Source organism: Malaclemys terrapin, chromosome 3, assembly GCF_027887155.1.
Source record: "Malaclemys terrapin pileata isolate rMalTer1 chromosome 3, rMalTer1.hap1, whole genome shotgun sequence".
Classification (NCBI taxonomy): domain Eukaryota; kingdom Metazoa; phylum Chordata; order Testudines; family Emydidae; genus Malaclemys; species Malaclemys terrapin.
Genome location: NC_071507.1, coordinates 121,198,429 through 121,270,517, shown reverse-complemented (window position 1 = coordinate 121,270,517; position 72,089 = coordinate 121,198,429).

Below are 72,089 nucleotides of genomic sequence, written 5' to 3'. Positions count from 1 at the left end.
AGGAAGTAGCCCAGGGATACAGCAGTAAGGTGTAGTCCTTGACTACTTGTTTAGGTTCCTATGGGCTGGAATGCAGAGTAGAGTTGGGCCTACGTTTCCCTACCAGCCACTGGGCAGTGGCATCATTAAGGGGCAATGAGAGGAAAGAATCAACTATCCCAGACAGTCTAAGACACTTCAATACCCCAGAAAGGGAGGATTACAGTGACCTGGCCAGAGTGCCAAACCATGAAGCGGGAGTAGCTGAGTCCCGAGAGAGCGAGAATGATGGAGTGAGCAACCCCAGAAGGGGTGTTGGACTGGCAGAGCTAATCCCCATATGCAGCCAGAAGGAGGTGCTCCAGCAGTGAGTAAAGCATCCCATGGCAGTCACTTTGAAATGAAAAATTAGAAGTTTTTTTTTTTTTTTTTTTTTTTTACAAAAGTTAGAAATATAGCATTTGAACCTTTTAAAAAATGCTTGCTTTCAGTTTTTCCTTTCTAAACAAAATTTTGTTGAAACTGACATGTTTCTGCTAAATATTTTGCTTTAGACAAATTACCATTTTCCAACAGAAAAATATTCCACTGGAAAATTTCCAACCAGCTCTACTTAAGTAGTCTTTTTATTTGTCCATTTATTGTAGAGTAGAAGAAAATTGTACTGGACCAGCAACACTGCCCAACTGTTCCTAAGAAGATAGGGAAAGAACAATTCCTATACAATTTTAAGGGGAGAAATTTTAAGTAGGAAGAAATAATAACTCAACCTTGTCATCCTTGATGAATTCCAAGCAAACACTTCTCTCTTTGCAGAAAATACCATGGGATCTTTAATGACTCCAGGTTTTCTGGACTTGATTTTATTACGTCTGAAAGATGTCACTTTCAGAAATGGCATGCTGAGGCAGTTTAGTGTTAACTCAGCAAAAGGAGACCTATATTGACACAAACACCACTTCCTTAGGTTTTCAACCACACTGTTTACCTGCCACTTAACATGTGACCACTGATGAGATTCTAATTCAAGGAAGCACACAGGTGAATATAAATGTATGGTGAAGTTCAAGCAGACATATACACTCAGTGGTAAGATTTTGGAGTAGGAATTGTTTGGTTTTTATGTGTGATAGAAAATATGCTCTCTTTCATGGGTTAATTTAATCAAGCCAAGTTTAATAAAACTGATGATGCAGACTCTAATTCTAGTGAGAGCAGCTACACAATTAATGAAACTAAACTCTGGTACCAGATTGTGTGGGTGGGATCAAGCAAAGTTATAAATGCTTTTATAAGCAGAAGGGTCTGATGTTTTAATTGTGCTATAAAATTGATTATTTTGCCATATGCAATTAGATGGTGTTACATGCAGCTGGAAATTCTCACAGTAACAGGTTGTTGATGAGACCCTCAACTTTGGACCCACCTCCCACCCTTGGTCCATAAGTGTGTTGTGGAGGTTGTTTCTGAATAGGTGGAGAATGACTGGTGGGTGCACCTGGGTAAGGGTTGGGAAGCTTTGAGCTGGGAAAGGGATGGATTGGGCTGGCAGGAAGAAATGGAGTCATTGGGAGAAATGGAGTTGAAGATAAATTGGTGCGGTGTGTGTTAGTTTGCAGGGGTAGAGGTTAGGACCATCAAGGGTCACAGAGGGATAAATGGGAAAATTACTGTTTTCTTCTATCTTCCACCTTTGATAATAGATAGATCTAAGCCCATTTATTGCAGAGGACTTCAGTTAATGAAGTGGAGTAGATGATGAGATCATTCATGAAAGTTAAGGTGGGAGAAATTGAATTTCCATTTGATTTTTATTTGGATGCAAGTTAGGTTGTTAATGATATTTGTGTCTCTAAATGCCATGTTGCACATGGAAGTGATAATATATGCAGTTAGCAAGTGCCAGTTTGAGGCCATTTTTGATAACAAGTATGGACCTGAATCAACAAGGTTCTTAATCATATGTCTGGTTTCATTGGCTTCATCTTTATCTTCCTAAGGTAGAAAAAAAAGCTAATATGCCTGCACACTCAAAAAAAATCTCTTGTCTCTTTATCTAAAATTAAGAATGGTTTATTTTATTTCCTTTTGACAAGGCCAGAGATAAATATTATGGGGTTTAAACTATGTGAGGATATTTTAGGATGACTAATCAAATGTATCTAAAATGTGTATATGTTTGTCCCCTTTACTATAAATGTATTTTTTAAATGTGAAAGAAGATGAGGAATGGGACCAAAGTGAGTGATTCTTTGGATTGGCTATGTAAGGTATGACTGTTGAACTTCACTGTTAAAACAAATGGCTGTATGTTCAATTGTATTTTATGTTTTCAAAGAAACATGTGGAAATAATGCCATTAAAAAATAAAATAAAAGGCACGCAGTTACACCAGGAGAAAAGCTTTAATCTCTAACTAGAAATCTCTGGGTCAAAAGGCATTGCTAAAACTTCACGAGTGTTTAATAAAATATTAGACTCGATACAATAGGTTGATGGCACATGATAAATCTTTATATGCCTGATTACACATTATGTTCCTATATACCCTGATGGTATCCTCACATATTGACCTATTCTTTACTGAAAGGAGATCATTTTAATCCTGCAGTTCTTGTAATACTCATATTGTATCTCTGCCATATCATGCTTCATTAGTGTCAAATATGGGCTTGGGCACATTCTCTGTGAGGTCTTTTGTATACTTGATGAACAGATTGCAAAATCCTAATAATGCTAACACTATCCTGTGAGAACATAAAAGAAAAGAACAAAAGAACATACAAATACCTCTGACTCTAAAGTAAACACTGAATGGGAAACCACTAAAACTATCTTCATAGCTGTGTCTTGCTGAGGAAAATGGAAGGAATATCATAACTACATGGTGGCTTACATCTAAGGATCTCAAAGTTCTTTATACTAATTTAATTATGAAGCCTTGTAACATCCCAGGTAGGAACTACTCTCATTTTATTATAAATAGGCAAACTGAGTCTAAGTGAGGTGCTCAAGGTCACACACAGACCTGTTTGAAAAATTGGGGGGTGGCAAATCACAATTTCTCCCAACTTTTTTTAAATTCTAACTAAAAAAATGCATTGCAATTTTTAATTTAAAAAAAATCAACCAGCTCTAGTCACACAGTTAGTCAGAGGCAGAATTGGGACCAAACATAGGAAATAAAGCATCTTGGTGCCCCACTCTGAACACTATTTCCTCCCTACAATCATGTAGAAAACATTTTCTAATGCAATGAGTGATTAATGTTAAAGATTACAGGGATTCTCTATAAGACATAACTTGCAAAAGTTACTGTGTCATGTGGATCTGTGCTCAGTAGGGCCACAGTTTGCCATGGTTTTCCTTTTGGTGTCATTGAAGAGAGTTGGCTTCCTGCAGGCTTTTGGAGACCTGCACTTGGTCAGATTGAAACCATTAAGTTGTACTGATTGGCCCTGATGGGGGAAGAGGACAAGGTAAAGAGTGTAGGAGTGGCAGAGAGAGGTAAGGCAGTTGGGAATTTGTCTTTCTGCTCTGGCCTGGAAAGCTCAGCAAAGGCCAATTTGGTCCCTTAAAAGAAGAAGTGGTTCCATTTCTCCTCTTCCAAGATAATGGCTTGCTGCTTCCAGGAAAACAACTGGGAGGGGTGGTCCAAGTGACCTAAAATTGGTTTGTTTGTCATTTAATAAGGCCTAGAACTTTTTTAGCACATGCCTGTCTCAGATGATGTGAGTAGCCTTAAATGACTTCAATGTGACCACGCGTACTTAATCTTAGGCACATGCTTAAATAACTTACTGAATCACAGCCTAAGAAGATGGTCTATTAAGATTAAGTCTGTGTGGTCAAACTGAAGCCATTTAAGTCTACTCATGATTAGAGTCAGGCATGTGCCAAAATACCTTGCTGAAATTAAGGCTTTAGCCAGGAACCACAGACCTGTTTTGAGGTTTTTTTATATATATTTGTGTGTGTGTGTATGTATGTATGTATATATACACATACATACACACACACACAGCTGTCAAATGATTAAAAAGAAATAATTGTGATTACAGTTTTAATTGCACTGTTAAGCAATAATAAAATACCATTTATTTAAATATTTTTGATGTTTTCTACATTTTCAAATATATTGACTTCAATTACAGCAGAGAATATAAAGTGTACAGGGATCACTTTATATTATTCTTTTCTATTATAAATATTTGCACTGTAAAAAACAAAAGAAATAGTATTTTTCAATTTGCCTCATAAAAGTACTGTTGTGTAATCTCTTAATCATGAAAGTGCAACTTACAAATGTAGAATTTTTTTACATAACTGCACTCAAAAATAAAACAATGTAAAATTTTAGAGCCTACAAGTCCACTCAGTCCTACTTCTTGTTCAGCCAATCAGTACAAACAAATTTGTTTACATTTATGGGAGATAATGCTGCTCACTTATTCACAATGCCACCTGAAAGTGAGACCTGGCATTCACATGGCACTGTTGTAGCTGGTGTTGCAAGGTATTTACATGCCAGATATGATAAACATTTGTATGCCCCTTCATACTTTGACCACCATTCCAGAGGACATGTGACATTGCACTCCATATGATTTTATGAAAATATGCTAATGGGTGTGAATATAATGTAACTGGAATATGCTTCATGCAAAAGGTCTTTTGTAAGGTATCATTACAAAGCTTATAATCTATTGAGTGTGTTCATCCTATTTGTATGAATGTATCATTCTTGTATCTGAAATTAGAAATATGAAATATAACTGAGGTCCTATTGTAATTATGTAAAGCATAGGCCATTAATGGTAGTTTAGAATCTTGATGGCTCCCATTAACCAGGACAGTTGACTGTAGATGGCTCTGTTTACTTGCCAGCCTTCCTGTGAGTCAGGCCGAGAAGAATGAAGTCTTGAGGTCTCACAGGATATGTGACCATGTCACCTGGTACTGAAATCCATCTTAAACCTGGTGCTTTTCCATTTAGAAGGAGGGGTGGGGACCCAGACAGACAAGATTCCAACCTCGTGCCAAAGCTATAAATGGGGGTGGAACAAAACAAAGGGGGCTACAGTCATGAGAAATCCCCTAGCTACCACGTGAGCTCAAACAAGGACTGTACCAGGGGAAAGGATTGGGCCCAGACTAGAAAGGAGTTTAGTCTGTGAAAGAAGCTTATTGGAACATCTGAGGGTGAGATTTACCTGTATTCAGTTTCTTAAATGTATTAGGCTTAGTCTTGCGTGTTTTGTTTTGCTTGGTAACTTACTTTGTTCTGTCTGTTATTACTTGGCACCACTTAAATCCTACTTTTTATACTTAATAAAATCACTTTTGCTTATTCATTGACCCAGAGTAAGTAATTAATACCTAGGGGAGCAAACAGCTGTGCATATCTCTATCACGGTTATAGAGGATGGACAATTTATGAGTTTACCCGGTATAAGCTTTATACAGAGTAAAATGGATTTATTTGGGGTTTGGATCCAATTGGGAGCTGGGTGTCTGGGTGCTAGAGACAGGAGCACTTCTTAAGCTGTTTTCAGGTAATTCTGCAGCTTTGGGGTATGTGGTTCAGACCCTGGGTCTGTGTTGGAGCATGTGAACCTGGCATGTCTGGCTCAACAAGACAGGGTTCTGGAGGCCCAAACTGGCAGAGAAAACAGGTTCAGAGGTAGTCTCAGCATTTCAGGTGACAGTCCCAAGGGGGTCTCTGTGACTGAACCCATCACAACATGCTTCTATGCTGATGACAAGTTCTGCTTGATAAAGAGCCAATGAAGTGCAGACTGATGCACATTCATTTTCATCATCTGAGTCTGAAGCCAACATAAAAGGTTGATTTTCTTTTTTGGTGGTTCTGGTTCTGTAGTTTCTGCATTGGAGTGTTGCTCTTTTAAGACTTCTGACAGCATGTTGCCTACCTTGTCCCTTTCAGATTTTGGAAGGCACTTCAGATTCTTAAATCTTGGGTCGAGTGCTGTAGCTATCTTTAGAAATCTCACAACCTTCTTTGCATTTTGTCAAATCTGCAATGATAGTGTTCTTAAATCGAAAGTGTGATGGATTGTTATCAGAGACTGCCATAACACAAAATATATAGCAGAATACAGGTAAAACCACAGAGCAAGAGACATACAATTCTCCCCCAAGCTGTTCAGTCAAAAATTTAATTAATGCATTATTTTTGTAATGATCATCATCAGCATGGAAGCCTGTCCTCAGCAATTAGCTGAGTGGACTTATAGGCTCTCAAGTTTTACATTGGTTTGTTTTAGAGTGCAGTTATGTAACAAAAATTCTACATTTGTAAGTTGAACTTTCATGATAAAGAGATTGCAGTACAGTACTTGTACGAGGTGAATTGAAAAATACTATTTCTTTTATCATTTTTACAGTGCAAATATTTGTAATCAAAATATAAAGTGAGCACTATACTTTTATTCTATACTCTAATTGAAATCAATATGTTTTGAAAATGTAGAAAACCATCTAAAATATTTATAATAAATTTTCTATTGTATAGTTTAACAATGCGATTAAAACTGTGATTAATTGCAATTACTTGTTTTAATCAAGTTAATTTGTTCTGAGTTAATCACTTGAATTAACAGAAATTGACAGCCCTAATATTGATATATATCATTCTCTTACAATAAACTAGTAGGCTTAAAAGCCTTGGTTGTCAGTAATAGTGCATCAGTCACTGAAGAAAGTTTATACAAAAACTTCTCTTAAGGTTCCCGTGCACCTCCTGAACAGTAGAGCTTTATTGTTGTAACCAAGTCTTATTTTTCTTGGTCATTCTTGTGTTTTCTGTCACATTCACCTAATCCAAGAACTCAGATGAAGGATTTATTAAATGTCATATTTCCTTTTAATGCATTCAAAACCGCACCACCAAATGTTAAAAGAATGTATGTTATTTTGCAGAAATACATCAATCACAGAAATGAGCAAACTGTAGGTCCAGGTCAATACCTTACAGCCCATTAAACAGAGGGAAGGCAAGCAAGTTTGCTTCTATTCAGTATGACAGATGGTAGGAGTGAATAATAATAATGTATGTCTGTAGTCTTAGCTTGCCAATATTAACATGAAAAATTATCAATCATTAATCCATCAAAGAATGTTAACTTTCCCAGTCTTAATTATTACTGAACTTTGGGAATAGGAAGTTTAATGAAATAGGTTTAATGCTTGAGTTTAATGGAGCATCTTATTGGGCTGTTATATCAAAAAGCTTTCTCCACCATCAATAAGCTCCGGTATTAAAGAGAAATATTTCACACTAGCTCACAAAAGTAATGAAAGATGCAAGGAGGCCTCAAATCAGGTACCCGTGAATTCTGTAACAATCATTTAGTCATGGTCTTTATTTGCAAAATAAGTTAGTGCCAGTTTTAAAAATGGCTTTCAGCATAGCTCCATCCTATGGCAAATAGAATACAGAAGCTTTTTGCAGTATTTTAATTCTGAATCAATTTATGGAAAAATGTCAAACATCTAGACCAAACAACAGAATCAAAGATACTATTGATCTTGGGCGGCTATGTTCCAACCCCATTGACATCAATAGAAAGATTCCCTTTGCCATCAGTAACTTTTGGATCAGGCCTTAGTTCATAAAAGGCCATTTGGCATTATCAACAGCAGAAGTTTCAGTTGAAGGGTCTGGATCATATCATCTAAGAGTGGAGATTGAAAGGTTTAACGAGGGAACCAGACTGTTCAGTTAAAAATGTCTGTATTATTAAAGCTGGTCCATCTGTTCTGTTGCTCACTTTTGGGGTTTTTTTGTACTTCATTCTTTGACGCATGCCAAAGAAAAATCTCTAGAACTAAATTGCTAAGATCAGTTGATTCCTGTCTAATTGCATTAGCTGATTCCTACAGTAAGTTGAAAATATTTAAAGTTTGCCTTTAAAAAAATCTGTTTTATAAGAGCTTGTTCTGACTCCAGTCCAGCAAGGAAACTGAGAACATTGAACTTTAACCATGTGAGTAGTTCTATTAGCTGTCACATCTTACTCTGTGCCCTGCTTTCCGTTCCCACCTGTAAGGCAGTAAGCCCAAGAAGAGACCATGTGATCTTAGCACTACTGAAGTCCAGCTGATCCTCAGTTGGTATAAGAGAACCTTAAGGGCTTGTTACAAGCTGATGCAAGTTAGAGCAGCACAGAGATTGCTCTAATTTATGTTTAGAGGCCAAGCTTGTTTGACAGCCCTGGGGAGCAAATGGGTGGTGAATGGCCCACTTTCCCCCTCAAAAATACAGCTTGCTTATCATAAGAACTGGCACTAGAACTCTAAAATGTCTCCCAGAGAGATGATATAATGTTAACCCATGGATTAATTTATTTCACAGCCTATTTTAAAGAATAATTTAAATGAAAAAAATGTATGTTTTAGAACATAATTTTTGCTCACAATAGTTTTTAGGCAGTGTGAGCTTTGAGATTATAATTGTAGTTACTAAGGTTTTGTATTCTTAAATGTAACATTGCTTTTACAGGTCTGACTAGGACAGTTCTTTGTTCCTATAATAATAAAAGTTCTCCCTTTCATCAAACCATGTATTGGAAAGGGATAGTGTATTTTTTAGTCTAACAATGTAACATTGAAAATACAAGCAATGTCTTTAAAGTGTTTTCAAGGTTGAAACCATATTAGAGTAATAGCCATTAGTCTACATGTATGTGCCTTCATATAAGATTCAGAAGTAGAGTATTATATTTGATTACTCAACTAAAACACAGTCATCCATTAACACCTAGAGAGCTTTCTCTTCTCATGCCGAAGGCCATGTTACTTAGTGTGTCCCCGTTATTTTCAATGATATAGGAAAAGCAGTAGAAAATACAGAAACATTATAAGGTCATGCTGTTGCCATTTCAGTAAAAGACATAGGTCCAAATTCATCCCTGCTGTAATACCATTGAAGTCAGTAGTGTAGTTGCACAAAGGATGAATTTGTCATACACTGTACATTCAAGGGCATTCAGGAGTTAACCATGCATCAATTACATTAGAAAGCTGAAAACAGGGCTATGGAAAAGCTGATGCAATTGGATTGTCACTAAAACAGACCAAATGTTATAGTATTTTGCAACAATAATAAACTTAGCATCTAAGAGGCCTATAAAATGGTTTCAGTTCTATAATTTTATTATTATTACTCTTATCATTACTTAATATTTACATCATGATACAGCTCAGATGCCCTAGTAAATATTAGGACCCGCCATAGTGCTAGACAGATATAGACACTATCCTTGCCTTGAAGCACTTAGCACTTTAAAAAAATCATAATTACCCAAGTAACTAGTTACCACAACTACCTTTCAGGTTAGTCATTAAGCATTGACTCGTTTTTGTTGTGGCAAAATTGGGTTTTGAGAAAGGATCAGTTCAGGGAATGTGTTCTATGCACAAGGGGTGGTATGGAAGAAAGAATAAAGATGCTTGTGGGATGAGTTGATGAGCAATTGGCTGAGGCTAGCACTATTGGTGTAGCCAAAGATGTAGGGATGATGTGATCCAACCACAGACCTACAGAGCAAATGATTAGATTTTAGAGATTGTAAACACCAGCCAGAAAATGTTGTTGTGGCCAGAGACCACAATCAGGAGCAAGGCTCCATAGTAGTAGGTGCCTTAGAGTCACATAGGGAGCCATGATCCATATCTTGGAAAGCTTTCACAGTATTGCCAAATCTCACACTTTTATTGTGACTCAAGTGATTTGGGGTTTGTTTGGTTGTTTTTTACCATCATGAAAACATGATGAAAGGCACTGACTCACAAATTTTCACTTATTCAAAATGGCCACCATCTCCTATTATTGTCAGTGGGGTTGAGACCAGCAAGATGGCCACCATTTTCTAGTCTATCTTCATGTGAAAGCAAGGCTGCTCTTAAAAAGTTGGCTGTCACCTGAAATTGTAGGAAGACCCACAGGCAAAATGGCTGCTACTCTGATTGAGGGGACTAGGCACCAATCCCATCATATTGTTTTTACTGTTACCATATCACTTGTATGAATTATTGATAAGTAAATATATGAAATGCATTAACCCTAAAAATATAGGTTCTGTATATAACTGATTCATCATGCATTAAGTAGGTCAGTGGTTCTCAAACTATTTACCGTCCATACCTTCTTTTATCAAAGGGAATAAACAGGAGGAGAGAAAGTCAGTCAAGAAAGTAATAGGAAATGGATGGTCATTCCCCTATATTAGGGGTGATGAAAAGTTAATGGAGTCTCCATCTGAGCAGCCAGGGAGAGGTATGCATTTTTGAGAGCATTAAAGGTTGACTTTTCAACCTAAAACTATCACACATACATATTGGCAGAGGAATAGAGGGGAGTTTAGAAGTCATGACACTTAAAAAACCAGCAAATCATGTTTTTAATCTCATGATTTGGGGCGGGGGCAGGCAATGTCATCATTTTTGGGAGTCTGGTTTATTATTTTTAATCGCTTGAGGCTAGCAGTACAATCTAAGAGCCTGATCCTACAAACATTTATTTGTAGGACACTTGGGAAAGCACTATGCTAATGTTAGTTAAAATGTTTCTTTCACCTTTCCTGTACCTCTCTGTGGTGGCACAGACTACAGTTTAGTCTTTTGAGGACTTTGATATATGTACTATATTGAGGTCAATGTCTGATAGAAGGAGAGTGACAATCTCTAAAGGAGAACATTTACTAAAGCAATCAGCGTGTCTATGTATGCATGCATAAAGTTTACCTATAACCCTTGAAACAATTGTGAACAGTGTCAATAATAACCCTTATTTTCAGAAAATACTGTTTTGGGGTGACAGAAGAGGGGCTCCCCAGGTTTTCCACAAGTTCAAATGAAAAATACAATGCATGCACTCATTCATACACTCTCCTAGGGCTCTTTTCTAGAAGAATTTATGCTTCTAAGTCTCTGTGGAATAGCGTTGAAACCCTCTGCAGGACACTTTTCCCTTAAATTTGGGAAACAAATGATCATCCCACAGCCTCCTTCAAACACCCCTAGAGTCTTGGCAATGACAGCCTACAATTTGCACAGCCTGCACTGTTCTAGTCTCCTTTTTCAGTGGGGTGAGGGAGCCTGCACTCTAGTACAACCACACTGGCAAAGTCCCTAAAGCACAATCCTTACAGATGTTTTTGGTCCTTCCTCTGCTCCAACACTGAATCCTCCATTCTGGCTCCTGCTCGTTCTATTTATAAACTCCTCCCCCTGCCCTTGAGTGCCTGTTGGTTCCACTATCACAGAATGATTCTGGATGAGTCCTGCCAGTCTGCTAAACCCACCATGGAAGTCACCAGGTAGTATCAAGCAGCTAATGAGCAGGTCTAGTGCCCGTCCCACCCAATTTCTGGATGATTCTACTGTATCCAGCAGAATCACCCTGCCCATTTCCAATAAGTCTGCAGGCACACAGAATACCCCACAACAAAGTCAAGAAATTATGTATCATCTGCACTGTTTGTTTTTATTTACACCACTAAATGCTGCAGTGCGAGCACGTGAGTTACATATGCACGTGAGTTTGTAAGCAGTCCAGCGCATTTGTACTTATGTAAGTAGTACTTGATAAGTACATATGCACCTATACTTGCATAAGCAGTCCAATGATCTCATTATTCATTCACAATTTTTTAATGAAAAATGTATTTACAAAAACCTAAATTGCACAGAAAATGTTCATTTTTTCCATTTTTTTCCAATGGAAAATCAGCAATGGTTTGGGGGTTTTGTCACTCAGTATTTTTTCCCCACCTTTTTCTCTCTTCCCTCTTTGCCCTCCCTCTTTTTTCACTGGCAAAATGAGAAAAGTGGGGGGGAGGAAAAGGAGAAATAAGGATGACTGGAATGGCAGGGGAGTGTTGCCTGAGAAAGTACAATGCACTTCACCAAAATACACTTTGGGTCATATTGACAACTAATGGGTGGATTTCCACTGACTTCAGCGGAGTTGCACCCTCTTAATATCACCATGGAAATGTAAATTAAGATTTTAGAAATATCAAAATCTTAAATGTGACATTATTTGGTGCGGGGGAATAAACTCTTGCTAATTAACTTTTTATTAGCTTTGATTAATAAAGAGTTGCAACTGCCTGAGAGGGAGTAAGTTCCAATCCTGTCATATAAATGCAGATTTTACCTTATACCAACTACAGCTTTGCTTGTTATGATTTGTGAGGTCTTTATTTTTTTTAAAAATAAATGTGTAATTGACTCCTCACGGTGATAACTCCCCAGTCTGTTTAATGAATGCAAGCCCTCTTTACGGTTATATTAAAAAACAAACACCTGAAGTATAGTTCTGTAGACACACGCTCAGACTGAATCAATTATTGCAGGTCTTTTCAAATTAATTGTTAAAACCTAATGGGTAGATTCCAATTTTGGCTACACCAGTTTACTTTGTCACATGAGTGCTGTGGTTAGGTTCACCTGATGAGCGTAAAGCACTTTGAGATTCTTTGATAAAAGGTGCTATACCAGTGTAAAAATATTACTGCTTACAGTTATGACTTATGCAAGTCTCAACATTTTGTGGCAAAAGGGCTAGCCATTTCCCCATTTATTTTTATTTTATGTTTATTTTATTTTATTGATTTATTTGTATCAATATTAGGTCCAGATTCAAATAATGTGGGACCCTTCTGTGCAAATCAGGGCAGTTGATTACCCTAGGACATGAAAGCCTATATGCATGCTGTCTTTCCACTCAACCATATAATGCAAAACTTTGCTATCTCCATTAAAAGACTTACTTTGTACCACATCATGCATTTCATAATATTTCCATCTAAATGCAGATTTCTGTGTTCCATGTGTACCATCTAGTCAGGTTTTCCATAAAATACCAGCAGGAGAGTACATTGAAATTCATTTTGCATATTAAAGAAATCTGTTTGAGATTCCTTCTTTTATTTGTTTTATCAACTCAAGCAATAAGCAAGAAAATTAGAGTTTCAGCAATAATGGAAAAGCCATTTATGATTTTATCAGACTTTTTCTGCTTAGACAATTTACAGACTCTTAACAAATAATTTTTATAGTGTTCCACAGTGAAATAAAATAAGTCCATCTGTATCATTTAACCCAAGTACTGTAGTAATGTACATTACCCAATGAGTAACACTCATACTGAATGCCTTTCTTCCCAATATTCACAACACATTTAATGTGCCCCATGGGAATTTGTTTCTCTTGAAAGCATTATTGCAAATGTCATAATATTTTCTGGTATAGCTCTCTGGCATACACAGGTAAAAAAGAAATTAGGTAGAACAGATTAGACAGCAGACTTGTCATTGGGAACACTTCATTCCAATTCTAAAAAGGGAAGACAATCAAAACTCTCATTGTCATGCTGTGTAAATACAGCTGGAATAGATTTATAAAGTAATACATTCTAGAAGGTTTTTATATGTAGGCATTAATCATAAAATGCAAAAGAGGAAGTATACAATACAACTTAAAAATGATTATTGGATCCTGAAATATGTATCCTTGTTTACATACATACTGACATTATGATTGAAAAAAATAAATAGAAAAGATGTCTGACATTTACATTTTTATTTTCCCAATTCCCCAGAATCTTGTAAACATAACATGGGCACCTGAGACGAAAAAGGAAAATAAGAGATTTCTAGGAAATATGAGGGAATATAGGATTATCTGAGGACTGTTCTCTTATGCAAGAAGGACATTAACTTAAACTTCTCTAATTTATGTATTATTTTCATGAAATTCTCACAAAACATAATCACACTGACAATATATCATCTTCTTAAAGAGAGGATGCAATGCACAGATAAAGTGTGGATGGGCCAGAACAGTTTTTGCAATATACCTGTAATTTTTTTTTCCTTCATGTTTTTCAGTGAAGCGAACACATTACCACAGAACAGTGCAGGCACCACTACCTCAATAACTGCTGTACATGCTGAGACAATGATCTTGCAAACATCTGTGCTCATGCTTAATTTCATGTGGGTGAGATTTTTGTGCTGTATCTCTAAGAGGTGGAGCACAGAACTTGCAGCCCAGGAGGAGTGGGGGCTATAGTGGCTTTAAGCCTCCGGTTCTCAGCTGTCCACTGGCCAGACTGGCCTGTGGTGTAACTTAGCTCTTAGAGTCTGGTGGCACCTTAAAGACTAACAGATTTATTTGGGCATAAGCTTTCGTGAGTAAAAACCTCACTTCTTCGGATGCAACCGAAGAAGTGAGGTTTTTACTCACGAAAGCTTATGCCCAAATAAATCTGTTAGTCTTTAAGGTGCCACCAGACTCTTTGTTGTTTTTGTAGATACAGACTAACACGGCTACCCCCTGATACTTAGCTCTTAGAGATTGTCCCAGCTTCCTAGGGGCACCAGCACTACCCAGAATCTCTGCAGTGCTACTGCTGTGGCCTGACCCTAAAATGCCCTTCCCACCTCCGGCCCCGTCACTAGGCACTTACACCACAGCTAGTGAGGGAGTCTTTTTAAGACAGTTTATTGCTGTTTTTCCTCAGCCCTGCATCAGAGAATTCTTCCCTGGTCAGATCTGGATCTTTTAGGGCCCCTTTACACTGTTCTGGCCCTTTGATCCAGCATGTGTGGAAACATCACCCTGTGAATAGTCCCATTAACTTCAAACGTAAGTGTGTGCAGGATTGAATCCTAAATTAATTGGCATTATAAAAATTAATGTATCTATTATATTACTATGTTAAGCAGTTAATTAAATACCCTTAATATTAAATTGTCCCAACTGTGGAAAGTGTAGGCATTGTTAGTGCTTTAAATGGTCCTAAAAAAAAGAGTACAGGGATCTCTGATAATCTGGGAACAACAGCTTTGATAAGATGGTGCTTAAAGGGCACCCCTCAATAATTTGGCCACTTCACACACACACACACACACACACACACACACACACACACGCTTTAAGTCCTGGGTAATGCAGGTGGTCACAGCCTTGGTTATGACATCAGAATTAAGCATGAATTATTAATAAATACACATTAAAAACAACAAATATTGTGCACTGATATAGTACTTTCCCTCCAAAGATCTCAGAATTCTGGTACTTTGCGACCTTAATTAATTAGCCTCATGATATCCCTTTTATATAATACCAGGGGTCATATTCATCTCTGTTTAACTCCACTTACTTCAGTAATGTTGTTCCTCAGGTCTATTGTATTATTTTCATGCCCTAAACTTGAGAAGGTTTTAAAAACATTTCTGTTTTGAACTCTTCTGTGATTAGAACATAATATGCAGAGTGAAATAGAATTTATGGAACAAGGAATTCATAGGCATCACCTCTTGTCAACTTAAAAAGCAATGCAATTATAAGCTTCGTTAAAAATCAGTGAAAAATTTACTGGATTTAAAAAAAATCATTTACAAGTAAAAAGTATCCTGCTTTTAGTCAGGTGAAGAATAGAACAAATAACACAACTGGGCTTGTTTACCAAGTAGACTATGTCACAAGAATATTGCATTGGCATAAGATTTGTACAAAACTAAAATGATAAGAAAGTGGGGAAGACAGAGGGTGATGGGAATATTCAGCAAGGAGGCTAATCAATCTCTGAATATTTTGGTTGCAACATTAGAGATAACTCTACTTCTTAAACAGAAAGATTTATGCAATTTGCCCATTAGTATAATTCTGCAAATCTACTTCTCTCCTATGCTTGACTGGGCAAATCTCATCTCTGCACTACTGGAGAGCATAGTAGAGTCAGCTGGAAAAAACAGCCGAGTAAGCAGTTACTTGTGAGATAGATGCCCTATGTTCATTAAAACAGAAAACTTGAGGGGAGAAAGGAGTGTGATCACTCTAGCTTTAAGGAACACCATTGGCGATATTCTAGAAGAGCAGTATGGAGAACTGGTTCCAAATCCTGAGAGGTGCTAAGTAATTGCAAAACTCATTGACGTCATATGGGATTGGAATGGTCGCAGGTACTCAGATACTCCCCAAGATTTGGGCCCTAGTTATCATATTCCTCTTAAGATGATGCCATTTGTCACACATAAGGAATCACTATATTTAAAGACAGGTTTCAGAGTAGCAGTCATGTTAGTCTGTATCCGCAAAAAGAACAGGAGTACTTGTGGCACCTTAGAGACTAAAATTTATTTAAAGAGCAAACACAATTTCCCTCTAGTGTAAATATTCTGGGGCAAATTGTGTCCAATGCTTGTATGGCATTCAAGTGGGGGAGAGTGCAAAAAGACCTGCACAGTAGTTGGTACATGGCAGTGCCTATACTCTCCTGAACACAGGACCAGTTCCCTGGTAGCATTCTCTTTGACACTACCCATGCCAAAAGAGTCGAGAAAGAAGTGGAACCACAATCTCAGAAGTGATTGCATACACATTACTAGGGGATGGTGCACCAAGAATGATGAGTCAGCTAGGGCTGCTTGGGCAGGACTGTGTCTCAGAAGGTTTCAAGGTTTGGGGTTTTTTTAATATTTGCTTTGGGTTCAAAGTGACTTTTGGTTTTGAAATTTAACTTAATTCTTACTAAGCAGCAAAGAGTCCTGTGGCACCTTATAGACTAACAGACGTATTGGAGCATAAGCTTTCATGGGTGAATACCCACTTCTTCGGATGCATGTAGTGGAAATTTCCAGAGGCAGGTATAAATATGCAAGCAAGAGTGAGTCAGGCTAGAGATAACGAGGTTAGTTCAATCAAGGGGGATGAGGCCCTCTTCTTCAATACGGCTGTTAGTCTATAAGGTGCCACAGGACTCTTTGCTGCTTTTACAGATCCAGACTAACACGGCTACCCCTCTGATACTTAATTCTTCCTAAAAATGTTTACAAAAGAAAAAAGATCAAAACAGAAATTAAATGTTTCAACGTTGTTTCAACAAAGTGTTTTAATTGACCCAAACTGATTCTTGTTTTTTTCCAGGTGATGATTTGTGCAAATTTTTGAGATTTCAACTTTTCATCCAAATTTGGATGGGGGAAAAGTTTGAAATCTTGAAAATTCTCTCAGGACAGGAAAACCATTTCCCACCCAACACTACTCCACCTCAGTGGGTCCTTGGGATTTTCTCTTAATAGCACAATTTGACCCATATTCTTTGTAATGCACAATGAAAAAACAAACTTTCTTGCACATTCATTCTTTTCCAGTTTTCACAAGTTTTTGGAAATTAATTAAATCTTTGATGTCAGTCTAATTTTTTCTTTTTGTTTCTATTGGTTTCTTGCTGGAAGGGAAACAAAAGGATTAAAGTTTATGATAATTGCAATTAATTTGGGAGTAAGGAACAACTTGAGTGTGTGTGTGCGCGCGTGTGCGTGCTCTTGTATGTATATGTGAATTATGTCACCTGATTTCAGTGCTGTGCTATCTTTTGTAATTCCATTATATTCCATCCTGCACAATTTTTTCAGGGATGTCTTGGCATGGCCATAGAGGGTAAGCATGCCCATTTAATCGGGGACATTTCATTCACATAATTATGTGGGTGACCTGGATTAAAAGTCAAGAAGGGATTTTAAATAGAATAAAAATGTCCCTAGCAAAATGTCACAGGATAGAATCGTGCAAAAGTTGTGCAGCAACAGCATTGGTGATGAAAGTTACACCCATCATTTTGCTGTGTAACATAGCTGTTGGTGTTATTTTTAATCAAACCCTTTCAGCGATGTTGACTGACTGCATTACTAGGCAATGAAATTATGGGGGAAAGTAACATGGGTAAAAGGATTGTTTCTCCAGGCCCTTATTTGATTTGCCTGATCTGACCAAGCATTGTGATTACAAAGGAAAAAAAATTCTATATAGTATTTTCAGGGCATTCTATTACCATGTGAGATTATGTCTTTGATTAGCTTGTATATTCATTGGTGATAAGGATCTGTGCTACTGTAATATCCTATTGAGTAGTGTATTTTGACAAAATAAGATCCAAAATACAGAAAAGTTATTTTACCAGTTGAGATTACAATAGGGGTTTTTAATTGATTTTTTTTTTACATGCTTTCACTGCAGTCCAGCATCGCAGCTATATTATTATAGGTGGAGCTGATAGCACCACCTATACTTAAGATTGCTCGACATTTCTCATTTTAAGACCTTGTTTTCAGTTATTTATAATTTCTTCCTGTCTCAGGCAGACTCTTCAGAAAAAAATGGTTCAGCCATTTCTGAGACAGAGCTTAGGGAAAATCAGTTTTGTCCATGTTTAAAAAAATTATTGCAGTTTCACTGAGAAGCTCTAGCACCTCCATGCTTTGGATCAGGGATGAAATTTGGTGGGGGAGTTGTACTAGTAGCAGGGATGTGTCCCTTTTGGTGTTCCTGGAGGGTGGGGAAAGAAATAATTTTGGCCAAGTTAGAAACCTTTGAAAAGTCTCAGTTCAAATATACTCAGAGATTTGTTAGTTTGACAGCTAAATTCTCTTGAGCACAGGCACCAGAACTGAGATCAAGGAGATTCTTTATCTTGTGCTGTCAATATTTCCCATACTGGACCTATGCCAAGCATCCTGCTTGGAATGCAGAGGGAACAAGAGGTGGGCCAGGGGTTGGGAGGCAGTGGAAGGAAAAGATTGGGACAAGGAGCCTGGGGATACAGCCTGACACTGACAGCAGGGGAAAGGAGACTGGGCAAGAAAATTTGGGATCGGGATCTAGGTGTCGGGGAAATGAGGGTGAGAGGGAGACTTAAATCATATGAGGAGCCTCACGGAGGTTGGGAATGGAGGTGTGATGGGGTTGGGACTCACCACCTGGCACCTCCTACTGGTTGTCTCATCTGTCGTCTCACCCTCGGTTGGTGTGTCCGGACCCACATTGCTCCCAAGCTCATGGCGTCCTCTTCGAGCCACTGCCCTCTGGCAGTGCCCCTTAGTCCATCCTCGCCCCCTTCCGGGGGAGGATCAATCAGCTGCCTCTCTGCGTCCTGGCCCCGATGTGCCCAACTGCACCCTCAAAGTCACTCCCCTCTTGGCAGGGGGTTGGTACAGCTCTAGATGGCTGCTCTGTTGGCTGGGTGCAAGGCAAGGGGGATGGGGGGGGACTCAGGCCCGCCCACTACTCTGGGTCCTAACCCAGGGACCCTCTAGTGGCAGCCGTCCTGCCCTCCTTCTCTCCCTCCATCTGTCTGTCTGTCCATGTGCCTGGGCTGCTTCCCCTTCGGCCCCTCGCACCGGCTAGGCCCTTCCCTTCAGGGCCTGCAGCCTGACAGACACCGGGCTGGAGTTACCCTCTGTTTCCCCGGGCCTGCTGAGCACTGTGCTAGTCTCCCAGCCTGGAGACAGACCTTCCCCTCTCAAAGGCCTGGGACAGACTACCTGCGCCTGTCCTGAGCAGCCTTCTTATAGGGCTGAGCCTGGCTCTGATTGGCTCCCTATAAGGCCTTCCCTGATTGGCTCCCTGTCTGTGCAGGCCTACTGACCTACTGCAGCCCAAATTCAGGGAGTGGGGCAGCTGCCCCACTACAGGAGGGTAGACTGAAATGAGAAGCCTATAGAGGGAGACTGGGATTAGGAGCTGGGGTAAATGGAAGACTGGGATTTGGATTGGGATCCCAGAAGGGGAGATTGGGACTGTCTAGGCAAGGAGACTCAGGAGGAGATTGGGACTGAGATGAGGAGGCATGGGACAGGTGACGGACTGGAAAGGGGAGACAGTGGCAGGGCAAGAGAGACTCAGTTAGGACAGGTACAGGGGCAGAAGTGATCAGGTTTGGAGGGAATGGTCAGAAAAGTCTGTAATCACTAGAGAACATCCCCCTCCAGAACCTGGAATTGAAGCCAAGATTCCTGAGTCTCACCATTTCTGTGCTGTCAGCAAATATCTGTGAAACCCACTGGCAAAATGTCTCATCCTCTCTAGTGCTGGTCTACTTAAGGGATGACAACCTACTATTGCTAACAGTTACTGCATTAGCTCAGGGGCACAAGTATGTCTTGTGCCTCTATAGCTTCCAACCCTCCTGATGATCCTTTGGGGTGTCAATTGACTCTACACTATAGGATTTTAAAATGATGGAGTTTGCTTTTTTTAAATCTAGAAAATTATACACGCACAATGTTAAAGCATTAGTATGGTTCCAAAGTCAAGCTCTCAAAAATTTGCAAATACAGAATTAAGGTGACCTCTGCAACCTTAATCTGCCCCCCTTGTGTGTATGCATTATGATAGTCTTTCATTACAGGTGAAATCAAACACAGATTGGGTATTGATACCATCCTTTTTAGATCCCTTAGAGATCCTAAACTCCTACACTGTGCACTGAATTGACCAGCTGGTGGGGTGTATCTTCAACCAATGGAGTCTGCACTGTACCTTCAAATTCCTCAAGGTGTTCTCCTCTTCCAATCCTCATACCTTCTGTCTTGCTCAGATTTATCTTCAACTAGCTGTTCTTCATCCATGAACTGATCTCGGCTAAGCATTGGGCCTGATTAGTGACAGTGGTGTCAGACATTGTCAAGGATAGGCAGAGCTCTGTCTCATCTGCAAATTATTGGCACTTGAGTCCATGATCCAGTTCACCTAATGGCTGCAAAAGAGATGCGGAATAGGACTGAAGAGAGAGAGACATATCCTTGTGAGATTCTGCAGGTAAGAGGTCTGGTGGCCAATGTGCAGTTTCCAATCATTGCCCTATGGACACCTACCTCCAGGAAGGACTCAAAACATTTTAATACATTCATTATGCAACCCTGCCACATTCCTCTGGCTGATCAGCAATTTCTCATGACCATCTGTATCAGATGCTGCAAAGAGTTCCAGGGGTTTGCGAATAATTGTCTTGCCTCCATCCATCAACATACCAGCCGTCATTCATCGGTGCCATTACTGTTGTTTCCATCCCATGTCTTGGCCTGCATCCAGATTGTACTGCATCTAGGATACTTGCTGCAGCTAGATTCTTTTCTTGTCCCTGATTTCTTGTCACTGACATAAGAACGTCACAGGAGATATCAGGGACTTCCTGCCCCTCTGCACTTTTAGCTGCTGTCACAGAGACTGGAGGATCAATAACACTGGCTAGGTCCAATTTGGGTTTTCCTTCTTTTCATTAGTTTGAGGCTGAGCTTCATGTCAGAATACTGTATATGTCGCAGTGAAATGAGAGACGGGACTTCAATGAAATCAGAAAACAGGAAATACTGTAAGAAAACTTTGAGTGATAAAGCTGCACTGGTAGGTTAGGATGAGCGAAATGAAAAAATGCACCTGACCAGTACACAGTAAATAAACTTTGTTTTGTATAGCTTCTGTTTTGTAAACTATACCTGGACCGGAAAGTCAAAAGTCCAGCTCCAAAGTTAGAACTGAATTCTCCCAGAGTTCAGGGATTGTTCAGATCTGGGTTTTGTTTTTGGCCAACAGCAAATACTGCCCCAGATTTTGATCAAATTTCCTCAAAGGTTAATGGTGTTCCATCTGGTATTTTGGTTCAAGTCCATCTCACAAAATGCTTACATCTTTTTACTCCTTATTGGATTCTGATTAATAAACTAATTATACAATCAATCCAAAAATTCAGAGTCAGAAATCCAAGGGAAAAAAGAGAGACAAAAAGAAAGCGTGCGGGGGGAGGAGAAGATAAGACAAGAAGCGTAGGAGAGGTGGTCAATAGACTGTGTCTAGTAAATGAAGAGCACATAAAAAGGACATGTGAGTCAGAGGTTTTCAGTTTATAACAATGGATCATGCATGTCAAGGAATAAAGTTCATATGTTTAAAAACTGTTCAAGCATGTTTTGATGCCTTGGAAAGGCTGGCATACAAAAATCACAAAGTGCGCAAGTGCAGTCCTCCATGCCTGAGGATGCTGAGGAATTCCATCTCTACAGATCTAGTCTGTTAGCCACTAAGGAGGTGCAGAGAAACAACGCACTTGGCAGTCTGTGAGATCCAAGGACCTTGGAATTAATCACTTTATGGATAGCTGTGACATGAGTGGGATCATCACTTGGAGGGTGAGGTAAATCCTGGAATATGGCCCTACCCAAAAAATCCTTTCATCCCAGAGCATTCCCACTGTGTATGCAGTGATTTCCCTCTTGGAGTCAGACAGCCCAGGAGGTATCTGTATCTTTTATCCTAGTGCTACATACTATGGTGGGAGGCCAATGGAGGTGGAAGAGTTCCCTGTTGTACCAGTCTTTGATGGAGGTTATGGGTGGAAACCATAGCTCATTTGAGAGTGTAACTGAACGTTTTTGCCCCTTAGGATTTTAAAGGCTCTAGGCTGAATTCTGGAGAATGTACACTGAAAGAGTGTATGAATCAGTAGTGAATCAAGTCTTCCGGTTGAACTCAGTCCCTTAAGGAAGACTAACAAAGAGAGAGTCTCTGGGGTTCCAAGTGTATCTGGATCCAAAATATTAGTGAGTAGATTTTGAAATAGACACTGCCAAATACACTGCTTTTGCAGATCTGTTAGATGGAAAATAATGTGTATTCTACTTTAATAAAACCTTGGAAGCTGACTTTGCTGAAGAAAAAGTTTTCAGTCTGAAGAAAGTAAAAAAGGGAGAAGATGAACAAATAGCTACAAATCAGAGCTCTTCACCTTATTCCAGGTAGAAAACTGACAGTTGAGGCAGTTATTAGCCTTTTGTACTGAAAAGTTCAATCCACTGAATAATAGGGGAATTTAGTAGATCAGAACTTTATGATTTAGGGTTCCAAACCCCAAACATTGACAGGAGGCATCGTGTTAGTATTGCACGAGAGTGTGAATAAATTAATCCCCCCTCTGTACAGTATTGCCATGCAGAGATATGCAACTAGGAAAGCCAAACACAGCCAGTAGTAGTTACAGAAAGACCAGGAAAAAACTAGTTTTCCTGATTTGTTCTCCCTTTTACTATTGTAATGTATGGAGACCCAAAACCGATTAGAACTGAAAAAGGAGATCTTTTATTCTGGTATAGTTTACTTAGACAACCAGTCAGCCTCCATCTTGGAAAACTTCATCCTCCCCTTACACCCCCCACACACTGAAGCATGCTCAGCACAGCATTAGGACTTAGAACAGTAATTAGCTATTTTCATATTGGCCACCAGGTGCTAATAACCATAACAAAAATACCTACAACATTACACCTCTCTTTCTTCTTCAGGCAACCTCTGTCTTTGTTTCCTGTGGTAGCCAGTAAGGATGAATGAACCTCACACATTCAGATACAACACTGGTGAGCTTTTTATAAACACCTAGCTAGATTAGACAGAACGATTAGAGGAGTAGAACTTTGGAGTTCAAGATTTGGCAAACTTTATCAACTATTTCACAAAATGAATTTGAGTTTCAAATTATTTATGTGCTTAGATTTAAACCCCCTCCTCATCAGCCCCCTCCCCCCCCCCCACAATGATTCAATTAAAACAGTGTATTTCCATCTAAAGAGCAGCCTGTGGAATGTATTAAAGACAGAAAAGGGTTCTTTGTAGGCTGGCACAAGTGGGTGGTACACATCTGACATAAACTGCATACAGTGTAGATATACTGGGTTAGATCCTCATCTGGTGCAAATCAGCTGTATGAGGTCCAGTACTGTGTCTAGTGCTGGATTGATGTATAATTTAATTCACAGCAGAGTTACAGCTTTAGCAATGGTGTAAGAAGCTCCCTAACACTTCCCTGCATCACCATATGCCTCAATCCAGACCTATACTATTACTAGAATCAACAAACCATACAACCTTCAGCTTCTCTGAAGAGACCACTAATAAGGACAACAATTGTGATGTGGATCACCTGTCCACTGGCAACTGGTGCATCCGAAGAAGTGAGGTTTTTACTCACGAAAGCTCATGCCCAAATAAATCTGTTAGTCTTTAAGGTGCCACCAGACTCCTTGTTGTTTTTGTAGATACAGACTAACACGGCTACCCCCTGATACTGGCAAGTGGGGTTAGCCTAGTAACTAATTTCAGGTAGACTGCCAAACAGCAGCCATCAGATGGAAAATATTTTCTTCTTTCTGCTATTTAATCTGCTTTTATGCATGAGGGGACAAGGTTGTGCTTCTTTAAAACTCTGATCCAACCTGACATGAGAAGATGTGCTTGTCGTGTCACATCAGAGGTCTAAAGAAATTGAACTTTCTTTCCATGTTGTGGAAATAGCAGAGTGGGAGGGAAACAGCCAGGCTGATTCTCCACCCTGTTACAACCATTTTAAGCCAGTGGAACTCCATTGAAATGGCATAAAACTGGCATAAAATGGGTTGTAACAGGGGAGAGAATCAGGTCCATGAACTGCGAACTGCCGAGTTTCTGTTTGCTCACTATCTAGGCGCCCAAATCTGCTCTCAGTGATACTGATGTGAATCTGGAATAACTGCACTGAAGTCAAGGGAGTTACTACTCCAGTGTAACTAAGAGCAGAATCTGTCCCTAAATAATAGTTAACTTTATCAAACTCAGATGAAAACTTACAGAAATCTTGACAAATTTACATTATCCTTTGCTAGTAATCATACAGTACCATAGTCCAACTGTAGGGCAGAGAAATAGCTTTTTAGAGAAATTTTCAATAGACAAATTTGAGCAGCTTGACAAATTGAGCACTCTTTCACAAAAGAAAGAAATCTGTGCTATTTGCTCCATTTTGACTCACATCATAATAGTGGGGGGATTTAGCAGGAGGGTTGGGGGGCGGCTTTCTTTGGTTCTCTCTTTTTTTTCCCCTTTTTTTTTTTTTTTTTTTTGGTAAAGCCTGATTAACACAATGCAAAACCAAAGAAAATGTACATTTACTATAAAAAAGTCAGTTTAAGAAAGAAATCAATTTACTGTTAATTCATTATTACAGTAATTTTTGAGTCCACCAATATTCCGAATAAGGAGAATTTATATAGGGGCTCTTGTTGATATGTACCTAAGGAAGAAGACAAGGCAAAAATATTTTTTGTTTTTTATCACAAACTACTATGTCCTATACTTACTTGAGGCAGAACTAGGTGAAAGCAAGGAAGACAGAAAGACTCATTGCATTTGGCTTAGTAGGATAGGACACTTTTTAAAAATACAAATATTACTTACCTGATGAGATAACAAAGAAATTGAATGTTAAAATGTGTACAGGAAAATACCTATTAAGTCTAATGAAATTACCTACTTGATCTGATGATGGTGAAGTTCCTTGTGCATAGCTCTGAGAGTTGTACTGCAAAATCTCCAAATTGGAAGGGGCATGAGATTAAATTTTGTTTCTTCTGAACAAGATAGGTTCCCCTATCCTGCATGCCAATTGCTAAGATTTAGATTTGTTCTGAAGGATGGATGGGGAAATGTGCTTGTGTTACAACTACTAAGCCTAAAAGTTAGAAATTATTTGCATATTCTCCAGTTACTCTGAAGATGCTCTTTCACATCTGTTTTCTATGTGCAGTACATTAATTAGTTTTCAAAATCTGGGTTTAGACCCCAGTAAACTATCTCATATACCTTCATGAAAGAAACAGAAGGGTTACATGATTGCTGCTGTATTTATTGATCTAATAAAAAGCTTTTCAGATGGTGAATCATGAGACAGCAAATATGAATTCAAGCATTCTTCATTAGTTTCAGTATGCCTTATAAAATTTTGCACAGCTAGTGATAAAGTTAACTGTTCTGACTTATTGCTTGTTAAAATGGGAGTAACCATAGAACTCAAGTTTGCTTAGCTCTAAATATCAGGAAAATAGCAACATTTCAATTACCATTGCCAATCACTGACAATGGTAACTTTGTTTTAATTGCAACTGTTTTCTCTTGTTTTGATGTTCTCTGTACCTGCTTAAATAGATTTATTCTAGATAGTAATCCCTATCAGGTTTTACAACAATGTCTCTACTTGGATGCCCTCTGACTTGACTATTGATTGACTGTATTACAACTTCTTCCACAGCATCTTCTTTGTCTTTAAGATTTGTTTCCAAACTGAATTTTGAAAAGTGTGTGTACTATTAAATTCCGAGTTTTTTGGAGTTCCTATATAGCTGATCCAAAAAGTTATTCCTGGTCTAGAGAACGTGCATACTCATGTTCTGTATAAACTTGAGGGTCAGATTCTCCTATCCTTACTACTGCTGAGTAGTGCCTTCCACTATGAGTAACCCCACTGTTGTCAGTGGAACTACTCAGAGACTAAGGTACTACACAAGGTGGTAAGGATGGTCAGATCTGACCCTGAATGTCTAGGTATTCATATTTTGTCTACATTAGCTTTTAACCTCAAGGAGACATTTATGTAGCCAAAATAATGTGTACTTGATCTCCTCACCATAACTCTGCCACCCATGAACTAAAATACTTCTATTTAACATTGATGTACTTACTTCCCTCCGTGTTTCTCATCTGTCTGTTTTGTCTTTGGTTTAGGCTCAGCTTGCAAGTTCCTGTGGGACAAAGATCTTATTTTCTCATTCTCTGTCTGTAAAACACTGATGTTAGACTTCCAGTACTAAATGATCACTGTACTGTCCTTAATATTATGTGGGTGATAAGTAGTGAACAGGCCATGTTCAGAGTGAGCTTCACCCAAGTAACCAGGAACATTACAAGCATTTTTGTGTTAGCCAACATGGAAAATATGTATTGATTAATCTGTGCCATACTGCACCATGTTTGAGATTATGCCACATATGGCAAAAATATTTTGCAAGACGTTCACTATAGAAAAGTTACATATTTTCTAACTTTTTTGTTATAATTTTATTATCATTCTGTTTTGACACTGTTGATGAATATTAAGTCTGCTACTAGAGAAGGGTCATGTTTTAGCACGCAGGTAACTTTTCTGCTTGTCACACTTCTTTAATATTTACTTTTTGCACAGCTATTTATAATTGCTTATTATATTATAAAATTGTTTTCACATATTAATTAGTTTTTTTTTTCCTTTGGATTATCCAGTCACATTATGCCGTGAGATTGCTTTCCTCTTTGAAACTATTGTGTAAATTATTTGTATCTTTCAATAACAGAAAGATGAGATAATAAGATTTTCCATTTTTTAATTTAAGCAAAATAATGTAAGGTTTTCCCTAAATAGATTTCATTAAATATGCTGTCTTTGCCATAAATTACACCACATAATAGGCTTTCCTGGGCTTAGCATGAACATGTATGGTTTTGAAATGTGTCAAAGTTTGATGGGCTTTGTGGGAAAATCTTGTTTGCTGTTCATAGTTCAGACAATGACTTAATGAGGCCAAGTTTGATTTGTTAAACTCTGGATGTAGGATTTGACTCGTCAATTGTAGGTAGAAATTGTAAAACTGGAATTGTAAAATAATTTCTAAGCCTGACCTCAGATGCCAGTACAGAGTACCTAAAAGAGCATCTGAACACCCCCACCTAGTCACAGGTATACTGAGCCTATGGTGACCACCAAGTTTTTCTATCCCTTTCACAAGTACTACCTAAAAGTCAATTCTCCTGGGAACAGTGTAATAGTAAAATCTAGTCAGTGTTGTCATCTGCGGTGGGAATGTACTTGTTTAGAAGTATCTTCTTCATGGGTAATACCTATAAGACAGTCTTATGTTTGAAGGTAGAGATAGAAGGAAAAATGCTTCATCTGTTCATAGGCTTTAAATACATTTGGCCATATTATGCTCTCAGTTACACCCATGCCACTACAGAGTAACTCCCCTGAAGCAGTGTATTTCTACCAGAACAACTGAGAGCAGAATCTGGCCTTTTCCCTTTGCCAATACTTGGAGTACAACTTAGCTGTCCCTATTTCTGCTATAACATTAGCTGTAACACTTATAGGCATATAACTGTCTTCCTTATAATGGAATACATGACATTTAATAAACTAAACACATATGTGCTGTTCAATTGGCATGTGCCTTATAAGTGAAGGTTTCACCTTAAATTCTTACCAAAATACACAAAAGTTCATTTGGGTTTAGTTTTTTTTAAAGGACAAATCAGCCAACAACTATGATAGCTTATGCTCCAGTCCAGCAAAGCACTTCAGTGTATGCCTAACTTTAAGCACATCGTCCTCTCGACCTTGACCAGGACCAGAAAAGTGAGACCATGGAGCAGGGGTATGTGCGACAGAACTAATTTGGTTGAAGTCCATGAAAGGCATTTTTACCAAGTATTCCTGCATTTACCAAAGGAGATACACCCAATATGAAATAAATTGCCTGACCTCCCCCAGCTCAGAATTCATTTTTTAGAGCAGATTTTTACTCTCTTTATTGTGGAAAGGGAGAATGGTGCATTAAACAAGGCCCTGTGCATTCGTAAAACCACAGTCCATACAGCCACTCTCATTTTGACTCAAACAGCTTTAAATTATCAGATCATGTTTGCCTTTTGAAAGCTGATTCTGAAAACTGGAAGGATTTACAAGTGCATTCTGTTGCTATTTCTTTGTCCCCTGTCATTAGAAATGAGGTAGTAAATCAAAACCAGTGCATGGATTTCCCTTTTGGCACATTTATCCCTACAGGTCATTACTGTGTGTGGGCAGAAAATGCTGGTGCACTTGAGAGCTATTTTCAGCCTTCTGTTAGTGGAATCACAAATTTGGCTCTATGCTTGATTAAAGATTTATCCTTTATGGGATTTCTTCATTTCTCACTATAAACATATAAATGAGATGACAACAAGAAAAAGTCTGACTAGTAAATTAAAGAAGTAGCTTTCTTTTTTGTTTTAAGAAAGCCATCTAGTTTTCCTCTATGCTAGCAGGGGTCTGTTTTTATATATGTTTTTATTGTTTTGCTTCACACATTTCTCAAAATGAAAGGGGCAGCAGCAAATCTCATAAACCTGCAAATACACTTTTCAAAGTAGGAAGCACCAGAATGGAGAAATCACTATAAAAAAAACAGATTACTGAGCCATCCAGTGCAGCAAAATGTCTCTGACACTGGCCAATATAGACGCTTCAGAGAAAGATAAAACAAAATAATGCACTTCACCAGTTATGCAATGCTGTACATGGGGGAGACAAATTCCTCTCTTACCCCAGTAGCCATCATCTGATTCCCTGAAGCATGACATTTGACTACCTTTATCTTAGCATGGGTAACTACAATAATCTAGTCCTTTTTAAAAATTCAGTTACAGCTTCTGACTCTGGCATCAGGAATACCACAAATCCTGAATCCATACAGAGTGCAAGGGGAGAAATATTTACTTCAATTAATTTTTCATTTACCTGCTATTAATTCCAGTGGGGGACCCTTTGTTCTATGGGATAGCATTAAAGGTAGGGACTGGTCAGTGGCTTCTAGGGATTTCACCAGTGAAGTCAAGGAGAGAGCAAAAGGCTATTTTTGATGCTGTCCTGCTTAAATTCTGAATCTAATGACGCATATTGAAAAAGTATAGTACAGAAGAGTTATCCTATATATATCTAAAATGAGCTAAGGCCAAGTTTAAACAATGAGTGCTGCAGTGTTTATCCTATACACTTTTAATTATATTGTTCTCATCCTGTTCTCTCCTCATCACACCATACAAAGAATATAAAAGAGCAACGGAAACAGTTTTGTTTGTAGTGATAAGTGTGATAGCCCAGTGCCATCACTGCAGAAAAATAAACAAGCGAGACAAGCCATGGAGTTTTGGTTATGTGACAAAAGGATTGCATGTGGCTCATACAGCAACATAGTAAGTCACTGAAGTATTACAGATTTTGCTATGCATTCCTGAAAGTTGTGAGGTTGAGAACAGACTCAAAGATAGCATGACAGTAACATGTGAAATGTGTTTTCCCTTTTTAATGTCAGATTAAGAGCCAAATGCTGAAAATGAAGTGCACTAGGGAAAATTGTACAGGGTGTATCTGCATATGATTAAGGCAGCAGGGTTTATACAATATCTTGACTCTTATTTTTGTTTTAGTTGCTGCAGTTGTGTGTTTTGGAGGGCTTCTTTCCTGTGTATTGCCCTACAAATCCAATTTCCACACTTTCCAGTAGGGATTGTACACATTTTCTGTGTACAATAGATCGTGCTCATTCCTTCATATTTATCATCTATATCACTGTCTCCTCATCTCTCCTCCATCCTTGTCCATTGCAGCAACTAGAAACTGCATTGTCTGAAGTACAATTACTGCAGAGTATGTCTCTGTTGATGGACCAAGGTGTCAACTGGTAATCTGACATACTTTGTCATGATGGATAATCCTAAAGAGCCCTGTGTGAATAATTCATAAGAAATAATGTATTCAAGAAATTTCACCTTTTTTTCTTTATCTTGTTCCTGACTTGGCCACAAAACTGGGATTTTCTTGAATAATTCATTATTCAGAATTATTTACCAAAAAACTTCCATGAAATTTTCCATGACCTGTAACATGTTTGGATGCCTTTCATTGAGAGCGTTTGATATTCAAAGTCTGAGTTATTTAGATGCGCTATGTGACACATGGCATGTGTTTGTGGCCTGATTAGATAAGTCTAACTCATAGAATTAGTTTGCTAGTGAAATTTAAGCATTAGAAATTTGAAATTTAATTTCTGCAATATTTGCTTAAAATGTGCTGTTTCTGGCCCTGATTCAGGAAAGCACAAATCTGCACTTAAGGTCATGTTTACTGAGAACAGCACTTATGCATATGCTTAAAATTAGGGACATTCTTAAGTCCCATTGACTTCCATGGGATGCAAGCAAGTACTTAAAGTTAGGCCCGTGTTTAAGTGCTGTCCTGAATAGGGATGCTTTCCTGATCTGGTTCTCTGTGAATGTTCTTGCCACTAAACTTATTTACTAGAATATTAATGGAAATAGGGTGATCAGATGTCCCGATTTTATCGGGACAGTCCTGATTTTGGGGGCTTTTTCTTATATAGGCACCTATTACCCCCCACCCCATCCCGATTTTTTACACTTGCTATCTGGTCACCCTAAATGGAAAGCAAATATCATGAAAGCTTATGCTAGACTTAACACCTCTCAGTTAATGTCATCAGCCTACTGCTACTATAAGGTTAGTTTCCAAAAAAAACCAGGAAGCTCTGTGGTACTTTATTGGCATGTGGCATACAGGTCAATGAAGAAAAAAGCATGCCAAAGTGTGTGTGTGTGTTTTTTTTCTTAAAGTAATGCCTGACCGTTCATTGAGAAACATATGTCACATGCCAGGAAATGCTGCAACCCCTTTCACATTTTTAGAAAGAACTTCCATTTCTTCGGATTCTCCAAATCATGTGATGGTTTGAAACAGCTGAATAAGAATATGAAAACCTTGAATGTATTAGTAACTTGATTGCATTACATTTAGAATTCTTCATTTTTTAAATAATCTCAAATTTTAATGATCAATGATGAAAATTAGCATGTTGTACAGTGATGTGTATGATCCACTCACTGTTTTATGGGTAATACAACCAACGGGGAAGCTTGCAGATCTACAGGATGACTCCTAGTGTTCAGTTTTGCCTTTCATTTCACTGACATTCATGCAACATGCCACAAAATGCTGCTACCTGCACTGCTCTCTTTTTTAGCCTAACCTCTTCCCATATTTATAGGACATATGAGATGGATGAGTGTAATCCATTCATTAGATTATAGACCCCAGGGCTCCCACAGGGTACTTACAAATCCACATGATGTCCCTATCATCCTGGATTTTGCATTTGAATCTCTGGTTTATCTCAAAGATGTGTAGAATGGTATGAAGGCAGACAGCTCCCGATTGAATCACTGTGCATCTGGGGAGATTCATGTGTATTGTTTATTCCACCATATGTATCGAATAATTTACACACTCTAAAAAATGAGTTCCTAATTCACTCATTTGAGATGATAGGATATGAATAACTGAGGCTTAGGGATAAAATGACCCACTTTTCATGAAACACACCCTTTTGGGGAGAATCTCAGTGAGCAAACACAGACTTTTGAAGATGTTAGAATGCTTCAGAGCTATGTTCTCCCCTGTAAATATCACTCACACCATGAGCTAGTGTTTGGTGATTTGCATAGGTTGGATCCTGCAAGGCACTTCATGGGCTGGATCCTGCAAGGTGCTGAGCACTCTCAGCAACAAAGCATCACACTTAACAGAGTCCCATTGATTTCACTGGGACTACCTGTGTGCTAAAGAGCTCATCATCCTGTTGCACAGCTGAGAGCAGGACCAAGACTTACAAGGGCCCATGGAAAAAGTATCCCCGAGCTGATTCTCTGTGGATAAATACTTTTGGGAGGAGTAATTCCTGTCTCACACTTCTTCATGAAATTGTATTTTCTCCATGAGCCTGAACTCCTATATTATATTATTATTATTATTGTTTTTGTTATTATTGTTATTATTTGTATTAGTGTAGTGCCGAGGAACTCTAATCATGAACCAAGACTTGACTCGACTAATTTCAATGGGCCTTTGACTGTACTCCATGTAAATAAAATCCTTCCTGCAAAGAGGGTTAAGAAGACATTGCATGCTAGCATTCTCTATGTAAAAGCTAAGATCTGATAAACCCTCCAGAGCTGTACACAGTACTTGAGCTTCTGAAGTTTATCCTTTATGGAATTTCTTCATTTCTCACTATAAACATATAAATGAGATGACAAAAAAAAAGTCTGACTAGTAAATTAAAAGAAGTAATACTTGAGCTTCTTTTGGTAATGCTGTGTTTAGCATTCATGTTAGTCTAGAGGCAAAAAGCAAAACATATCATCTAGGATGGTTTAATTTGCATTAATTAACAGCGCAATGGATACATTCATAATGATGTATTTTGATGCATATTTCAATTGGATGCCAATTTGAAGAGCCCTTTTGTTTCACTGTCAAAAACATTACCAGATTATTTTGCCTTTGTGACATTTGGAAATTAAGAATTAGTTGTTAATTTGTTGCACTGTGAAAAAGGCTTAAGAACTTTCGTATATTGCTGTTATCAGCAGAAAACTATTTTGACCTTAGAAACTGGAATATATGCAAACATTTGCTTTAGGAATGTTTTGTATCCTTGCAATGTGATGTTGCTGATATATATGTAAACCACTATTATGTAATTAAAAACATATAAAAGTAACATAAGGAAAGTTATCTTTACATATGTACTGACAATGTCTCACCAGTAGATATAAATGGAGATTTCAGAGCTAGCTCTCTCAGCTTTACAAAGCAGAAACAAAAGATTCTGTTCTTGTTGTATGCAGATTAAAAAAACCCACCCAAAAAAAAAAAACCACACACACACAACAAAAACGTCACTACCACTGCACGTAAATTGCAAATTGTAACTTTTTAAGAAATGCATAATCAACTATGATTATAAAAAAAAAATATTTCCGACTATAGAAACTGATTATAAAATTTACAGATTGATTACAAATTGAAGGCTAAATATTCAGCTGGGGATCAATTAGTGTAGCTCCATTATCTCCTACAGAGCATTTGGTTCTAAACCCATGAAACCCAATCTCCAAGTAGTCACTTAAGGTGCATACTCAGATTTCACATTTGCAAATACAAATGAGCATTTGTCCTGGTTGCATGTCTATATGCAGCTCACTTGAGCATAATAATACAAAGTAGTCAGTCTTGAAAATGGGTCCAGGATATAGGTGATGACTAATGAAAACTTGTTTTTCATTTTATTTCTTGTTTCACAAGGAGCTATTCAGGCTATCGCTAGACTAGAGAGCTTACAATGGCTAGCGTAGCCGCTCTAAGCTAATGGGAGAGAGGTCTCCTGTCGACTTAATTAATCTATCAAATGAGCGGCGGCAACTATGTCAGTGAGAGAAGCTCTCCCACTGATATAGTGATGTCCACATCGGCGCTGAGGGTGGTGTAACTTATGTCTCTTATTCACACCCGTGAGCAACATAAGTTACATCGACATAAGTGGTAGTGTAGATATAGCCTCAGTAAGGGACTGTTTTGGACAAACACAAGTGCAACTGGGGTAAAAAAATATACACATATATCTGCGAAGTAATTCTCTAATGGCCACAAAACTGGTTTTGGTTTTATTTTACAGCAAAATGCTGGCAATAAAGCAGTATCAGCTTGCACTGCCCACACTGTGCTCAATTAATTTACATGGTTCTATCTCCTTCAATTCAGTAGTAGTATTTTTGTCTAAATAAAGTCTGAACTTTCCATCTGGTCTGATGTGCCCCAGAAGATATTTGTGTAGTCAGCCCTTTGGGCAGCTGAGTAGACTGTCATCTCCAACTTTACTCAAGAGGAACAGAATATTTTAATGCCATAGCGGAAGATATTTGAAGCTGCTGTCAGATAAGGATGCATCTGTCTCTTAGAAAAGGAAAAGGTAGGCTGACCTAACCTCTCAGTTCAGACATAAGCCTTCCAAAGTTGGTTCCTTCCTGGGCTCTCATCCAGTTTGGGGAGACATCTGAGTTGCTAACCTTGAAAATAATGTTAGACTCAATGAAAAGGCAAACCTCAGAAAGCTTGATAGCTCCGGGAGATTTGGACAGCTTGTGTGCGTTCCACGACTCCACGCATAGCAAGGAAAGGGGTAATGTGTCTTTTTACCTGGACCCAAATCGTACAGGGACTTAAAGGTTGGATCTAATACAAAAAATTCCTTGCAGAAACCCACAGCAATCATGGACCACTCGAACTACATGCTCCTTAGCTTTGCTCATTTGTACTAGAAGGCCGCAAGACTCTGACTACACATTGCTTGCACACAATAAAAATGTTATGGGAAACTGGTCACAGCATAGCCAAAATGCAGGTAAGAGTGTGCAGCAAACCAGCCACAGAATGAGCATTTGGTGAGGTTTGTTTACCAAGTGCTATTGTGTTAATTCTTGTTATAAAAGCACACAGTCAACTGGATACATCTTAGTAAAAATATCTCTAAATTCAAATTGATCTAGAATTCATCGGTCTAGAAATAAAGACACGTATGTTCCAGGGATAGGCTTTCTAAAGAGTGGTGTGATGCTTCTTATTCCATTTAGTTTAGAAATACCACAAGAACAGCTTCTCTGCTCGTACTTAGCCACTTTGTGGCCCAAAATGAAACCAGGAAGTGCAGAGATAAGCAAAAACAAGGGGAGTGAAAGACAGGGGGAGAAGGAAGAAGGAAGGAACCATTCTGAATCTCCTGAATATTCCATTTAGGTCTTATTTTGTCCAAACTGGTTCTCCCATTGCTAGCAGTGACATAGGTCTCTGTAAGGGTCCAAACCTGGTTTGTCACAAATGTAACATTCAGACTGTGGGTGATGATGATCTCCTGGTCTTGCTAATGTGAGGGAAGAGCGATTCAACAAGATCACTCTGTGCTCACCTCTAGATTGTGATGCAACCATGCAGGCAGCTTTCATTACTTTCAAGTGGCATCTTTAAAGCAGCTGTTACCATTTGTACAGTAAAATTAGGCTAACATTTTTGACAGCATTCTGGGAACATGAACATTTCTTCTTTGAAGTTCACCTGTGAAACATTAGCTATTAATGATTCTTCTTTTGTGCCTTCTCAAATTATACAATCATGGGGATTTTGGGCCCTGATACTGCAGTCCAAGCCTCCATTTGTATGCTTGTAACATTATGTGTGTGCACCAACAGGCCTCTTGTGAACGTGCAGGTAATGGAATTTTCACACACAAACCTCATTTGTGAAAAAGGGTCTTGCACATGAAAATTACCTATCTTCTCTGAATATGGCTGTTAGAATCTATTAAGGGTTGTGCATGGGACTGCAAAAAATTGTGGACCCACTGAAGATCAGGACCTAGATATTGTGTCATTGATCCTTACCATAAGTGTAGGATTGTTCTTTATCATAGTTTTTCTAGTGCTTTGTTACTCTTTTGGCTCAAGCAGGGGGTCTGTGGTAAAAGTCTTAGGTTCAATCCCCACTGGAAAGCTTGGTATCTGTAGTTATGTGACTACAGCTTGTTGTACGGCAAAACATCATTGACTTTAGTGCATTCTCCCTGTGATTTGTCTAGTAGGTAAGGGAGGTGAGGATTAACATAGCAACATTTTGACATTTTTGGAAATATGACGCTGTGGAATATCCAATACAAATGTTTTGTTCCCAATAAAGAAACTTCACAAACCAAATTCTAAATATACTTTTCAGCCATGCCATAGGACCTGCTTAAAGGGTATTTTGATAGCTTGGAGCAGACCAGTTTCAAAAGGAAGGGTAAGTGAAATAGCAGTGTATTTAGCCAATTGCCCAGAATTAAATTTCTAGATTAGGGAATATGGTGATGCACTTAGATAGACAGTTGGAAAAGAAAGTAGAGATGATTCATGCATGTTATGTTTAATAGATTATTGACATGTTTTGCAGTTGCCAACTGGGGAAGCAAATAATGGCAGAATCATCCAACATTTTTTTCCTCTTATGTCCTAAGAGTACTCTCAATTATTTTGAATGCACCATGAAAGTTCAGAGATTATACAGACAGAGAGGAGTAGAGAAAGAACACCTTTTTATCTAAAACTTTGCAGCAAGCTGTGGAACTGGAAGTATCTCAGGAATTGCCTAGCCCAAAGGCAGACAAGCCAGAATTCTGTTTGATAATGAAAGAAAGAGAAAGAGGGAAGCTGAGATCTCTGGCAAAACTTTAAGGCATAATTCTTCAAACTCTTCTTGATACTACAGCAGTATCTTTTGATGAGATCTTTCAGCAGCTCAGGGAATTTCAAAGGGGTTTTAAATTTCTTTAGACATAAAGAGGTTGTCACAGATTTCACAGAATGGTTATGGAAGCATGAAAACAAACACTCATAGTGAATTTATAAAAGCTTAGACATTCTGAAGATTTTTTTAGACCTAATTTAAACTCAAAACTTAGCTGGTTTGCTGAAATAATAGATGCGCTTCACTTCCAGCATATATTGGCGTGGGTTGTTTGGGGTTTTTTTGTCATCTTTGTTTCTAACTACTTTGTGGTTTTAATTTCCAGTTCTTTCAAAGGTGGGAATAAAATTATTATTTTTTATTTTTCTTGCAAACACACAATGCAAAATGTGTGTTTAGAATAAAGACCGTTTTGCCGAGTGATCGGTTCATAAAGGAATTTTTTTACTTGGTCATAAGGGGAAATTTGCTCTGTCCTGAATATGCTTTCCTGCACATTAAAGCAAAGAACAGAACAAAGATCTTGATAAATATTAACCATTCAAACCAAATACCAAGAATGGAAATCTGGGGCAAGATCCTGGGCAGAAACTCAGGAGCCCTTGGCATCATTCAGTGGGGAGGGAAGTAAAAGAGGTGGCCTTCAGGCATTGGGCTTAAACTGCAGCAAGGGAGGTCTAGGTTGGACATTAGGAAAAAGTTCCTAACTGTCAGGGTGGTTAAATACTGGAATAAATTGCCTAGGGAGGTTGTGAAATCTCCATCTCTGGAGATATTTAAGAGTAGGTTAGATAAATGTCTATCAGGGATGGTCTAGACAGTATTTGGTCCTGCCATGCGGGCCGGGGACTGGACTCGATGACCTCTTGAGGTCCCTTCCAGTCCTAGAATCTATGAATCTTCTTTTCTTCCCTCCAGTCTTGGGCTGGTTTTTGCTAGCCAAGCTCTCATGCACTACTTAGAGCAACCTGAAGGACTGCTGTAACTTGCAGGGGCTGTATATGGACCTAAGGGACTATTTCAGCAGCCAGAGATCATTGGTCATAAAGATATAGTATTGACAAACCCAAGTATTCAAAACGAATGAGTCAGACCCCAGCCCCAAATCATGAAATTAAAAAAAAATGATTTTTTTTCCTATGCATTCTTTTTCTATCCTTCTGAGACTTTGGGGGTACATTTCATTCATCTTTTCAAGCTTTTCTCTGCAAGCATGATGGCTAAAAGTTTGTTTTTTCCTGTGTAATTTTTTAAATAAAAGCAGCAATTCTCACATAATCACCTGCCTGTGGAAGCTGGGGCATTAAGATGACAAATGTCATGAGATGTGATAAAATCTCAGGAGTTGAAAATGATGGAAATGCTTCCTCTTTTTCCCTTTTATTCCATCAATGACCCCTTTGCCAGCTGCAGTTGGTGGGGGAAGTGGTGATGGAGCCACTTTGGCGGGTCTGTTCCCCTCAAGCATCCTCCTATGGAGAAGCCACTTAAGTCTGGGGTAAGGGCAGCTTTGCAATAATAGAGTGGCAGGAGGCTGCCCTAGCTCTGTTGGAATGTGGACATAGGGTCAGAACCAGTAGCACAAGCCAAGCTACTGCACACAAACAGCCTTGAAAGAAAAACTAATTGTGTTTTTGTTGCTATTCTGACAGTCTGCCAAATGACTACCAAACAAACCAGGAAAGCAGGATGAAACTTTAGGCACCTTTGTGAAATTAGCTATGCAAATAACTCTTCCTCATACCATACACAAAACTGTCAATTACTAAAATCTTCACTTTAGAGATACTGTTATATTTCTTTTAAAAGTCAAAAAATTGCTAACACTGAAACTAAATTTTAATTACACTAAGTTTATACAAATTGACTTTAGTTTGCCTGGGAAAATGGTATTTAACTATAGGAGCACACATTTGATCTTCAATTGGCAATACAATGGAATAGTTACTAACAGTAATGAACAATTCACCTGCATATTACAAAATCCCTTCTGGTTCTGAAACCAAAATTTAATCCTTTAAACAGTGGTTAGTATTATCAGCCACAAGCCTTCTGGGGCTTTTAATTGTCTGATTTAAATTAAAAGCTTTATGCCAGTTTTTGCTGCCACCCAAATAATTTCAAAACCAATTAAGATTAAAAATCACCTATAATAATTTCATACTTATTATTAAAACTATAATTTTGCCTATCTCACTTACTGCTTTTGACCTAGCATTAATGACTCCTGATTAGAGGTGAGCAGACAGTCTAGGGTTTGTGGTTGTGAGCTGGAAATAGATTTGGGAAAAGGACATCCTCTTGAGGTGAATACTGGCTAGGAAAGTGAGTAATATACAGTGAATATGTAGTTTGACAAATTTAGCTCATCTTTTCTATTCACAAGATATCTGCAAGCAGATCGCCGTTTGCTAAACAATAGTCATTATTTTAACTTATTCAACAGCTATCCATTTGCATTTTTTTGTTGTGTGGATTGATCTGAATATTCAAAATTAAGTCTATGGTTCTTAGCTGTGACTGGTTAGAAAAGTTGCTTCATATTTTTTTGTTTTTGTTTCCTGATTGAATGACTGCACAAGCATTCCTGGTATGAGTACTTGCATAAGTAAATGTATGCCCTGATTCTGCAATGAGCTGTGTGTGGGCAGAAGCATGCACCCACTGAGTCCCATTGAAGTCCGTGGCCTCTGTGCAGATCCAAGCCTGTATGGGGCTCTTGGAATGATTGGGACCTTCATTTCCAGAAATATCTGTGCCCATAATTCTATAATTTGTTTTCTGCAAACATTTGCACCCGTAAAACTACATCACTTGTATGTTCATGAGAAGTGAACAAAAATAGGGGTCAAGTGAAATTTTTTTTAATGAAAAAATATTCTAGGCCAGCTCCAGTTAAGAGTCTATGCAGTATTCACAATAATTGTAACTTGTTTGTGTGTACAGTTAAGGGTTCTCTTTTAAATAGTCGAATATCACATTCCATTATGTTTAGACTGTCACATCTACTCATGATATGACATGACATTAAACAAGATGAAGTGAGTAATGCAGCTGATCACTAGTTGTCAACATAGGTCATATAAATACAACTGAAAATCTTCTCAGCTGACAAAGCAGAACCTTTTATTTTCAAAGGTCCAAATGTCAGAATATGGATAATTTATCATATTTCTTTCCATAATTTACTTTGGATCTTAAATGCCATAGGCCAGATTCTTCTCTCACTCTGCCTCATGTATCCCCATTGACTTCTATCGCTACCTACTTGGGGTTACTTGAGTGTAAGTGATGGCAGAATCTGACAACGTGTATTTATTCAAGGAAGCAAACTACCAACATGGTTACTTTTACACACAGCAAACATTAAGAATAGCCAATGAAAACTGCAAATGCCACTTGAGTATGTCACTTGTTTTGCTACAAATATCAGTAAAGGATAGATATATATGCAAGTGGTTTGTAGACAGTGAATCTGCTAGGCATTCCGAGAAACTTTTACCATAGTAAAAAGCAACAGAGTCTCCTGTGGCACCTTTAAGACTAGCAGAAGTATTGGATCAGAAGCTTTCATGCCCACTTCCATCAGATACAAGTAATGGAAATATCCAGAGGAAGATATAAATATGCAGGCAAGAATCAGTATGGAGATAACGAGGTTAGTTCAATCAGGGAGGGTGAGGTGATATTGGCATAGAAAGTACGCTTATTAAGTTTGCGGATGATACCAAACTGGGAGGGATTGCAACTACTTTGGAGGACAGGGTCATAATTCAAAATGATCTGGACAAATTGGAGAAATGGTCTGAGTTAAACAGGATGAAGTTTAACAAAGACAAATGCAAAGTGCTCCACTTAGGAAGGAAAAATCAATTTCACACATACAGAATGGGAAAAGACTGTCTAGGAAGGAGTACGGCAGAAAGGGATCTAGGGGTTATAGTGGACCACAAGCTAAATATGAGTCAACAGTGTGATGCTGTTGCAAAAAAAGCAAACATGATTCTGGGATGCATTAACAGGTGTGTTGTGAGCAAGACACGAGAAGTCATTCTTCCGCTCTACTCTGCTCTGGTTAGGCCTCAGCTGGAGTATTGTGTCCAGTTCTGGGCGCCGCATTTTAAAAAAGATGTGGAGAAACTGGAAAGGGTCCAAAGAAGAGCAACAAGAATGATTAAAGGTCTTGAGAACATGACCTATGAAGGAAGGCTGAAAGAATTGGGTTTGTTTAGTTTGGAAAAGAGAAGACTGAGAGGGGACATGATAGCAGTTTTCAGGTATATAAAAGGGTGTCATAAGGAGGAGGGAGAGAACTTGTTCACCTTAGCCTCTAAGGATAGAACCAGAAACAATGGGTTTAAACTGCAGCAAGGGAGGTCTAGATTGGACATTAGGAAAAAGTTCCTAACTGTCAGGGTGGTTAAACACTGGAACAAATTGCCTAGGGAGGTTGTGGAATCTCCGTCTCTGGAGATATTTAAGGGTAGGTTAGATAAATGTCTACTAGGGATGGTCTAGGCAGTATTTGGTCCTGCCATGCGGGCAGGGGACTGGACTCGATGACCTCTCGAGGTCCCTTCCAGTCCTAGAATCTATGAATCTAGGTGCTCTGCTAGCAGTGTGAACACCAAGGGAGGAGAAACTGCTTCTGTAGTTGGAAAGCCATTCACAGTCTTTGTTTAATCCTGATCTGACGGTGTCAAATTTGCAAATGAACTGGAGCTCAGCAGTTTCTCTTTGGAGTCTGGTCCTGAAGTTTTTGTGCTGTAAGATGGCTACCTTTACATCTGTTATTGTGTGGCCAGGGAGGTTGAAGTGTTCTCCTACAGGTTTTTGTATATTGCCATTCCTGATATCTGACTTGTGTCCATTTATCCTTTTGCGTAGTGACTGTCCAGTTTGGCCAATGTACATAGCAGAGGGGCATTGCTGGCACATGATGGCATATATAACATTGGTGGACGTACAGGTGAATGAACCGGTGATGTTGTAGTTGCTCTGGTTAGGTCCTGTGATGGTGTTGCTGGTGTAGATATGTGGGCAGAGTTGGCATCGAGGTTTGTTGCATGGATTGGTTCCTGAGTTAAAGTTAAAAGCAACAGAGGGTCCTGTGGCACCTTTAAGACTAACAGAAGTATTGGGAGCATAAGCTTTCGTGGGTAAGAACCTCACTTCTTCAGATGCAAGAAGAAGTGAGGTTCTTACCCACGAAAGCTTATGCTCCCAATACTTCTGTTAGTCTTAAAGGTGCCACAGGACCCTCTGTTGCTTTTTACAGATTCCGACTAACACGGCTACCCCTCTGATACTTGAGTTAGAGTTGTTATGGTGCGGTGCATGGTTGCTGGTGAGAATATGCTTAAGGTTGGCTGGTTGTCTGTGGGCAAGGACTGGCCTGCCTCCCAAGGTTTGTGAAAGTGAGGGATCATTGTCCAGGATGGGTTGTAGATCACTGATGATGCGTTGGAGAGGTTTAAGCTGAGGACTGTAGGTGATGGCCAGTGGAGTTCTGTTGGTTTCTTTTTTGGGCTTGTCTTGTAGCAGGAGGCTTCTGGGTACACGTCTGGCTCTGTTGATTTGTTTCCTTATTTCCTTGTGTGGGTATCGTAGTTTTGAGAACGCTTGGTGAAGATCTTGTAGGTGTTGGTCTCTGTCTGAGGGGTTGTACAACCGCATCTACTCCAACCCCTCAGACAGAGACCAACACCTACAAGATCTTCACCAAGCATTCTCAAAACTACGATACCCACACAAGGAAATAAGGAAACAAATCTACACAGCCAGCCTTGGGATTTTGCATTAATCACCCCCAGTGATTCCAGGTTCCACAGGAACATCCCTGTCTCCAGTGAGCCAGGAACATACAAATACATGGAACTAGTATTGATACAAAGGGCTATGAATATTCTATAGCTCATTCCATCTGGCTTTTTGAGGTTTTCATGCTTTCAATGTAAAATACATCATGGTCCCCCTCATGTAGTCAATCTCTCACATTGACTACATATTCACCTGCATCCCATTCACTGTCCACATATTGGCCACAGACATAAACATACCCTGCTTACCAAGCCAGACCAGTACAATACTTTTTATTTACCATAGAAAATGTATTACTTTTTAAGTAGGGTTCAGTGATTTAAAAATGTCAAAAGTTGTGTTTTTTATGATCTAACCAAATTCTTGTTAAGCAGAGGGGGAACGGTTTCACAGAGACAGAGGTCAGGTGGTTTGGGAAACATGCAATGCCATATTTTTTTCCCCACATGCACATTTAAATTTTGAGATTATATCAACTAATTAATTGTCTATTGCTATTCCTTTAACTTTTTGTTCTATACTTCTAAATGTTTAGTTTTGATTGTAACTGGAACAGATATGGACATAACAGTGACATTAATTTAAATTTGACTATATTTTTTCTGGTAATAGAAAAATGTTTGATGTTTGACTAAACAATGTATTAGGTACAAATTCTGGGGCTAACCCTGGAAACTGTTACTCTTGCAAGTATCCAGTCAGAGTAGTCCCTCTGTAATCAATGAAATTGCTTATATGAGTAAAGATTATACAAGTGAGAAAGGTTTACATTAAGAAGGTGAAATGTGATATCAAAGACTCATTTGTGAGACCCCTGACCCCCAAATAGGCAGCTGAGTCTGCAACATTTGAGATGCTTCAATTTTTTCCATGAAAATCCTTTGCCACCATTTGTGTGAAAAGCTGATGCAAAATTTAATGGATACTCCATAGGGAAGATTGCATTATTTTATTTCAAAGGGACAGATAAAGTGAGAGAGGGAATCAGACATAGTGTATGCTTTCTCACTGACCTGTCAGCTGTCCCCAAACATGAAGTCATGAATCGATGTTCGAAAAGTTGATGCTTATAAGAAATTCAGGTGCTGTTTCTTCACACAAAGGTTGTTTGAAATATGAAACTAATTGTCAGAGCCATCAACATCAATGAGCAGCACTAAGCAATTAAAGAAAGACCATTTGAAAACAGAAAATCAGAGGCTCAAGTCACTATGAGGATTTTGATTGAACAGGATGTATTCTGTGTCCAAGATTAAATCAAATCAGACAGAATATCACCAACCTAAGAAATAAATATATACACAAATAGGGTTAACAAGTGCAGAGAGAAATACATATTTCTTCCTGTCCTTTAAATATTCCTGTGGGATTATTTTTTTTTTTAGTTTGATGTAACAATGACGCTACAATGGCACTAGTAAATATAACTGAATACTGTGTACTTGATAAACAGATTAATTGCACACTGAGTTTGAGATATGAGACCAAAAATTCTGCATGCACTTGTACCCTGTCCAAGTCTTCTCAAAGAGATGTAAGTCAATGCAAAATCTGGTCCATTATTAGTGTACTTGCAGGCTGGCTCTTAGTGGGAATGCCTCTTTCCAAGAGCTTTACATTTCTGGGGGAGGCAAGAGTTTTTATACAATTTGTTATTATTTTATGTTATTATCTCTTGTTATATCCATTCTCTGACCACATTATCGTGCACTGATTTAAGAGATTCAGTATCTCTAGAAGGGTTTTCTTAGAGCATCCAAATCACAAGTTATGAGAACAAAAACATCTCCCTGCTGAAGCAGCTTGAGCCTCTTTAGAGATTCTTCCATTAGGTTAGGAAAGAGGAGAAGCCCCAGGAGATCATGCAACATTCTTATTGACTTCTATGCAGCTGGACCAATTCAGTTACAGCACACTGTTATATCCAAATCTGGAGGTCACAAATCAAAGATTATGGTGGCCAAGTCCATGTCTGTCAGAATGAGTGTCCAGTATGTTGGCCAGCTATGGATGGAAGATGATATTTGCTTGCATCTTTGTTATCAATGTAGCTATAAGCAAGGAGTCCAGAGTGAGAAGGAGGGGTGAAACAAATGGCCTCTGTTCAGGGTGATGTTTGGCTGTTGCATAGTTCTTCAAAATGTTTTCTTCTTCTTCAGATTTACATCACCTCCATCTTTTTGCAGGATTAACTTCAGCCAGCTGTGTGAAGGAATATCTGGAAAATGGAGTAGTGCTTGATGGAAAATGCACATAGAATGGGGGGAGGGGGCAGAATGAAATCTTATGGAAAACCACAGGTGGAAGCTCTGAAGTTTGAGGTGTAGTTTTCCATCATGTCCCCTGGGATCAGTCCACGAGAAAGGACTGGAACCATCTCATCAGGTTTTTATCTACCGCAGCTGGTACCATGATGTGAACAGTACTTCATGGTTGACAAAGTTAAATGTGCGAGATACTGGAGAGATCCAGTAGAATGATGATGGCTGACCTTCTCAGAACCCCAAATAATATGCAAATATTCATAAACAATGTTTTTGTGGCACACACCAGTCTAAAGGTCAACTTGGAAGGGTCTAGGATTGCCAGTGAACAAGTATAGTTAGTGATGGCTCCTCACTATCTTCAGAATTGTTTTGTAAAAAAATGGGTGATTAAACAACCATGAGATTCTTGTGGTATTGATACTGGGAAATACAAGCAAGTAACTGAAGTTACAGAAATAAAAAAAAATAGTAATTAAAAAAAAACCCCTACACCAACACACCACAACCAAATGAAAAAAAGGCTCATCCTATATCCTAGACAGAACACTCATTTTGTTTTGGCATTCAGTAGAGACATCGATTAACTCCATCATTCACCAGCAAATATAATGTAGGTATTGCCCCAAGTTTAATCTCCATGCATATGCCACTAGTCACATATGCCTATTTATTGTCATTATTTTAATGTAATTTAAAGATCAGCTTGTGTGAGGTCATTCTATAAACTCTCCATGAAGAAAAAAAGATTGGCAAACTTATAGCAGAGAGATAAAAACGGTGTCTGTGAAAGATAGAAAGCAGAGATGGAGTCAAGTCTCAATCATTTGGATCCAGACATGACTTTTCTTAAAATTCCAGGGAAAGGGTATTTGTATCTGAGATTTAGATTTAAGGCCATTGTGACATCTAGTGGTTTTGAGGGAACATATTGTATTAAGTGTATGTATCACTGTGGGCCAGGGATTATATATATGATTGCGCTGTACTCCATGGGAGAGGGTTACCATAGCTCCTTAAGCAACTAAAAACAGCAGAGGCCGATAAAGATGAATCACTCACATTGTAAACACCTACAGAGAGGTACCACACCTGGGTGTGCCTATATTGGTTCAAACTGGGTTTCTAGAGACTAGAAAAACAAAGAAAGGGCTTTTGGCATAAAAGGCTGCATTTAAACCGACTCAGAGCCTTATTTCAGATCAACGAGCCTCACCCATCAGATTGATGGGTGACTTCTGGTAAGCTTTTAACATGTGTTTTCTCTGTAATGCTTTATCTTAAGAACAAATGTGCTTGCTTAGAAAGAGCTGTGTAGTGACTTGTAACTTCTGGCAATACATTTTTCATAGAACTTGGAGAGAGAAAGCAAAGTCTTTAGGCAGACTGGCTTGCTGGAGATATCACAGTGTAAGGCAGGAAGTTGTCAGCCTTAAAACCCCAATCAGGAGAGAGAGATGCAGGCCTCTATCCAAGATAATGTTTCAGGCTCCCAGACATCAAGGAACAACAGAGTGGGAATACAGGTGCAGTTACTCTGAAATTGTGAGAAATCTAAGATTTCTCTAAGAGAAATCAAGATTTTTTTTAAATAAAATACAAACTGAATGCCATTATGGTCTCAATATTAGAATAATGCAAAAAATATGTTTTTTACTTTTAGACTCACCTATGTTTATTCTCTTTTTAAAATTGCTACTTAGCACATTGCTGCATCATTCCTTCTTCTATTTATATATGCATCATATTTGCAGAGGAGCATAGGGTCATGCCTGTAAGTGTATTTTTCCATTTTCAAAGTGCATACATTTGAGATAACTCCATAGTTCTATTAGCAACCCACATGCTAATGAAGATGATTCCACTATTTTTTTTTACCAGAAATGTGTGATAATGACCCTATGTTAATATAGCACTTTTGATCTCTGAGCTCTTTGCAAGCTACACGGAGATCATTTCGTCCATTGTTAAAACACAGCCCTGTCTCAGCTGAGTGACAAACTATAATGGTAAGCAACAACATTACACAATTATTTAGGACAGAAAGTAAAGGCCAGCTTTTCCTAGTAAGGTTGGAAAGGGAAGTTATATAGACGGAATGTAGTGACCTGAGTTGGCATGTGACCAAGATAGAAGAATTAACAGTCTTCTCTTACCAAATTATCAGCAGAACTTTAAGAAGAAGATAAGCCTGACAGGCAGGTAGTATCTAGACCAAATCATGCCATTCTTCACTGGCCTCTAAAATTCCACAAATTTGAGGAGTGCAGCTACAAGAGTTTCCAGGAGTGACATTTCACCATCTAGAATGACTGAAACTACCACGGTGGAGATAAATCAAATTAATGGTCTTCTTGCCAGAGTCTTGCATGGGAGGGAGGTATAGTCCCAGACACAAAGAAAGAAAGCTGATCTGAGAAGCAAAAAATATTGTACTCCGAGGACACTTAAACCTGCCTTTAACAATGATCCTTCTCATGAGGGGAACATGAAATTCATTATGGATATGTCTACACTACAACAGCTATAGTGTTGCAATTGGGCTGCTGTAGTACCATACTGTATACACTTCCTACATCAGCAGAAGGGTTTTTTCCATCATTGGAGTTAATCCACCTCTCCAAGACATTCCGTTGCTCAAACTGCATCTACAGTGGGGGTTAGGTTGACCTAACTATATTTTCACAAATACCACAAGAATCTCATGGTTGTTTACTCACCCATTTTTTAGCAGCTATATCAATCTAATTTTTAGGTGTAGATCAGGCCTATGACAAGGGATTTTCAAGGCAGACATGATATGAATGGATTTTTTTTTATAATTTCATTTTATGGAATGTGTGTGCAGATGAGTCAAGAAAATAGGTGTCAAATTTGCACTTATAGAAATATGGGGGAGAAAGAGAGAGTCTTTTCTTCATAAATGGCCTAAATTCCAAGGAAATCAAGCAATTTTCTATTTTCAGTGTAAGTTACTCTATTTCATCTTTTTGATTGAATTATGTTTTTTATTTTTTTAAGAAAAAAAGAGAGGGAAATAGTCATGGTAAACAGATTGAATTCCTACTTCCATCAACATCAACAAGAAAAAGGGGTTTTAAGCCCCACTGGATTTTTAGGTCTAAATTCAATACTTGAGGTTGCTTGTTTTAAACAGCATGGTTTAGAAATTCTGTGAAATGACACCATATACAGATAAAAGAGCTGCTGAAATAAAAGGCAATCAGACAAAAAACGTTTCTGTTTTCTTGACCTTTGTAAAAGTATCTAGTAGAGTGTATGGTAAAATTTGTTAAAGTCATGATGCTGGTTCAGGTGTGAATGGAACAGTCTTCAGCAATTCATCCACTTACCATTGTCCCGTTTTGGCATGGACAGTTAATAAGGGGCCTTCCTCTGAACTGAAGCTCAGACTACGTAATCAGGTTTGGAAATAGGATTTGTTTATTATTTACTTTTCAGCTTGCAGCAGAGGTAATCTCAATTTCTACGGGTTTAGTCTTAGTGTAGGCTGTTGGCTTACAACAAAACAAAGGGTAGTGCTGCCTATGTATGTGGCATTCTGTGCAAAGAAAGAGCAAAACTCTTATCACCGATCCCTCCATTAGCTGTGTAAATGTATCAAATAGTTGCAATTACTATGTAAGTACATTACAAGAGGATACGTACTGTTAATTTAAGTAGCTGTCCAAATGTTAGAATGACAGCCCCTGAAATTTCTAAACTGAAACATTTGGCTCACTGTCCTATCTAGAGGAGCTGCAACAGTGAAGCATATGTTCATTTCCTTTTGTTTTTCCCCGGCTGGTTAATCCCTCACAATTACCTTACTCTGATTAAATGGGAATTTCATTATTTTTCCTAACGCAATCCTTAAAGTTTGTCCAGTGCCTATTTTGTTACTGTTTTTATTTCTTGTAGGTTGTTGGTTAAAAGATAATCTGATTTACCTTTCAGTTGTTGGAAATTTTAAAAACTGCCAGATCTGAAGGGACAACTCCCTTCCCCCTGCACACACACACAGAATAAGTAACTGCACTGTGTAAAAAGGGGAGTTGTTGATGGCAATTGGGGGAGGGAAGAGTAGTATTACTTTCATCATGTATTCAAAGCTGCCAAGCCATGTTTGAGACATTTGATAAAAATCTCTATTTGCAATTTAAACACTAGCCTCTCTCTACCCCCTTTTTTAATTACTTCTCTGGCAAACTCAGGCTCCTTTCCAACCTGCTTGGAAGGAATATTCTCTCTTTTAATGTGTGTTTGGAGTGATTTAATTCCACTCTGTGATAAAGGATCCAGAAAAATCATTCTAAGATGTAAGAATCTCAGAGAAGTAGATTTCGATACATAGCTCTTAACTTTGATCTGAACAGAATGTTTTCAAGGTTGCAAGTGGGGGGGGAGGAGGAAAGACGATAAGAGTGTTTTTCCACTCTAGAGAGCTTCTTCAGTTTCTATTCTTAATTAAACTCATAATTTTTCTTGTTGTGTTTCTTCCATTAGCACTTTATAATGTCACTCAGGCACATTAAACTTGTCACACATCTAGAGGGACTCCTAACGATATGCCTATTAATTCAAATTAAACTCACATATCACACACTCACTGCAATTTGTAGTGAGCGAGGGATGCTAAAATTTTTGCTCATAATCATCTCCACATTAGCGGGGGCTTTTATTACTTTCTTACCAACTTTTTCTTTCCAACTGGCATGTGGCATCTAACTCCGCCCACGTGTTCTATGGGTGTGAAAAGGGAGTCAGGCTGTCTTCCAGTGACCTGGAACATAGTAGCCCTGGGTTCTATTCCTAGCAATGCAGGTGATCTCCTGTAGAACCTGGAGCAGTACAACTTAGCTCCTTGTGCTTCTGTTTCCTTCTCACTCTGTCTTGTCTATTTAGACTGCAAGCTCTTCAGGACAGGGAATGTCTCACTTTGTGTTTGTACAGTTGTATAGAACAAAGGGATTTGATCTTGCTTGGCACCTATAGATGCTATTGCAATACAAATATTAATAATAACAGTAAGCCTTTACTATTATGTTCCTGATTCTCCCCTCTGGTATAAAGCAGGAGTAACTCCATTGAAGGCAGTGAAGTTGCTTCTGTGTAAAATTGGTGTTAGTAAGGAAAGCATCAGGTGCTGTATTTCTTGTATTCATTGATTTAGGGTAAGATAGGAGGTCTTCAGGAATGAAACAGTGTGTTATACCATAAAAATCACTGTTGGATTAATTAAAAAGCTGCACTCTGTGCCTTAAGTACTCCACTGAGTTGAGTGCTGCCACCCGAAGATGATATACCAGACATCTATCACATCTTTCCCACCTCAAGTTTTCAGTTGTCAGGTTAGAAGATTTATGATGAATTAGGAATTCAAGCAAGCATCTCCTACAGCAAAAACATGCAAGTTACAGGATCCTTTTTGTAAATCATGGGCCTGCTTCTTTTACCATTGAAGTCAATGGTAAATCTCCCTCTGACTTCTGTGGTACAGAGTCAGATAGTCTGTCTGTATAATTAAAATGATTTTTGAAGTCCTTTTAGTTGGTGGAAGTTATCATAGAGTTCAACGATTTGTTGTAGTACAGCATCTGTAATTGCTGGAAGTTAGGTTGCTTTATGTTACTCAGATTTCAGTCTTTGTGCTTGGGAATTGTTTTAGCAACTCTTAAAAGGTCTCCTGACAACATATGGATAGTAATAGTTTTATTTCCATTGAACAACTTTACTTTTACGTATATGTCACATAATTAAGTTAAATATTACTTTAACAATATCAGACACTCATTGTAAGGATAAAATCTTTGCAGGAGTTGCAGGTATAGTGACTATTCAAGAGGAAGTCAACACCTAACTATTTTCTGTCATTCAAAATGTAAAAATTACAGAGCACAGCAAATCCTATTCCACCTGCCCAACTAATTTGTCAATATTCAGCCTGAGCTGCAAGAAGAATTTTCTGGAAGGAAGCACTGTAGCACCACTTCTGTTTGAGTGGATTACTGCAATGACCTTTGTCTCAGAGTGATGGACTTCTCTTTGGTGGCCCAATCCCACTGATGTCACAAGCTCCCATTATCCTCAGTGGTATAAGATCTGACCTAACAGTCTGATCCAAAGCCCACTGAAGTCAATAGAAACATTCCCACTGATTTCAATAATATTTGATCAGGCCTTTAAGAGCAGGGCATACCCAACAGATTATATTAATTCAGTCTCATTTTTAAGATATAAAATAATGTCCTGGAGAAATGAGAACCTTTGCTAATGGAGTACAAAAATGAGACTATACCCATCATTAAAAGTAGCGATGGCGATCAGGGGTGTTCCCGGATGACTGGAAAAAGGCCCATTTTTAAAAAAGGGAAGGAGGAGGATCTGGGGAACTACAGGCCAGTCAGCCTCACCTCAGTCCCTGGAAAAATCATGGAGCAGCTCCTCAAGGAATCAATTCTGAAGCACTTAGAGGAGAGGAAAGTGATCAGGAACAGTCAGCATGGATTCACCAAGGGCAAGTCATGCCTGACTAACCTAACTGCCTTCTATGACAAGATAACTGGCTCTGTGGATGAGGAGAAAGCAGTGGATGTGTTATTCCTTAACTTTAGCAAAGCTTTTGATACGGTCTCCCAAAGTATTCTTGCCAGCAAGTTAAAGAAGTATGGGCTGGATGAATGGACTATAAGGTGGATATAAAGCTGGCTAGATCGTCAGGCTCAGCAGGTAGCGATCAATGGCTCCATGTCTAGTTGGCAGCTGGTATCAAGCATAGTGCCCCAAGGGTCGGTCCTGGGGCTGGTTTTGTTCAATATCTTCATTAATGATCTGGAGGATGGCGTGGACTGCATCCTCAGCAAGTTTGCAGATGACACTAAACTGGGAGGAGTGGTAGATATGCTGGAGGGTAGGGATAGGATACAGAGGGATCTAGACAAATTAGAGGATTGGGCCAAAAGAAATCTAATGAGGTTAAACAAGGACAAGTGCAGAGTCCTACATTTAGAAAGGAAGAATCCCATGTACTGCTACAGAATAGGGACCAAATGAGTAGGCAGAAGTTCTGCAGAAAAGGACCTAAGGGTTACAATGGACGAGAATCTGGATATGAGTCAACAGTGTGTCCTTGTTCCCAAGAAGGCTAACAGCATTTTGGGCTGTATAAGTAGGGGCATTGCCAGCAGATCGAGGAACGTGATCATTCCCCTCTATTCAACATTGGTGAGGCCTCATCTGGAGTACTGTGTCCAGTTTTGGGCCCACACTACAAGAAGGATGTGGAAAAATTGGAAAGAGTCCAATGGAGGGCTGGAGCACATGACTTATGAGGAGAGGCTGAGGGAACTGGGATTGCAGAAGAGAAGAACGAGGGGGGGGATTTGATAGCTGCTTTCAACTACTTGAAAGGGGGTTCCAAAGAGGATGGATGTGACGTTGTGCAGTCTATATGGTTTTATAAAAACATGATAATAAGTGAATATAATGTAACTGGAATATGCTTCATGCAAAAGGTCTCTTCTAAGGTATCGTTACAAAGCTTATAAGCTACTGAGTGTGATCATCCTATTTGTATAAATGTACCACTCTTGTATCTAAAACTAGAAATATAAAATATAATTCGGAGGGCCTATTGTAATTATGCAAAGTGTGGGCCATTAATGGTGGTTTGGAATCTTGATGACTCCCATTAACCAAGACCATTGTCTGCAGATGGCTGTGTTTTGCCTGTGAGTCTTCCTATATATGTGTGTGCTGGCAAGTGGGCAATGAAATCTTGCAGTGACATGTGATCATGTCACCTGAACTGGAATCCATCTTTTAACCTGGTGCTTTTCCAGTGATGGGAGTGGAAAACCATAGGGACAAAGGGTTCCCGCCTTATACAAAAGATATATAAAGGGATGGAACAGAACAGAGAGGAGGAGAGGAGCCATCATGAAGAATCCCCTCCATCACCTGAGCGGGAACAAGAGCTGTACCAGGGGAAAGAATTGTGCCCAGGCCTGGAAGATGTCCAATCTGAGAAAAAACTTACCGAAGCATCTCTGAACATGAGGTTATCTGTATTCAGTTTGATTAGACATAGATTTGCACATTTTATTTTATTTTGCTTGGTGACTTTGTTCTGTCTGTTACTTGGAACCACTTAAATTCCACTTTCTGTATTTAATAAAATCACTTTTTACTTATTAACTCAGAGTATGTATTAATACCTGGGGGAGCAAACAACTGTGCATATCTCTCTATCAGTGTTATAGAGGGCAAACAATTTATGAGTTTACCCTGTGTAAGCTTTATACAGGGTAAAATGGATTTATTTGGGTTTAGACCCCATTGGGAGCTAGGCATCTGAGTGCTAAAGACAAGCACACTTCTGTGAGCTGTTTTCAGGTAAACTTGCAGCTTTGGGGCAAGTAATTCAGACCCTGGGTCTGTGTTGGAGCAGATGGTAGTGTCTGGCTCAGCAAGACGGGGTGCTGGAGTCCTGAGCTGGCAGGGAAAACAGGAATAGAAGTAGTCTTGGTACATTAGGTGGCAGCTCCCAAGGGGGTTTCTGTGATCCAACCCATCACAATGGATCTAGACTGTTTTCAGTGGTAGCAGATCACAGAACAAGGAGTAATGGTCTCAAGTTGCAGTGGGGAAGGTTTAGGTTGGATATTATGAAAAACTTTTTTACCTGGAGGGTGGTGAAACACTGGAATGGATTACGTAGGGAGGTGGTGGAATCTCCTGCCTTAGAGGTTTTTAAGGTCAGGCTTGACAAAGCCCCGGCTGGGATGATTTAGTTGGGGATTGGTCCTGCTTTGAGCAGGGGGTTGGAGTAGATGACCTCCTGAGGTCCCTTCCAACCCTGATATTCTATGATTCTATGAAACACCTTGCTGAATTAGGGCCTTGATGCTATAAAAGAGAATTTCAGTACCTCCACTTTAGCACTGATAGTAACAGTAATATCTGTTTTGTTTGTTTTATACAACTATATACAGTTAATGTTTGCGGCATTCTAAAATATACGGTACATTACATGGTACAGTTTACTATTACCAAGCTATCCCTCTCTGCCTAGAGTTTAAAAATTAAGTAAATATGGAGTCAATGTTATTTATAGAAGGCCCCTTCATATACAGCTGTACCAAGGTTACCTGCAGCAAAGTCAATTTCCTTCATAGATGGTGGGAAAATAATGTACTATACTGAATAACTTGCATGCACCAGCACATGAATAATTGCATATTTATGAGAGGAGGAGGAGAGAAGAAAAGATAATTATCTTATGGAAATGGTTACTTCATCTCATTATTGGTCAGACCCACAACAAATCATATGAGTGCTACATGTTTTTTTACACAGTTACAAATATTGCACAAATGCACTTGAAAACATCTAAAATACATGCACTGTGGAAAGTTCTCATTTTTCAAGGAGAATTTCCTTTAAAAATCCTTCTCCTTCAAATTGCATATTGCTCTATGAAAAAAGAACCTGTTTTAAGCCTGCTGCTGGCTAGACTTGGTTCAAACCTGACCTGTTTGACATTTTTTTATGAAATGGTTGGAATTAGTCCCATCTTTTGCATCTAGTGTATTTAGAGGGCAACGCTCTTAACTCTATTTTCTCTTCTGACTTAGTTTGTGTTGGTGACTGCTGCACCAATAAGTTTGGGTATAAAGAAAAGGGCAGGCAATGATTTCCACTAGGAAAACCTGTAGAGCCAGCTACAAACTGTAGGAAGTACTATATCAGGCAGGTAAGATAATAAAAACCCACGAGAACCTTCTAATAGACTTAATAATAAATAAGTGACCTTTCAAGATCTTTTAAGACTCCTTATACTGGTATAGTGGAAGTGCACAGAGGCGTCCGATTTATATACAAATACTTCAAAGATCAATGTCTTAGAAAATATAGGTATTGTTTTTCAGGTTTAGAGTTCCTGCAGGAGTCATTATCTGTAGGAGATTAAATCTGTAAATTCAAACAGATCAAATCAATGGCTAGTTGTTCACATACAAGATTAAAATGATTAATGGCCATCAAGGGTTTAGTACTGTGTGGAGGCCTACAATACAATACATATGTTTCTGTTCATGCATGTTCCAGTTTTGAATAGCTTGATGATAATTACCTTAAAAGCACAGGAAGGAAGGTTAAATAACACTGGCCCTATTTTTCATCATTCCTTGTGAGTACATCTTTTGGTACTTAGGAGAATTATTCTGCGTGTGGAACAGAAAACCCATTTGTCTGATATTTTGATGCAATCCCAATTGTAGAGTCTTCCAGAGCTAGTACTTCTAGAAATGATATTGAATTTGCTATATCCCTTGGGCTCAAAGATACCATATTTGGAAGCACCCAAGGGAAACAGATATTTTCCAGCGTCATCAGTGCCATTGGCTAAATCCTAACAACACCACTCTTTAATTGACAAGTAGTGAGATTGCACAGCATGGATCTGTTACATGAAAAGGTACAATTTAGCACAAGCTGAATTCCCTCTGGGGGACTTTGCAGTAGTGGCAGCATCTCTTCAATCCCTTAAACAGGGAGCCAGTTTATCAGCAGTGTATCCATGCAGACTTCCAATTAATATTATACTATGGAAGGGGAGAGGGGTTAAAGTGCCCAGTAGCTGGTTTGTTAAACAGGAATTTATACAAGGAGTCCATTGTTGAGATTTCCATAATGATGAAAAATTCTCCCAAGTGTTAAGTGTGTAATTATTTTCATGAAGCTGACATGAACAATAATCTTTGTATAAACAAGGCATTGTCTTGTATTTTGCTAGTGATTACTAATTAAAATTGCCCTGTTATAACTTAAAGAAAAAATAATTTTGATCCCTTGAATTGTACAGAATTACTAGAAGGTTTTCACTGGAGGATTCAGGATAGCATTAAATGATAACAAAAGTAGCTGCCGATAAGCTTTTAATTGCAAACCTTCCCATTTAAATTCTCCAGTTTTGTATCCCCCTCAGCCCATTCTGTTTTAGTTATCTGTCAGTTACTTAATGCAGTCATTAATTGTACTAGAAACAAAATAAATGAGCTATGTTTTCTTTTTTATTAAGCCAAAGTTACAATAAAACATTAACATACTACCAGGGCTTAAATTCTCTGATATTATTTCCCAGAGCTCCCTATTTCCCACTCTCATCCCACCCCCACCCCCCCCACACACACACACAGATTCAGGGCTTGGGGCTTCAGCCCCAACCAGGGAGGGAGGCGCACCATGGCTCCCGTGAGTTCGAAACTATTTACTGGAGCTCCACTCCAGATGGCTCTGACTGAATTTAAACCCTGCATACTGCATTGTATATTACATTGTCACTTATTCCAGGGTAATATTCAAAGAACCTGGCTAAATAGTTTGGCTTGTTGGCTGAATATACCTCTTTCTCTGGAGTGCACTAAAAAAGGGTGTCCAGATTTCTAAATATCTATCCTCTTTTGGTGCTTCTCTTGAATATATATTTGATGTAAATGATTTTCCATAACAAAGATAGTCCATATTAAAATATACCACAATTCCATAGGGAGGAGAAGTCACATTTTTCCAATAATGTGCAATACAAAGTCTTGCTGCTAACAAAAAAGAAAAACGTGTTCTGCCTGGAATGTAGATCTTTTACTGGAGCATTAAATAATTAAGTTAGGAGATCTCTGGGAAGCTGGTGTTTTGTTATAAAATGAATCTTTTTAATAACTTCCTCAGCCATTCTCATGGGGGCCCCTGTGGAGCCTGGGGGCTGCGGCAAATTGCCCCACTTGCCCCCCCATCTGGGCGGCCCTGCCACTGGGGTGGGGTGAGTTCGCAGGGGGCCTGTTCACCCTCCAGGGGGGCTCAGGGGGCAGGGAGGGGGGAACCTGGTCTGGGGAGCAGCCCCTGGGCATGGTTGGCCCCTGGGGTCTATAAAGGCTTGTTGAGATTTGCCCTCAATGAACCGATGTGCGGGCGGGGAGGAGGGTGCAAGGTGGAAGTTTCCCCTAGGGCACAAAATATCCTTGCACCGCCCCTGCCCTTCCCTCCCCTCCCCCCAACCAGCTCTGTTAAAGACATCATACATTTTCAGACAGAAAGAGTTTGTCAGAAAACACCAATTTGCCATAATAGAAGTGTTCCTATGGAACATCTTGATTTCAGTGAAACTTTCATGGAAACCTGACTGCCTCCTTCCGTAGGCTTCAGAGCCTGAGCTCCAGCCCAAGCCTGAACATCTACACAGCTACCTTTAGTGCCATAGTGCAGGTCCAAGTCTGTAGACCGGGGTTTTGTCATTCACTGACACAGGATCCTGCTTTCTGTGTAAACGTACCCTTTGTTTCCTTGGTAGCCCACCTGGAAGACTGCTAAGGAGCCAGAGCTTCCAGGCTCCCCGACTCCTGGGGTCTCCTTATACCATCCCCAACTTCCAGTTGCTCTCCAGGCTACCTCTGACTCCCCAAGAACTGGCTGTCCCATTTTGTTTAAAATGAATGAAAGGGGTCCCATTTTTTTTTCCTAAAAGGAAAATATTCAGAATTTCCTTTACACTGGAAATTTCAGAGTTTCTACTTTTATTCGGAATCAGAACAGTAACTTTTTTTGAAATGTTAAAATTTCCCACAGAATGGAAAGTCCAAGTTTTGACCAGCTCTAATAATAAGAGGCATAGTTCCTGCCTGAAAGGTATGGCAGTGGAAGTTGGATGAAATACAGATGAAGTGGGAGACACAGCATGGGAATGATGAAAAGTTATGTGGTTTGGATTGTTCAGGCAAACAAGGATTCTTAAAAATTTTAATTGTTAGCAAGAGGGGGTATCGGCTTTGGGAAGAGATGCTGACAGATTAAAGATTTTAAATCTATTTTAAAATAACCAGACTTTGACCATACTTTTTAGCTGATCCAATTCTGATGCCACTCACTAGTGATTGATACAATTAGAGCAGCAATTATATTGAACTTACTCTTTTCTAATAATGACCTACCTACCAAATTAAAGCCCATTGGTAACTATCTATTACTAAATAGCAGAGAGACTGCAATAGGAATAAGTGCTGAGATACTGTGGCGGTGAAGACAATAAAAGTACCTGGATAGATTACAGAGAAGGTAAAAACAGGCAAGGTTCTGTACAGGAAGCTGTCTGTATAGATCCACATGGATTGAAACTGAAGAGCATAGTCACACAAACCCAAGGAAAGTAGAAAGCCTGAGTTTCCTATCACTCTGCACTGAAAAACAAAACAAAACTAGACTTAATGGTCCATCCCAGGCTTCAGATCCTGATGTCCTTTTGCAATTAATGGTCCAAATTCATCTTAGTTTGACTAAATTTGAATAACTGAAGAGAAGAAAAAAATTGGCCAAGTTTTTCATAAATAACCAGTGGCTTTGGGTGTCAATTTTTGGGTTCCTAACCTGATAAAACTTAAAGCACTGTTTGTGTTTTATACTGGAAATATCAGGCCATCGTTTCTAATTTTCTCAGCGTCATAGCTCATTTGCACAAAGTTTCCTCCACTCACATGCCTGTGCAGCTGGTTGCTAGCCACATGGGGTAGGGCAAATGCTTGGCTTGAGCTTCTATAGGAGAAGCTTCTCCTAAACTGATTGGCCTGCCACAACCCACAATCTGTGGGCTTCTGTGGACTGTATTTCATAGATTTTTAAGGCCAGAAGGGACCACTGTGATCATCTAGTCTAGAGGTGGGCAAACCACATCCGGCATGCGGGACCCTCCTGCCCAGCCTCTGAGCTCCTGCCCCGGGAGGCTAGCCCCAGACTCCTCCTGTGCTGTTCCCCCTCCCCCGCAGCCTCAGCTTGCCCCGCCGCCAGTGCAATGCTCTGGGCGGGTGGGCTGCGAGCTCTTTACAGGCAGCGCAGCTGCAGAGCCACGGCCTGACCTCGTGCTCTGCGCTGCGTGGTGGCGCGGCTGCCTGTCCTGGTGCTCTAGGCAGCGCGGCCAGCCACCAGTGCTCCAGGCAGCACAGTAAGGGGGAAGGAAGCAGGGGAGTTGGATAGAGGGCAGGGGAGTTCGGGGTGGTGGTCAGGGGGCCGGGGTATGGATAGGTCAGGGAAGTCAGAGGGCGGGGAACAGTGGGGTTGAATGGGGACAGGGGTTCCCAGGGGGCAGTCAGGGGTGGGGATTCCGGGAGTGATCAGGGGACAGGGAACAGGGGGGGTTGGATGGGACAGGAGTCCCAGGGGGCTGTCAGGGGGCGAGAAGCAGGAGGGGTTGGATAGAGGGCGGGGGCCGGGCCACGCCTGGCTGTTTGGGGAGGCACAGCCTCCCCTAACAGGCCCTCCATACAATTTCGGAAACCCGATGTGGCCCTCAGGCCAAAAAGGTTGCCCGCCCCGATCTAGTCAGACCTGCTGTATAGTACCGGCCATAGAACTTTCCCAAAATAATTCCTAGAACATATCTTTTAGACAAACCATCCCTTTTTGAAAGGCTACAATAATGCTGTCCTAAATCAAATTATTAGAATATCTTCAGCACCTACTTCTCCAGCAAGAGGAGAGCTTCTGAAGTGGTCTGATGACAGACAGTTAGGCTATGTCTACACTGGCAATTGAATGACAAAACTTTTGTCTTTCAGAGGTGTTAACCCCCCACCCCACCCCGAAAGACAAAAGTTTTGCCACGACAAGTGCCAGTGTGAACAGTGAGTTGTTGGTAGGAGCACTCTCTTGCTGACAACACAAACGCCGCTCATTGTTTTTTGTCAGCAGGAGAGCCAACAAACAGTGGCTACACTGCACGACTTTTAGCGGCACAGCTGTAGCAACACAGCCATGTCGCTAAAAGCTGTGTAGGGTAGACATAGCCTTAATATCTTATTCTGCACAATGTGCTTGCCTCAGGTCAGATATGGAAAATGCAGTATCTTCAACATTGAAATTTAACATTTAAATTTTCTGCAGGAAAATTTTGATAGTCTCTGTGCCTGTTTCACCCTCATTAATTTCTTTTCTGGTAATGGCAACAAGGATGCCATCAACTGGTTACCAGTTCTTGTAGTGGATTTGTGGTGTGGACATCCATCCTCTGGGAACTGGACTGACTCTATGAGCCACCTCACACTGCCCTCCGGTTTGAATAGTTCCCCTCACAGGGCCCAATTCTGTGCTTTGAAAGACAAAATGTGTCAAGAGAACAATTCTAGTGAATTTCTTCTCATGACTAGATAGCAAAATTCACCATAGTCTGTTTTTCAATCTATTTGTAAAGTAGTAATATACCAAGTTTTGGTAAAACACAGTAAATGTTTAATGCGCCCACAGACCGATTTATAATGTTGTGAATGATCAGTCCAGAACAGGCTTTCTAGTCAGGTCTTTTCTGGCCATAGTATAGTAACCAGAATAGTAACTAATTCCACAGAACACAGTTTTGAAAAGTCGTCAGCATATCAGTAAAGTTTACAGTGTTAGTGTGGGAAGCTGCTATCAAGTCCTCTAAAACATAAATTATTCTAAACATCAGTGATCTGCAGGATGAATTCAAACCCTCAACAATTCTTTGAAAGCTAACTTGGATAGATGTATGGAGCAGAAGCAAGAAAGGCTCAGAAAAATGTCTGTCTTTTTGACTAGGACAGGATATTTACTAGCCATCTGCAACCCTCTAAAATGAATGGGTTCAGTTGCAACAAAAAATGTAATTAGTAAGTAAGTTCTCTTGAAAAGCTTAAACTCGCCATTATTTATGGGAATTCTTTCCTTAGTAAAGTGCAGTTTTGTTCTTTGAATTTGAAGGAACCTTTTTCTATGCGCTCACTAACCTAATCCATGTTTTACCTTCATGACAGGTGTTCAGATACTACAATATTATATACACACATAATAACATAGATTGCACAGGGTCTGAAGTGAGTTGAGTTACGTGAAGACATTAGTTAGTATTAATGATTACTGCATGATACTTTAATAATACTATGTATTATATATTACTATTACAAAGTTCTATGCACTTTGAATCATACTGGTTGTTTTCTATGTAATTTCCCGGACACTCCTCCAAGTACATGTATGCCCCATTAAAAAAACAAAACAAATGAAAAGATTTTGAGTCAAGCCAAAGCCTTGTTTGCAAAATGGAACATTTTTCTACCTATTTAACTACTGGGTTTTCTTTATATTTTAATTTAAGAGAGAAAGTTTAGAATTTAGCCAGCTTGAATATGAATTTCTAACATAGACATTGAGATTTTTCTCTTTGTATTTTGCTAATTGCTCTGAAAGACTTTTTATTCAGAGGTAAACAATCAGTAAGATTTTTTTCTTATCTGAGCAAAATTTCATCTTGGAAGCTAAGTATGAATTATGAAGTTGTAAAGGACACAGGATGGGACTTTTTAAAATGCTTTTGAATACTAATCATTCCCTTAGTAATGGGGTTGCCTATAAGTGGGAAAGAGTGAGGCATAGCATTCCATGACTGCAGCTGAAATTAAAAAGAACTGAACTATGCCAACTGTGAAAACCTAATGTAATTCTTATGTGGTAATGATCAGAGAGAAATTGAATTACCTCTACCTGCCCTTTGTGAATAATTAGAACAGATGTAGAGACAAGGAATCTCAGTAAGTTTATACTGGGTCTGAATAGGCTGGTATTGAATGATTTGGGATAGATCCACCTACATGTCATGTGGCTTGCCCTAGAAAAGTATGTGCATATTAGTCATGTGTATTCAATATTATCTGACAGCTAACCCATAGAAACTAGCACACTGTAAGGGGGTCCTGTTACTTCACTCAGAGAAAACCCCCAGTCCAGTAATGATCTCCTTGAGAAAGCATTTTCACACTCTTCCACCAGCAGTATTTCACCTGCTGCCTACCATCTGGTTCACTTGTCATTCACAATAAGATTCTCTACCATTATATACAGCCAGGTGGAGTTTATTGTATATATCTGTTTAGTAGAAATTAGACAGATGCCAGTATCATAAATGTTAAAGCCTTCTGTATAACAACTGCAGGAAGCCTTTCTGTTTCTGTTATTGCCGCTGCTGGTCTTGGTTTTTTAACCAATGTTTTGGGGAGAAAGAGAGACCTTGCAACGTGGAGTTTTCACTCCCTATGGTTGTAAACATCATTGCTCATCTTTGCTCAGTGACTCTAGGCCTAGCAGCAGAGGTAGTAGCACTAGTTTCATGCCCTTCTAATTCACTGTCGGTTGGTGTTGCTGAGCCTGGGAAGCCTATTGGTAATGGGATAAAATAAAGACTTAGTCTCAAATATAAAGTGAAAATCTCCAAAGAGAAATGTAGACAAAGTTTTGCTCAAAGTAAAAGCCTATGGCAGAAGGCTAGATATATGGGACTTCAGTTAAACATATAATATGCACAAGCATAGGGTAAATTGTAATGACAAGGTTGTGAGAGTAGCCTGTGATAGTAAAATGAAACACTTGATTAGACAATAACAGAGGAGAAAAAGAGCTCAAAAAAGAGACAACCTTAAAAGTCCAGGTTGCATACAGGGATGCAGGAAAAAAAAGACATTGTCCTCAAACTAAAAATAAAAGTATAATTTTAAAAGGAAGAATGAGAGTATATTGTATAGGAGTGTGACATATTGGTAGCACTGTGTTTTGCAAATAATCAGCAAAATATATTAAAAAAAGTCTTTTGTATAAACAAATAAATATGTTGCGACATACCCAGGGTACAATCCAGACTAACAAATAGTTCTGTCACCCCTACCCCCTTACCTGCAGTGCCCTTTACTGCCTGTTGGGGACAAAGCTAAATACAATGGCCTGGCATTAGCACTGAATTGGCTACCAGTGGCTTTTTAAATTTGTGAAAAAGAACACAAAGTGTTGCCAAAATGGAAATAAAAGAATATTTTTTGGCTAGAATAAGACCCTCAGCATACAATCTTGCTGTATTCTGGACATGCTGCACAACATCTTAAATCCTTAAATGTACATTTAGCAATATGCTGTACTCTTTGAGGGGTTCCACTGAGAGTCACAGTCAAAAAGGCCCACTGCCACTCAAGCGGAGACCATAAGGCAAGGTCCACAAAAGTACACTCAGAAAAAGAAGTATGAAGAGATATGCTGAGTGAGGTAAACATTTAGGCTGAGAAAAAGTCTACATTTGTTCTGAAAAGTTCATATGGAATATAAAGACAATATTTCATCCTTTATCTGCTGTCTGTATTATGCAGTATGTATCTCTGTACATTTTCTGCTCATAGAACTCCCAATGTCACCCAGTTCCTAAAATATAGATGGCTTGTACAACAGAGATCTGAAGTCTGATTCAGGAAGGAGAATCTTCCTCTAAGATGTCTGGGATTTCTCTGTTCCTCTGTTTCTTTTGTGATTTGCCTATCACTAAAATACTCCATATCACCTCTGGGAGGTTGTTTTATTTACTGTTAATGAAGGAGTTGTACATGAAGCAGAGGTATGTGCAGTTTTCCTTCCTATGATTTCCACAAAAGGAAAAAAAATCAAATAAAAAAGGGTTATTTTTTTTAGTTTTTCCCTGCTTCCTTGATTCTATGGCAGTGTGATTAAGAATAATTAGGTCAATATCAAAGACATTCATGTTTTGAATTTTTTTAACAAATGTATCATTTTTTTTGTTTTCTGTTTACATACTCCATTACTCTTTGGCAGCTTATCAGTTAAGACACTAAGCATCTGGCCCAAATTGCAAGTGCGGTATTCCAAATATCTTTTCAGATTATGCGAAGCATTAATTTTTTTAGGTCACACTTACAGGATGGGATGCTGTACTTTTGAAACCAGTGACTCTGAAAGGGACTTAGGAGTCCTAGTGGGTAAACAACAGAACATGAACTCCTAGTACAATGTGGCATCTGAGAGAGCTAATGCAATCCTTGATGTATAAGCAGCAGATTATCAAGTAGGAGTAGGGAGGTGGAATTATGGCATTACTGAGACCATTACTGTAGTAGTGTCTAGTTCTGGAGGCCTCACTTTCAAAAGGATGTTGACAAATTGTTAAGAGTTCAGAAAAGAGCTACAAGAACAATTTGAGTTCTGGAAGACCTGCCTTCCAGTGAGAAACTAAAGATATTAAGTTTATCCAAGAGAAGGTTAAGTAGTAACTTGATTATGGTCTATAAGCATCTGCAAGGAGAGAAGATTTCTACGAGTAGACAGTTCTTTAATCTAGTAAAGGCCTAACAAAATCTTATGGCTGGAAGCTGAAGTGAAATAAATTCAGACTAGAAATAAAGTGCAATTTTTTTTAACAATAAGAGTAATTCATCTTTGGAGCAATTTACCTAGGGATGTTGAGGATTCTCAATCACTTGAAGTCTTTAAGTGAAAACTGGATGTCCTTTTAATAGATCTGCTCCCACTTAACCATACATTATAGGCTTGATGGGGTAGAATTCTGTGGCCTCTGTTATATAGGAGGGAAGACTAGATTATCATAATTGTCTTTATTGGCCTTAAAATCTATGAATCTATTAAATTTTAATGAGGGTAGGAAGGTGTTTCAACTTCTGGACTATTGTAATCTAAAAATCACAGGTTGAGATTCTAATCAAATTAACAGAAGGCATGTCTCTCAATCTCCTAAACTACCTTGATCACAATCATACTCTTTCAAATTTACATACTGGTCACAAGTCTTATATGAGATAACATACAGTGGGGGACACCTAAAATGTTTGTTCTGGTTTAAAAATATTTTCCTGGTTTGAGACAGATTCCCAAGACGTATTAATAGAACATGCACAGCACTGATCACTTTCAAAACAAAGTGTGTCTATACTGCAAAAATCCACACATTTGATTGGGTTTTGGGGAAGAGTGAGTATTTTAAGTTTAATTGTTAGGGCACCTAGAGCTTTTTGTATGAGTATTTTTGTATTATTTTAATCTAAATAAATACAATAAATACTGCTTCTTGAAAAATGCCTGTGCATGTGGAAGTCCAGAATGGATTTTATGTCAAGATATGTGACACTGTGATCATATTTGCTAGACTGCTGTAGAAACAGACTCGTTTCCCCTACTGAAAAGGTTCAAGATCATATCCTTTGTCAAAGAAATCTTGGTTGAGGCATTAACCATAACAAACAAACTCCCTCAACGGAGCAGGTGAACAATGGTCAAACTGAGTTTGATAGCCGCCCATAAAGACAAGAAACAGGCACTTCTGTTGCTTTTGTTTTAATATGGTACCAACACTCCCCAGAGGACATGCAGGACAGTGTTCATGAAGTTAAGGAGATTGCTCATAGTTCATTCCCGCGTGGGGTACTACCAGGATTTGTTTTGGTACATTAGCACTTTTAAATGGATTGATATTGATATCTTTTGTACAATTAAACTGTCATTCAAAATTCTATACTCCTATTTCTATCATCTCACTGATAATGTCTGCATAGTATTGGCTTAGATCTGTTGTCCTTTACATTATATTTGGTAAGATGGCAAATTTGGGGGGTGGGGGAGTTTCTTGGCTTTAATGAATTTTGTTAAGCTCCATGTACGCATGTGTTTTGCTATAACTCACTTCAAAGTCAACAGGAGTCCTTTTATTGACATCAGTGTGCCTCACAGCACTCAGCACATAAATGTGTAGTAAAACTAATAATTAATTAAATTAATTGACAATATTTTAATATATAACATCTACAAATATACAAAGCCAAAGGCCACTCATCTGGCATGATTTAACTAAATTCACTTTGTGCCCTAGAGTCCCATTTCATCCATTTATGGCATTTTCTTAGGGATTAAAGCTTCACATTTTATTTATAATAACAAATTCAACAAAAGTAAATCATCCAAGCAGTGTCATTCACAATATTTCTATCTCCTTATGCTTTACACTGCTAGCTTTATATGAATCTCCATAGCAAGAGAAGTTCACTATGCCATGGCAAAATGATGAGAATATGCATTTTTTTTAAAAGAGTAAAGAAAAATGGCTTATTTTCCTATAAATTATGTTTATAGAGTAATTCATCCAAGATCATGAGTTCTCTTCGGACTGATTTTTAAAAAGAACAGATATTGAATAGTACTGTGTTTGTGTGTTGTTCAGAGAACCCAAGCATTTTTCACTTGTCTAAGGCCCTGACTTTGCAAACACTTATGTAGCTGCTGAATTTTAAGCATGTGTGTAAGCATTTGCAGGATCTGGGACTAACTTTGTAATGGTAAAGAGATGCAGATAACAATATGTTGTATTGCAAAAGCTAATCCAATTTATTTATACAGATACTGGTTGATAATTCCTTATAAAATGCCTTTCTCTTTGATGTGCAGCAAGAAATACCCAGTTCTGGTTTGTTAGGAGCAAGTTCAGACATATGAATAAATTTTTACCTATTATGTGCCTTTACCTAAGGTAAATAAGTCATTGTGAAATTACCTATATTCCCTCTGCACTATAATGTCATTTTCAGAATTACTGGCAGCACTTCCAGAGATCATAGAGGACGACCATGGTATGATTTCCAATTAGTAATCAAAATTATTGATGTTTATTGTAGCATAATATGACACAGATAAGTTAATATATTCAGTAAAAGATACCTGTTACAGCATAAATATATTACCTCATAAAAGGATCAATCTAACATTCACAGTGCAAACAAGAAGGTAATCTTGTGATTCTGGGATGTATTAACAGGTATGTTGTGAGCAAGACATGAGAAGTCATTCTTCCGCTCTACTCTGCTCTGGTTAGGCCTCAGCTGGAGTATTGTGTCCAGTTCTGGGCACCGCATTTCAAGAAAGATGTGGAGAAATTGGAAAGGGTCCAAAGAAGAGCAACAAGAATGATTAAAGGTCTTGAGAACATGACCGATGAAGGAAGGCTGAAAGAATTGGGTTTGTTTAGTTTGGAAAAGAGAAGACTGAGAGGGGACATGATAGTAATTTTCAGGTATCTAAAAGGGTGTCATAAGGAGGAGGGAGAAAACTTGTTCACCTTAGCCTCTAAGGCTAGAACAAGAAGCAATGGGCTTAAACTGCAGCAGGGGAGGTCTAGGTTGGACATTAGGAAAAAGTTCCTAACTGTCAGGGTGGTTAAACACTGGAATAAATTGCCTAGGGAGGTTGTGGAATCTCCATCTCTGGAGATATTTAAGAGTAGGTTAGATAAATGTCTATCAGGGATGGGTTTAGACAGTATTTGGTCCTGCCATGCGGGCAGGGGACTGGACTTGATGACCTCTCGAGGTCCCTTCCAGTCCTAGAATCTATGAATCTAAGGCCATGGGGTTTTCTTTTGTGCACAGTTTTCTATGCAATTACACACACAAACTTACTTTTTAAGGGGAAAACACCTCTGAATTATTGAGTGTTCCAAGAAAAGAAAAATGATCTTACTGATCACTGAATATTTCACATTGATACAAGTCAGTGCTTTACAGAGCCAGAATCCTTCAGAATATTTGTGAATCCTAGATGTTGATTGACTTGTAAGGATAATATTACTTTATATTCATACTGCACCTTTCATCCTGATGGATCCAAAATACTTTGTAAACTATATATTTTGCACATAAGTCACCTCCTGCAAGCTAATGAGGTGCAGTCCTCTCTGAGTTGGAACGTGACAGATGTTTAACAGCAAACAGCTACACCACAGAATTATTTAGATCAGGAAGTGTAGAATAATGCCCTATCTGATTGAAATTGCAGGATACTGGGGATATATAAAAATTATGCATGGGAAAATTGCCATAGGATCCTTAATGGCCACAGATGGTCAGGACCTTTTTTTCCCCCTGTCTCATTTAAACCATTTTCAACAACCTCGTGTGCAATCATCAGAGTAGAGCAGGGGTCAGCAACCTTTCAGAAGTGATGTGCCGAGTCTTCATTTATTCACTCTGATTTAAGGTTTCATGTGCCAGTAATACATTTTAACTTTTTTAGAAGGTCTCTTTCTATAAGACTATACTATATAACGAAACTATTGTTGTATGTAAAGTAAATAATGTTTTTAAAATATTTAAGAAGCTTCATTTAAAATTAAATTAAAATGCAGAGCCCCCCGGACCGGTGGCCAGGACCTGGGCAGTGTGAGTGCCACTGAAAATCAGCTCGCGTGCCGCCTTTGGCACGCGTGCCATAGTTTGCCTACCCCTGGAGTAGAGTATACCTGGTGACCACCTTCACTTCTTGCAGCACTTGGGTTTAACTTGGATGCCTTCCCTCCAAGTTTTTACCAGACCAGAGCCTACCTATATGATAACATCAGAGCCCAAGATAATATTTTCAAATACACACTCTGATTCAACAGATTACTTATCTATATGCCTAACTTTAAGCATATAAGTAGTCCCAGGGTGCTCCTTACATGCTTTATTTTGCCTTGTTTAATACCTTACTGAAACAGTGCCATACTGAGACAATGATTATAATCTGAAATGGTATATATGATATAAATGTACAGTGTTCCTTTAATGTACATGTTAAAACTGAGTTTTTTTTTTTTTTTAAATAGTGTTTTCTGATAGAGCATCCTTTAACTATCATGTCCTGAATTATTTGTATTTAAACCTATTTTCAAAAAAAGTATAAGTATACTGGATCCTCTGTTTACGTTTAGCAGTTTTTTTGTTTTGGTCTGAGAAGATCACTAAAAGAACTCAGGCTCACCTCTCTTCCCTTTCTTTCTGTGCCTACTCCTGTCAGTTCCCTGCTGGCTGTTTTGCATGTTCACTTTCAGCATGGTTTTACTGTCAGAACTCTTTTTGAAGAATCAAGAGGAGTATACACAGTCATCAAATTCTCCTCTCCCCACCCCGCAATCCAAAACTGACTGAATACAAGGTGCGATGAATGCACAAAGTAAACAAACTGGGGGAGGGGGGAGGGAAGAGAAATATGTATTTTCCCCCTCTAGCTCTTTAAGTTGTAGTGCCTAACACAAAGGAGCCCTGGTCTTGGGCCAGGACTCCAAGTCACTACAGCAGGGGTGGGCAAACTTTTTGGCCCGAGGGCCACATCTGGGTGGCGAAATTGCATGCAGGGCCATGAATGTAGGGCTGAGAAGAGGTGTGGGAGGGGCTCATGGAAGGAGGTTGGGGTGCAGGAGGGGGTGCGGAGGGGGCTCAGGGCAGGGGGTTGGGGTACAGGAGGGGTGCGGGGTACAGCAGGGGGCTGGGGTGCAGGAGGGGTGTGGGGTGTGGCGGGGGCTCAGGGCAGGGGGGTTGGGGTACAGGAGGGATTCGGGGTGCAGGCTCCAGCCCGGCACTGCTTACCTGGAGCGGCTTTGGGGTAGCAGTGGTGCGTACTGGGGCCAGAGCAGGCTCCCTGCTTGCCTGCCCTGGCCCCGCACTGCTCCCGGAAGCAGCCTGCACCATGTCCCTGTGACCCCTGGGGGAGGAGGAGCAGAGGGCTCCGCACGCTGCCCTCGCCTGCAGGTACCTCTCCCGAAGCTCCCATTGGCCACGGTTCCCCGTTCTTGGCCAATGGGAGCTGCGGGGGGCAGTGCTTGCAGGCGAGGGCAGCGTGCGGAGCCCTCTACCCTTCCTCCCCCAGGGGCCATAGGGATGTGGTGCCGCTGTTTCCAGGAGCGGCGCGGGGTCTGCGGTGCCACAGGGATAGCAATCCCATGCCCAGATCCAAAGCCCTGACAGTCCGGATCCAAAGCCCTGATGGGTCGGATCTGGCCCGCGGGCCATAGTTTGCCCAGCCGTGCACTACAGTAACACAAATAAATAATAATTAATAATACTTGTAACAAAGCTTTAAGATAATTTTCAGGTTGGGATTCTCATCAAGGGACATTAAAGCCTTGATCCTGAAAAGAAATATGCATGTGCTTAAAATATGCAGTATAACTTTAGTGAGGCTTTTTTTTCCACCCAGTATCTGAGCCTGTACCCACTAAAGTTAATAGGAAAGCTCCCATTGACTTTAATGGCTCAGGATCAGGTCCCCAAGGAAAGTACTCACAGTGCACAAAGTAAACAAGTGCATACATTTTTGCACCACTGGGGCCTTAAACTTCATAGACTCTCCGTAACTGTGAGTGTCAGTGAGGCATATATTGTAGTTCGGGAAGTATTCAGTATCTCCAATATCTTTCTATATACAAAACAAGCAGTTAATGATATATATAGGCTATGGTAGCCTGATCTGGAGGAAATGAAAATTTTCATAGAACTTACCTTAGTTTTTAATAGTAACACTTCTGAGAAAATTCATTCTGTGTTCATACTGTAAATTTCATCTTGCTAGACAGACTGTGAGGTAGTGTTGTATATTTAATCAGTTTTCACATCATTTACCAGAAAGTGGCTTGCTGTATCTCTCCTCCTCTTATCCCTGATATCTCCCACTCCACATACTTTTTCCAATTGTTTCCCCTCATTTCTTTGTAAAGATTATGACATTCACTGTAATTTTTGTAATCCAATTCCTGTCTAGGTCCACTAAAGCTTAATATGCTCTAACAATGCAAAAAAAAAAAAATCCAGGAAAAAACCTAATCTGCATAAAGCATGAGACTGCATAAAACAGGCATTCTGTTGGGGATTCAGGCATCTGTACTGATTGTTACAACCTTAATTCTTACAGTGAGATGAAAATACTCACCACTTCACACTTCAAAGTCAAGAAAAGCTGCAGTCTTGGAAACAGCAAACACTTCCCTAATTTCTGAGCACTTCAGGGCTTATTTCTGCTGTCAGATACATAGTCACATTTCACTGCATGTCTTGTAGAATCAGTGCCCGTACATGCATATGCAAGCATCATAGCAGATTTTGGGACAGAATTTGGTTTCATATAAAGGCTCTTATACTCAGCATTTACAAAGCAAGACATTAAATATTAGTGGTGCAGTGAGTGTAGGCATATGTCATAATTTGATGAATACTGCAATAGCTTGCACACAGCCCTAGTGTATCATATCAGTTATAGTGAGAAGTAGATGGCCAAGACACTTCCTGCTCTTTTCAAAAATACCATAAAATTACTGAATTACTACCAGATCATGGACAGTTATAGAAACTAATGAATGGCGCTTTTGTTGCTGCAGCATCCCCACAGTTGTGCACAGCAGTCAGCAATAAGTGTAAGCCAATGTCCAGGATTTGGATGTGGACTCAAAAATTTACAAGGCATGTGAATGACAAGTGCCTCTTTCTCTGAGCTCCAAAATGAACCTTGTACAGCGCTATTGAGGAAATGTACATAAGTAATGGAGAATGTGAATCAGCCATTCACTGTACTGCACACCCAAAAAGGGCAAGGGTATTTACACTTGCAAGCAAGCAAGCAAAATATCTGATTTATGCTGTAGTGCAGGAGGAGACTACTGAAAGTGTGATAAGGAATATTCTATTTTGTAAATTTCATACGGACCCATCCAGAAAGAACTTACCATCTGTATGGTAGCTGTAATTCCCTAGCTCTCCCTGTTTAGAGTGTTATGATTTATATGTAAAAATAGTAAAATCTAAAGTTAAATTATTTCAGTTTCACAACAGTGTAAAAATTGTTTTAAACTATCGCAATACTATAATAATATTTTGCGGTTCAGTAAAAGGAAGATAATAAAAACAAGAATGGAATGTGGTAGCAGCAACATTTACAATATTTCACTGCTATCATAAAAATCAATTAAATTAGCCAAATTTCTGTCCTACAATCAGTTTTGCAAATTAAACAAAGTTCAGGCACAGGTCTATTTTGCAGTCAGAAATAGACACACCAGTCTTCTTGACAACCTATTTCCCCTGTTTGATATTTTAAAGATTCTTTTGCACTGATGAAGTGTAATGGAGCAAGTTCAAAATTTGGAGAAGAGAAAAAAAGGCCAGCGCTTTCCAGCTTTCGATGGCTAAAGTTAGAGACCCACTTTTTACCATTCGGGTCTTTACAAATTCGTAGTAATATTGGAGGACCACTTTGGAAGAATCAGCAACATATTGGGTTTTTTTTTCCAGTCACTATCACATTTCCTAGCTTCACTGTGGGAAGTATTTCAAGGATAATATGGCAGTATAAACTAATTCTAAGAACATTGGACCAGATTCTCTGGTCCTCTAAGGCACTTTGCAAGACCTGTTAAAAACTACCAGAGATCCCTACCCCCAATCACCCTGTTTAGGAGGACCCTCCACTAGCATGATGGCACAGATGGCAACGGCAGATAGACTCATAGACTTTCAGGTCAGAAGGGACCATTATGATCATCTAGTCTGACCCCCTGCATGATGCAGGCCACACAAGCTGACCCAACTCCTTTCCCTTGACTCTGCTGTTGAAGTCCCCAAATTCTGTGATTTAAAGACTTCAAGTCGCAGAGAATCCTCCAGCTAGCGACCCCCGCCCCATGCTGCGGAGGAAGGCGAAAAACCTCCAGGGCCTCTGCCAATCTACCCTGGAGGAAAATTCCTTCCCGACCCCAAATATGGCGATCAGTAGAACCCCGAGCATGTAGGCAAGATTCTCCA